Genomic DNA, 72,089 nt, shown 5'->3' with positions numbered 1-72,089 from the left:
TACCCACTTATTTACTTACTCACTCATTTCCTTAAAGTAATCATATTTTATTTTAACCTGAACTTTCAGGTGAACAGCCATCTGCTGGTATAAGGCCAAGACTCCTCTTTGAGGACATACTGTTGATCAGAATTCTGTGTTGTCTTTCTTATACAAACCATTCCCTGTAATGCATTATCTCTGATATCTAATTTTAGTTTTTTTTTAAAAAGTGGAGTGAAAGTTGTATTCACTTATGAAGTAGAATCTTAAAATTTTACATTTCCTCTCCCATCTTTTGCAATTGTTTCACTCACATCTAACTCAGTAAGTTTTCATTAGCATGCTACAACTGAGATTTTTCAAAGCATTCCATTTTAGTTTTTATAGAAATAACTTTTCCTTTTCAACACTCATATTTTATCAGTATATACAATATTTCATTGAATTAGATATTTACATTAACATATAAATGTTACATGTTAAATACATTTACACAATAAATGGAAAACCATATTTAGGAACAAACAGTTTTCTCTTAGAAAATATAGAACTCATTTGATGGGAGGAAAGAGTGTATTACTTACTGCTTACTAGTTTTGAGCTCAGTGCGCTGTATGTTTTAAAGGGAATAGAGGGTGTCATTTAATCTAGAATAAGGGTTAGCATTCTTTGTAAAGGGCCACAGAGTAAATGTTTTTGGCTTTGCAGACCGTATAGTTTCTATCACCAACTACTCAGCTCTGCCATTGTGCATAATAGCAGCCATAGGCAATGTGTAAATGAATGGGTGTGGTAATGTTTCAATAAAACTTTATTTACAAAAAAAGGCATTAGGTGGGATTTTTAACCTGAAGGTGGTTGTTTGCCAGCCCCCATCTAGAATACTGGTACTTTACTAAAGTAAAGTACAACCTTTACTACAAAAGGTTGTAGTAAACCCTTTTTCTCCATTACCCATCTTTTTTTTTAATTTTTATTGTTATTTTAATCACCATATATTACATCATCCATTACCCATCTTGATCCTCACACCTGTGAAGCCAGAAAATGTTTGGCTCATGCTCACTCAGCTATTATTCAAACCTAGATTTTACATTATACCAGGAGTCAAAGTCTTGCCTTTCCTGATACCAGGACATTGACATTGAAGAGTAGCATTATCTCAGAGGTAAAATCTTTGAAAGCAGAGACTGCCTTTTTTCTTAAGAGCTGTACTCCTACCTCAGCAAGGATCTATAGCGTACCTTATGCAATCAAATGCCATTGTGCTTTTCAAATTAATTTTAGATTTATTTTTTCTTTTGAGAAAGAGAGAGAGGGCATGTGCATGTGTGAGTGGGGGAGAGACAGAGGGAGAGAATCTTCAAGCAGATTCCCCACTGAGCTCATAACCTGACATGGGGTTTGATCGCACCACCCATGACATCATGACCTGAGCCAAAACCAAGAGTTGGATGCTTAACCAACTGAGCCATCCAGGCACCCCTCAAATTAATTTTAATGCATCCTCATTTATACAAAATTTTTCATTCAGAATTAAGAATGAATATTCATGCAATTAAATACACTGAGGCAGTGTAGTGTATTGGTTAAAGTATGACTTTTAAACCAGGCAACTAAATTCAAATCATAGTTCTCCGTGCTACCTGTATGACTTGGGGAAAAAGACCACATCTCTGTATGTATACATTTCCTTATGTTTAACATACACATCTCTCGAAGTATTGGTTTCTTCATCTATCTCATAGGAAAAACCAGACCTGCCTGCTAATGTGGTCTAGAAATTAAATGAGATACCAAATGCATGTAAAGAAGAAGACATTTTGTATTTTCAGATTCTGTGCAAGAAGGGGGCAGAAGCAGAGAGCACTACATGGACGGTAACAACGAAGTGGAAATTTGGGCAACCAGAGAGCTCTAGGAAAAGTACAAAATAACTGAGTAAAGAATAGAGAGATTTAAAAGGTGCTGGGGAGGGGAAGAAAGTTAAATCTCACATCTGGCCTATGCTTAACCCTGCTCTCAGGGTTACTGGTTTAAACAGATGAGCCGAAGAGCAGGTTAAGAATAGGAAGGAAATATTCCATTGAGGTAGAATATTATTCCAAAACTTGCAGGTCTGCCTCCCTCCTCTTCCCTGCCCTTCTCCCTACCCTCCCAATTCCTCACATTCACCACTCCAGGCCCATTTAGTTCCTTAGCTAACATACTTATTCTCATTTTAACCATTCTAACCAACACACAATCTCATACATAGCCTTGCGTATATGCAAAGAGACAGAAGTTTTTTTTACCTCAGTAAATCAGCTAAGTGAGAAAAGAAAAAAAAAAAAACTCTCCCCATAAAAGGGGGATTAAGTGGAAACTGGCATTCCAAATGGTCAAGACACCACCCTACCCTCAGTTCCTAGAACTCTGACAGCCAAGTGTATACCTCCAGGCAGAAAACACAAAGGATTACTCTGCAGAAACTGACCCGCCCAAGAACAAAGAACTACAGATGGTGACACTTGGGGGTCCTCCAGCAAAATAGCTAAATTCCCATGTGATTACCCATCACTTGGTACAACTCCCCTTTCCTCATGCACATCTTCCAGTCATCTCTTTAAGCACTTTCCTCTTAAATAAAATGGAAAGACATTGTAGAGAAACCTCCAACATAAGAGATCAAAAGAAACAAAAGAGGGGCGCCTGGGTGGCTCAGTCGGTTGAGCATCTGCCTTCAGCTCAGGTCATGATCCCAGGGATCTGGGATGGAACCCCACGGGCTCCCTGCTGAGCGGGGAGCCTGCTTCTCCCTCTCCCTCTACTGCTCCCCAAGCACATCTCTCCCTCTCTCACTCTCTCTCTCAAGTAAATAAAATCTTAAAACAAAACAAAACAAAAACAAAAGAAAAGGAACTTAAGGAAAAGAAACAATGCAGCGAGAAGAAAATTTCAAACATATTCAAAAACACTATCTCAAAAACACTGATACAAGTGTTCTTATAGTGCCCAGAAAAAGCAAGGACAGCTGTGGAAAGGTGGAATCAAAAGAGATTAAAGAGATACTTATCTTTCATTTCCTTCATCTTTGTGTGGATATGTGTTTATGCATGTGTGTGTCGAGATTATATGTACTGTATTGTTTTATGTAGGATTATTCTTTCCCCTGTATGTAACTGATCGTCTGTATGTTAAACATAAGGAAAATGAGGACTGTGATACTAAGAGACTTGTCCAAGGTCACACAGCTCAACATTCAGTCTTCTGAAGGTCAGGCCCGAGCTTTCCCCTTTCTCACTGACATTCTTTTCAGTCCTGTGTATTTTTTCCAAGATGTCACAGCACTCTTATTAGGTGGGTAGGGTAGTTAATATTTCCACTTTATAGGTGGAAAAACTATGATGTGAAGATCTACATTCAGGAATTCTTTCTTTTTTAAAAAAGATTTTTATTTATTTATTTGACAGAGAGAGACACAGCGAGAGAGGGAACACAAGCAGAGGGAGTGGGAGAGGGAGAAGCAGACTCCCAGCTGAGCAGAAAGCCTGATGCGGGGCTCAATCCCAGGCCCCTGGGATCATGACCCGAGCCGAAGGCAGATGCTTAAGGACTGAGTCACCCAGGTGCCCCCAGGGATGCTTTTAATAAATGTTATTTTAGGATGGATATGAATGAAGCCCCTAATTTCTGAGCAGTTCGGGCTTATAGGATGGAAGGAAGGGTATGAAGGTATAGGGAGGAGAACCCAACATTAATTGAGCTTCTCCTCTCTGGCCAGAAAGCCAGAGACTATAGTAGGGGTTGCACATGATGTTGTCTAATCCTCCAACCAGTACTGGGAGGTTGATATTTTTATCTTCATAGTCCAGATGAAGCTCAGAGAAGCTATGAAACTTTCCAGTTCAGATCACAGATCATTCAGCTATGATTAAATGGGGTTATTTCCTATAACACCTGACAAAGTTGATATTCGACCCCAGGACTGTATAATTTTAAAGCCAACATGACTGTATGTTGTTAACCTTTTCCTCAGTGTCTGCAAATAATCACTGAAGTTTCTGTAGCTTTTTGGGGCTGAAACCAAAGACAAGCTTCTCTGTGAGCATATCACAGAGATTACTCTAAATTAAAGAGCAGACTCGTGTCTTTTTCTCCCTATTTTGGGAGGATAAATTATGTGTTTGAGGACATGTTTCTCCAGTGGCTACTTTAATAAAACCTTTTCCCCCTTGCTCCTGAGTCCATAGACAATATTTTTAATTGTCCTTTTTTCCCCCCTGAGTTATAAAAGTCATGCTATGAAAGTTATAAATGTTAAAAATTTTATTATTTGTTAAAATCTCTGCCGCAGAGTGTGTTTTGTTGGTTTGGATTTACACAAAAGTATTATAAATAAAAGATTTAAATAGAAAATGTGCTTGATATGGAAATTCAATAGTTAAGAGGCCCACAAAACTTGCCAGATGTTTGTGTGAGAAGCTAGCAGCTCAGATGGGTAAGTATTTATTGCTTCCTATAGGGTAATATGAGCTGCGGGGGAGCCATGAAGTAAAAAAAGAGACCCTTATCTGTGCTGGGGAGAGAGCATAGTGGCACTGACTTGATAATTAGGGAAAAAATGAAATGTGAGGATACACCAAGCTGCAGCTCTTCTGTTTCTAAATATCTTTTTATTCTAAGGATAATGACTTTTTCTTTTGCTTATGATGCTATTTTCTTTTCCCAGGGAGTTCAAACTTTGGGTTTAGAGGGTGATCTCAGGGGACATTTACTGGACACGAACTTTGGAGTATGTGAATTCCAGGCCCATTTCTGGACGCACGTATTGGCTGTTATTGCAGATGAGGTGAATGAGTTGCTGCCCACATCCAAGCTCAGCTTGAGCCACACAGCTGCCTCAGGACTAGTCACTCTTTGTGAGATCCAAGTGGCGATTAGTTCTGCTCCTTTCCCATACTTTACAAAGCCATCCTCAGCTTATCATATTAGAAACACTTTCCAATGGTTCATTTTCTTGTTGGGCTCATTTTCTTTCCTTCTCTCTCTCCTCCCTCCCTTTCTCCCTTCCTTCCTGCCTCCCTCCCTCCCTTCCTTCTTCTCTCTTGCTTAAAAACATACATATTTTGGGGGCACCTGGGTGGCACAGTCAGTTAAGTGTTTGACTCTTGGTTTCAGCTTAGGTTATGATCTAAGGGTCCTGGGATCTAGCCCTGCATCGGGCTCTGTGCTCAGTTCAGAGTCTGCTTGAGATTCTCTCTCCCTCTGCCCCTCCCGCGCTCTCTCTGTCTTTTTCAAATAAATAAATCTTAAAAAAAATATATTCTTTCATTATTCTAAGATTTCTTTCTAACTGTGCTGAAACAACAGCTAGTTCTAGATTTTCCTAAATGGTTTTCTGTCTTATTTTTTTGGAGCACACCAGGCATGTTTTAACATATGGGCACTAATTGGTACTGTGCCTAGGAATTGGTTTGGCACTGTGAAAAATGGTAAAGAAGTGAAACAATCATCTGTATTAGAGTGATGAGGTGGATATACTTTAACAATCAGAGGGGAAAACAAGGGATAAGTACAGGGGGCACCCATGGCTGCAATTAACAGGTGCTCAAAAGTGTTTGTTGGTTGTCTAATTGAGGGAAGACAATGTTCCAGAGGCCTGAAATAGACAGGAAAAGTTTCAAGGAGGAGACAGGATTTAAGTCACCAAATATTCACATGCCCAAATGCATCTAGATAGATAAGAGGGAAGTCCTGCCTACTAAGGGGGACCTTGTACAAAATGAAGAGGTGAGGAGTGACTTGATTCATAGGGGCGCAAGTGAGATCTATCTGAATCAATTCGAGAGTGTGTCATCTTGGGGAAAAATGAGGAATGATTCTGTAAGATCCATACATTCCTCTTCTCTCCCCATAAATCACCCTGTCCCTTATTAGTCATTGTTATCTCCTGTCTGTTGGCACCCCTGGGCTCCAGGGAAACTCCCTGCTAGGCTTCATCCACCGTATGTGGCAGGGTCAGAGACCCACTTGTTTAGAAAAGTAACAACATATAAGTAGAGGAAGTGTGTTTGGGTCCTGTAGAGTGTGTGGATGTGCTAATGAAGAGAGGAAGTGTTGAGTCCCTAACAAACCACCCCCCACCCCAGCAACCAAACATTGGATAGCTTGTGTCAGCATTTCCTTGGTGTGGATTTCTTTCTTGCAGTCTTGTATTGTATTTCAAAATTATGCGAAGAGGTTTTTAGCAACATAACAGGAATGCTTAGTTATCCCTTTATTGGGGAGTAAATTAGATGGTTATGAAGTTAAATAAAACCTAGAAAGTTCCTACTGCGTTTTCTTAAAATCCTTTGTCAAAACAAATAGCCTTGAAATGAACATAAAAATTTAAATGGCATTGAGTCTAATGAAACAACATGAGCCTAATGAAGTTGGAGTGCTGTGAGAGTACTGGGAAAGCAGGGCTGCTTTTATCTTATTGGAATGTTTACGTCCTTGCCTGTCTCCTAATCACACAGTGGTAACGTCATCTGGAGAAAATGCTTTAGGAAAGATTGCAAATAAAAAACAGAAATGATACAGCCTCAGGTTAACAATGCAGAGTCCCTCAAGAAGTCAGACCAAATCAGTTGTCTAGGATAGCGGGCACTGGGCTGGAAGATAGCTCCAATCTTACTTTTGGGTATGTGAATATATGGTGCCATTGATAAAGGGTCTATTTGACTGTTTCTGGGACAATAGCTCAAATTCCCCCCCGTTGGAAATCAAAGTCTTTATCATTCTCTTGGAAATCAGCTTTCTATCCATTGCTCCTTATTTCTATCAATGAGTCTTTTTTTTTTTTTTAAAGAATTTATTTATTTATTTGACAGAGAGAGAGACAGCAAGAGAGGGAACACAAGCAGGGGTAGAGGGAGAGGGAGAAGCAGGCTTCCCGCTGAGCAGGGAGCCTGATGCAGGGCTTAATCCCAGGACCCTGGGATCATGACCTGAGCCGAAGGCAGATGCTTAGCCAACTGAGCCACCCAGGCGCCCCTATGAATGAGTCTTTATTTTTCTAGGCATCCAGGCTTGGGGCTTTGAGTCATCCTTGGTTCTTTCCTCTCTCCTTCCATATCCCAAAGTTACTAAATTTTATCAATTCTTCTCTCAATGCCTCCAGAATCCCTCTCATCCATTCCATGGCTACAATCACCGGTTGAACTCATTTTCTTGATCTTCATCCCTTATCTCTCTGACTTTAGGCTCACCAACTTCCATCTCATCCTGCCTCAAGGGGTCAATTAATCGTCCTAAACCCAGTGTCACTGTGTCATTCACCTGAGCACTGCCCACAGCATAATCCTGATAGTTAGGCCCTTTCCCAGCTCCATATCTTGACATTGCCTTAGATGGACATGGGACCAGTACTACCACTTGACCAACCTTGCTCATATTCCACTAGAATGTGGCTTATTCGTGCCCTCACAGTGCCTTTGCTTACTTATTCCCCGATTTAGGATGCTGCTTTTCTTCCTCACTGCCCAAACAATTTCTTGCAAGGTAATAGCTTGTAATTTTTTCAGTCATCTTTATGAGAATCTGTTGAAGGCCATCCTTTATCCCAGAAAAGTTCATAGCCAAAGAGTTCATTGGCCCCTGAAGCTCCATTCATGTACCCCTTAAGAGAACGTCGATCTTAGATTAAGAATCATTGCTTAAGGTCAAGATGAAATCCCCAGTTCTCCATGAACCCTTAGTAAGTCACTCTGGCTAATGACGAGAACTCCTCCACCCCTTCGTTTCTCACCTGAATGCCACTGAAATTGGTGTTTCTTTCCATGATTTGGTACTTAGTGAAGACCACTGTATATTGTTTTTTTTTTTTCTATGCACATGCTTTATTTCCCCGCATAAAATAAAGCTCCTTGAAGGTAAGATCCTGCCACGTATGTCTTATAATTGAATGTAACTCAGTGTATGTTGCTTTGATTGGTCGCTCTGGTTGCTGTGGAACATGTTCTAGAGAGATCTCCGAGGTCCACTGAGTCAGCTAGAACCTGATGACTCTGGATGGCCTCTTGATCTGTGAGTAAGTTACTTTCAGAGACGTGAAGAAAAGTGGTCATGTTTCATGTTTAAGGGCATTTGGAGATGAATTAGTACAAGGTCTTGAGAAATTGTAAAGATGATGAGTGCATCTGGGTGTATTCTGGTCTACTCTCCAGGATCCTTCTTCCTTGACATTATGTACCTCAGGTATCCCTCTCCTAACCCGAGTCTGTACCCAGGAAACTTTACCATGAATTATTTAGACCTTAGTTTAATGTCAGTCCCTTTATTTTTTATTCCAGAATTATTTAAAGTCTTATTTCTAATTATGGCATGAAAAAGTTAGTTTTTTAGTAAAGATAGTCCATGAATCAGATAATATGAAAGGAATTTAGGGGGGCAATGGCTCAAACCTGAAATAACACTATGTAATTGAACATCGATGCCATCCTTTTCACCCCCCTAACACACACACACACACACACACACACACACACACGCACGCATGCATGGCTGGAACTGGTGTCTGTGTAATGGATATATACAGTCTTAATAGCACTAATCATTAGTTGAGGAAACCATTTTCCAAGCCCCCCAAATAATCTGAGCCATAAAGTCTTGACCACAGTCTTATTATGTTGTACAAGAGAGAAGTCATATGGAATGGTAGGGAAGAGGTGACAAAGTTGGATGAGCACATGTTATAGGTTCAAGATTAAGAGTTGGTATAGGACTAGCAGCTGTAAGAGTGAGTTATAAAGAGCAACAGCAAAAGCTATATATCTATTACAGGCAGCTAAGAACAGTGCCCTCAAACTAGTCTAGGTGACAGAGCCTCTGGACAAACTGGTGCTCTTTACTTACATCATACTCTTTATGGAGCACCGTAAAATATTGATATATTTTATCCCAGCAGGCAAACAAGGAACACATTGCTGGCAGAAACCATGCCTATATTATATGTATGCAATAAAATCTTACTATGAAAAGCACACTTCCACCAGTACAAAATGAAACACAGACCTCAATGGGGAGGAGAGGTAAGACAGCCGATTGGCTGACACACAGAGAGAATGTCTTCAGAGAGCAGGCCCGCCTGCAACTCTCCCAGAGTGGTGACCCTGAGTAGAAAGACTGATGATAAAGTCAGCAGCCATGACCAATTGAGGACTAAGGGCCCTTTCTTGATTTTTGTAAAACTCCATTAACCTCTTGGTTCTGATTCAACCAAGGAAAGAAGGGGGGGTGTCTTCTAAATAACTGCAGTTAGATTTTCTACTCAGCAGGAGGATCTGAACAAGATTTAATTTGATATAGAACCATTAAAAAGTGATGTTTCTTATACCCAATTTGCTATGGAACAATTCACATCATTATAGGATTTTGGTTCTTATTTCACAGTTGGGACTAGTCATTCTCAACAATGCCTTCATGAAGTCTTGAGTTTAAGGAATTCCTTCCATTACTGTGTTGGAACCTGGCTTAGGTACACACCCTATTGTTAAGCTTCCGGTGATCATATAAACTGCCCTCTGGATAAGCTCACTAGCACATGGGAATAGGCCCCAGAGGCTAGAAAATGATGAAGAAACACTTATGTCCGTTTTTTTCCATGCATTGAGGAAAGGCCATCAGAGATCAATGTCAGGTGAAGAATACCTGGATTTAACTCCCAGCACTAAGGTCAAGACCCATAAAGATAGAGCAGTGCTTCTCAAACTTTCATGTGGATGTGAATCACACTGAGAACTTGTTAAAATGCAAATTCTGACTAGGTAGGCCTGGGATGGTGCCTGAGAACTGGCATTTCCCAGGTGATGAGGTGCTGTGGGTTCATAGATCACACTTTGGGTAGAATTTGTCTTAATTTCGGTTCCATCTCTTCCTCAAATTTGCTCTTTGGAAGTTATTTAATGTTTAAAAGTTATTTAAACTGTCTAGAGCTTAGCTTCCTTAACTATAAAAGAGGAGAATTGGCTTTAACATTTTTGAGATGGACATTTTTTATGTTTTTTGCCCGGCATGTGTTGCCCCTTCCTAACAACAGTTTGATTTCCTTCTGGGGAATTTACATCCCTTCTTTGTATGCAGTTGGGATAGGTAGGTATGACTCAAGACTTTCCGTCCCATTATGACAGCCAGTGGAGACCCTGCACTCCAGGCTCAGTTCTTTGACCTCCCTGTTACAGTCCAGGAACAGCAAGATTCAGGATAAGACTTAAGGTTGACCTACTGGTTTCTCTCTCCCCTAGGACTTTGAGTCTTGAGTAGAGTGAACCTAGGGCAGAAGAACCATTGAAATTCTTCATTCCAGCTGTGGGGCCAGCACTCAACTGGCAGCAAAACCTTCTGGAGCCTCCTTATCCCTGTCTATTCCAAGCTTTGCTCTCTAGTCTTCCCTTCAATCTTCTGAGCAACCCTGTAGCTTTCCAGCATATTCTCTTTTTACCTAAGTTATCCCAAATCCATGTCTGTAGCTTCCAACCAGAAGCTGATCTAGTTTTCCAAGCTACTTCTGCCTAGAGCCTTGCAGGATTCAAGTCCTTAACTGCTTGTGGATGAGTCTGATCCCTGTTCACTCTAAGTAAAGGGAAATGTACAAGAATATTTTTCCTAGGGAAGGTTAATTCCTTTGAGGTCTTGAGCATGGGGTTGGGTGTAGATTCCTCGTGCTGTTGGGGGACTTAGATTATTTTCCAGCAAATTGATAAATGTGGTAATGTAATCAGGTAATTTTCCTTGAGAGTCGAGCGGAGACAGGGATGTGACCTGTGCCCCAGAAGCCAGCAGCAAGCCTCCTAATGAGGCCTTTTGGACCTATTTATAGTTTGAAATGCCAGGAAGTTTTATACTTTGCTTCCTTTGACTCTACCCATCAGTACATGGAGTTTTCTGAGGGGCTCTAGCATTTCCTGTCCAAATTTGAGAAGAGAAGCTAAAAGCAGGCTGACAAGATTCTGGTGAGTAACAACATCGCTAAGCAGTAACAGAGTTTATAGCTCACTCACCTTGGATTGCAGTTTGAGGAATGAGGTATGAAGATATCTGATGCCTTGTCCTCATTACCAAGATTGTAATAAGGAGTGGAAATGCCATATACATATATCCCTCCTTCCTAACTTGTGCCAGAGCAGCCAACAACTCCTGAGCTAATTTAAGCCACCTGTCTTCCTGGTCTGGGGCTTCAGCTCCTGTAACCATTTGCTGTCATCTGTCAGAGCCTACTAGGAATGAACTTGCAGTACAGCAGGTTTTCTTCACCTTTCTTATCCTCATCCTATGCTGGTTAATACTCTTCTATTCTCCCCCAGTTCTGAGGAGTCGATAGATGAAGATCACAGGCCAGTTTTATTGATAAAACCCTATTGAAGGTATATAGCTTAGACTAGGGGCCAGTAGGCTTTCCAGAGCTTCATTTCTGGTCCCAGTCTGGCTTCAGGCCCCTGCTAACAAGGGGCAGCACCTGCTGTGCTTAAGCTTCCTTGTGGAGAAGATCAGAATGTGTGGATAGCCTGCAGAGATAAGGGGGAACACAATCAATGTGATTCTGAGCTGAATTATGTTCGGATTTTCTGTTCTATAGTTTTCAGTGACAAATAAATAATTCCCTTTTCCCCTTTCAATCATCTTTTCAGTACTAAATTAACCTGTTTATTTCCTAGACAGTCTCTTCCTACTTCCATTAGCCTCCATCTTCCTTGCTGTTCCTCCATATTTAGGGTCCTAAGGGCACAAAACAAGTATCTACCCTGACTGTAATGTTACTTGAATTCTTGACTACAGTGAAACCTGGCTCACCTGAAAACTGAGGTCTTATCAGCCATTTACTACGTGCAATAGGACATTCTGTACTTGCCGAGGAAGGACTTTTGGTTTGGCCCAGCTGGTGCTCCCTTGGCAGGGGAGGGGCGAGGAAGAGGTACCCTCTTTTCAGGTACAGTCCTTCTCAGGCTCTTTAGTTTTCATAAGAGAATGAAAAAGACATAGGAAGAGAATGCTCCTCCTTGGTAGGTTGTTAGAGGATATAGAGGATATAGTATAGGATATAGTACTCCAGGTCCCTGCCAGAGACAATACCTTGAACTCTGTTATTCAGTTCTTATTGAAAGCTCAATTGCAAGAAATAAAACTCTTAGAAGATTGTTGGAAGCCTATCAGTTCCTCCAGCAGGCCAAAATTTATCCCCAAATCAAGCCAGACCATTAAGAACCGCGTACTTGGACTACATTTTTTTGATCTCTTGTAAACTACTTTTACTGAATGGGATGAATGTTTGGGTGAATCAGTGATGCTATAAGAAGAAGCCATATGAAAGCTGCCTGTTGTACTTCTGGAAGGAGCATCAGTGAAGCTGTGGTCAACTATATTACATCATGTCCCTTTGTGAGGACCCAGAAGAGAATTTTCTTTTTCAGATCTAAATAGTAGGTAAATCTACCTTTCTCTTAAACAAATTGAATTTGAAGAATTTTATGTTCATTGTGATTTTTGTAATCAATAATGTTTTCCTTTTGAGTTTGGCTGTCATGACACTTAGAAGTGAACTTGGGACGTTTAACCTTTGCGTAGGACATTGTGACATCTCCGTTTTGGGTATATTTAATTTGCTTATAGTTTTAAGTACTAGTCTACCCTTGTTTTCTTCTTTTTTTTTTTTTTAAAGATTTTATTTATTATTTGACAGAGGGAGACACAGTGAGAGAGGGAACACAAGTAGGGGGAGTGGGAGAGGGAGAAGCAGGCTTCCCGCGGAGCAGGGAGCCCGATGCGGGGCTCGATCCGAGCACCCTGGGATCATGACCTGAGCTGAAGGCAGACGCTTAACGACTGAGCCACCCAGGTGCCCCTACCCTTGTTTCCTTCTTTGCTCTGGTCTTTATCTACTTTCTTCACCAAATGGTCTTATATTTTGTAAGCCACTTCAAACTCTTAGTAAGGATGACTTAGAGTTTTAGTAAATTAGTTAATTAAAAAAGTAAATATGGAGTTATATTTCCTTCACAGAGGAGAATATTCTTACCATTGTCCACATAGAAATTTCTTGCCTTGTTATCTGGGTTCTATTTCTTTTTATTTTTTATTTCTTTGTTTTTTTAAAAGATTTAAAAAAATTAATTAACATATAATGTATTATTAGTTTCACAGGTAGAGTTCAGTGATTCATCAGTCTTATGTAAATCACATGCCCTCCCCTAATGTCCATCACCCAGTTACGCTAATTACTACCCCCTACCTCTTCTCCTGCAACCCTCAGTTTGTTTCCTATGATCAAGAGTCTCTTATGGTTTGTCTCCCTCTCTGATTTCATCTCATTTTATTTTTTCCTCTCTTTCTGTATGATCCTCTGTTTTGTTTCTTAAATTCCACATACAAGTGAGATCATATGATAATTGTCTTTCTCTGATTAACTTATTTCACTTAGTATAATACCCTTTAGTTCCATCCATGTCATTACAAATGGCAAGATTTCATTTTTTTTGATGGCTGAGTAGTATTCCATTGTATATATATATACCACATCTTCTTTATGCATTCATCTGTCAATGGACATCTGGGCTCTTTCCATAGTCTGGCTAATGTGGACATTACTGCTATAAACATTGGGGTGCATGTGCCCCTTCGGATCGCTATATTTGTATCTTTGGGGTAAATACCCAGTAGTGCAATTGCTGGGTCATAGGGTAGTTCTATTTTCAATGTTTTGAGGAACCTCCCTACAGTTTTCCAGAGTGGCTGCACCAGTTTGCATTCCCACCAACAGTGTAAGATGGTTCCGCTTTCTCCGCATCCTCACCAAAATCTGTCCTTTCCTGACTTGTTAATTTTAGCCATTCTGACTGCTATGAGGTGGTATCTCATTGTGGTTTTGATTTGTACTTCTGTGATGCTGAGTGATGTTGAGCACTTTTTTCATATGTCAGTTGGTCATTTGTATGTCTTCTTTTTTTTTTTAAAGATTTTATTTATTTATTTGACAGAGAGAGACACAGTGAGAGAGGGAACACAAGCAGAGGGTGTGGGAGAGGGAGAAGCAGGTTTCCTGTGGAGCAGGGTGCCCTATGCGGGGCTCGATCCCAGGACCTTGGGATCATGAACTGAGCCAAAGGCAGACGATTAACGACTGAGCCACCCAGGCGCCCCCATTTGTATGTCTTCTTTGGAGAAATTTCTATTCATGTCTTCTGCCCATTTTTTGATTGGATTGTTTGTTCTTTGGGTGTTGAGTTTGGTAAGTTCTTTATAGATTTTGGATACTAGCCCATGACTCTCATACCTCTGACTTAGCCTGCTTTGAAGCTTATTTGGTTCACTCAAAGATTAGAACTGCTTCTGATGCTTTTACTACATCCCAGCAGAGTATCAGTTATTCAGTGGGTTGATTCTCTTTGTGAACTGTGAGGAACAGTTGGTATGAAGCTGGGGGTGGGGAGGCATGTAATGAAGGAAGGTCAGTCTAGTCATCAGCCTTGCATCAAAGATAATAGGATTATGGGAAGCTACATGTCTGTGCAGAATATCTTTCAATTTAATATGATTCCAAAACATTTGTGTAATAAATATTTTACCATGCCTTGGAGAGGCATTTATTGTCAAGGTGGTAGAAAGTCATCTCTAAGAAAAGTAGGGTATATTAGCATCATGTGTTAAGTTACAAATATCATTTTGAACTCATGACCTCACAAAGAAATATCTTTTCCAGCTCTGTCATCTCCAAAAGTGGCCCAGCAGCAGAAGCAGCTCTTTTGGCCACTACTGATTCATATACACTCTTGGCTTGCCAACTATTGGCCACTAGCAGGAGCCAAAGCTTCCTGGAGGGAAAGTGATTACATTTCTTGGTATAGGGAAACTCAAGAATATTCTATGGTTGAAGGAAAAAAACTGCTTTCAAAGATGTCAGATGGCACTGAAAGGGCAAAGGAACCAGGTTATAGAACACTGTAACAATTTGAACATCAAGAAATCAGGGGGATGTTTCTATATATATGTTCTTTTTTTGTTTCTTCTATTAAGTTTCTTCTATTAATTATTATATATGTTCTTACAGCATCTTAGAGATGTTTTAAAAAATGTATTTTCAAACAGTCTGGGGAAATATAGTAGAAACTACTAAGAACAGGAATAAATTGGTCAGTATCCACTCTCTCACATAAAAATGACATAGGAAGAGGGTCCGAGATTTAACTGGCACAATGATAACCCAAGTAACGAAGTTGAAAGAGAGGTTAACAGTATGGGGGCAAGATTTTCAATTGTCCAGATGTCCTGTGGAGGGGAGGTAATTGCATGGACTCAGTCTCTCATCTCCTAGGAAATAGACCCCTTCGATGGCCTTACTAATCATAATATTATAGTAATTAGGAATATAAGCTTTTCTAATAATGCTAACCAGCCAGGTCACCATAGTGTAATGATGGGACAAAGGTTCATGCTGACCAAGTGAAACTCAAGGAGGACAATACATTATTTCAACAGGAGATACTAAAACCTGTGTGAAAAGTGTGATCTTAGAGCCTTAGTGACAATATAAAGGAAGTTGAATTCTTAAACTAGCTTAACCAGATGCCATGTCAGACAGGAAACAAAAACCAAAACAAAATATAACTCTTCCCCTCCTCCAGCCAACACAAAAAAACCCCAAAAGATCAATTATGCAGAACTTGCAAACCTAGCTGACTAATCTGAGATTTTTTCTGAGAGGGAGGGAGAGTGGATTTGGTATCATTACTCAATGCAAGGCTAGGAAGATACAGAATTTAAATTAATGTATTAGCACTAAAAGTAGTTTAAGTTTGATAACAAGTTCTCTAACACCTATGCTATTTTGTCAGAGTTTTTCCTACTTCTTAAATGTTTAAAACATTTATGAGAATATGACATTTTAGATTTGTGATTGCAATTCAATATTTAGGAGAGTTTGAGCAAAAAAAGTGTGTATTCAATGTTTGAATGCTTAGGAAAATCTAACTTAAATTATAGACATTTATGTATTATGTATGTATGTAGGCTCCACGCTCAACGTGGGGCTTGAACTCACAACCCTGAGATCAAGACCTGAGATCAAGAGTTGGATCTCTACCAACTGAGCCACCCAGATGCCCCAGGCATTTATTTATTATTTGTGTAACTAAGTTGTAAATGTCGAGGACTATTGATTCCTTAAAATTTAAAGGTATGTTAATTATCTTATAGATTTATAAATGATATATATAGTACATTAAACAATAGTTGAAGTGGAAGTTCATCTCCATGAGCAAAAACCATGAAAAAAAATCTCTTTTTATGATAGTTACTGCTCTCAAAATTTCTCTCAAATTTGTTAGAGCTTGTAAGAGTAGTCTGCAAGTAATTATGTAGAGTTTAGCTGTGGTGACAAAACATGGAATTTGAGGCTCAAGGCAGGCATGATTGACACTGACAGGAGGCAAATTTGTGCTGGCTGCTTTTTTAGGCAACTGGACCTATGGTTACAGAAACTTGCATTTGGGTAGATACCTCAAAATCCAACTCTGGGAGTTGATTAAGAGGATTAACTGAGAACCCTGACATTAGAGAGATTTTGAGATTTGACCAAATCTCCAGCTTGTTGGGCAGAAGTGAGGCTTGAGTTTAGGCTTTCCTGCCTGAGAGTCCAGGGCTCTGTTGATTCTGCCAGCCCTGCTTGAATCTGTGTCGGGGGACATGGGCCCATATGTGACATATGCATAGTAGGTGGCCAATAAACAGTATTAGCAATGATAAAAATAGAAGTGACATAGCAGCAATAATATATCTACTCATGAGAAGCTTATAGTCATGTTGGGCAGATGAATCAAACAGCTTATCAAGAAGAACAAAGTCATTGTGAAAACAAAGTTCTAATGTATATAGGAAAGCAGGTAAAAGAAAGAGAGCATGTCTGCTCTTTCAAATTATGAAAAAAAAGGCAATCTAACCAAAAAGGGGACAAAGAATAGAAGCAGACAGTTCACAGAATAAGATAACCAAATGAACAGTAAGCATATGAAAAGATATTCAGCCCCACTAGTAATCACGGGAATAAAAAGCTGATACAAATTATCTTTCTTTTTATTATTAAAATATCGTTTTTGGGGCACCTGGGTGGCTCAGTCATTAAGCGTCTGCTTTCGGCTCAGGTCATGATCCTAGGGTCCTGGGACTGAGCCCCGCGTCGGGCTCCCTGCTCAGCAGGGAGTCTGCTTCTCCCTCTGCCCTTCCCCCTGTTTGTGCTGTCTCTCTCGCTGTGTCTCTCTCTGTCAAATAAATAAATAAAATCTTAAAAAAAAAATATCGTTTTTAAGGCCTTGGCATTCCAGCCCAGTCCTGGTTCCACCCTAAGAAAATAATCACTCATAGTAGAAGGAAAGGAATGGCATGAAAAGGCTTGAAAGGAACAAACGGACACTTCTTGGCCCTGGTTCCCTTCCTCCTTGCCCATCTTTCCAATAGAACTTGTGGAGGTAGAAAGCATCCTGCTGCACTTATGTGTACTCATCGAACCATTTCCTGACTTCTAGGGGGAAAATATACCTGAGATTTTAACTCTAAGGTAGGTGATGCCAATTTGAAATGTTTTTTCCAAAGTCTAGCTTTCCCTGCTTGGCTGATGTCCCCCGCACTGCCCAGCTCGCTTGCTTGCTCTCTCCAGGTGGAATAGTAGTTTGTCTTAGGCTCTGCTTTGTACTTCCTTGGTGGAATCACAAAGGAGACCTGGCCTCATGTTGGGGCCAGAACTGCAGACCATGAACTCAAAGCCTGTACTTTGTGTATCAAATGCAATCGTTCTGCCAAAGGAATCTGCTGTGGATGTTGGCCTTATTTCCCAGGAAAAGAGATGAATCGTTTGCTTTGAGCATTGGCAGCAGTCTGTCTTGGCTCATGGTTATCAGAGGTTGGCACTGGCCTGGCACCTGTATCTTTTGGGATGCAAGTCGCAACTCCTACACGAAGGTTGCTCAGTGGAGGACCCAAAAAGGCACCAACCACAGGTGCTTGGGACTGTCTAGCTTTTCCATTGATTCTTCATTTATTCAGCAAACATTAGCTTTCTCACTCTGTTCTGCCCATACAATTCATCACCCGGCACATATCAAAACCTACCATTTCTATGATTTTCTCACACGGCCCTCTCCCTGGCCTGTTTTGACTTGTTGTCCTGGCTTTCTTTCATTTTTCCTGGCTCTCTGCTGCCTTGGGCTGGCAACTTTGTTCCTGATGGTGATTGTTCCAGGACCTACTTGCTTTGAGAGCCTGCCTAGACATAATTAGCCTGCCCTGACTCATAGCCCTCCCTGGACTGTGATTTGCCTTTGGTTGTCTGGCTTTGTCTTGGCCCATAGAAATGAAACGGGCTTGGCTAGCCTTTTAGGATTTTCTAGGTGATGGAAAGGACCAGATAACGCCATGTCCCGGCACACTGTGCTGGGGACTGGGTTGTAGGTGGGAAGGGCTAGGGCTATAAAGTTTCACTCATTCATTCATGAGAAAGAACATTTAAAAATGTATGAAATATATGGGCTATCAGATGTTGAGAAGCACTTTAACGAAAACATACATAAGTAGAATAAAGGGTTTTGGGGTAGGAGTAGGGGTAGCAATTTAATAGGGAGTTCAGAGAAGACCTCACTCACCAGTGAGTCAACCCTGTGAACTGCTTGGGAGGGAGCTACTCTAGACAAAGGAAAGAGCAAGAACAAAGGCTCTGAGGTGAGACCCTGTCTGGAAAGTTGGAAAGAGCAAGAAGGGCAGGGAGGGAAATGAGAGGAGAGGAGAGTAAAGCCCCTAAGCTGTAACGCATATCCAGAGTGTGTAGCACTGTGTGGTCCTTTATGAGGGCTTCAGCTCTCGCTGCCTGTCAGCTACTTGTGGGGAAGTTTCATGAATAGAGGTGGACACTCACCCAGTGCACTACATGTGGACTGTCTCATCTGGAGGTGATGGCAAGGCTGACCAGAAACAGCTGACTCTGCCTGAGGGCGTTGGGGAAGAGCTGAGTCTGCATGTGTGAGGGGGTTTCCAGGCAGAGGGACCGGCATGGGCAAGAGCTAGTATGTGTGACATCATGAAGTCTTCAGAGAAAGAACAATTTGCTTTGGCTAGAGATGGCAGTGTAAGAGTGGACAGGCAGCAGGGAGCTGAGAGGAGACTGATGAGGCAGGGGATACCCGTCCAGAAGGGCCTTATGTCATGCAGTAATGTGGTTTGATTTAATTTGACAATCATAGGGAGTCATAGCAGGTTTTCAAATAGGGACATGTGACATTCATTGTGAAAATGAAAACAATTTTCACCCTAATGCCTCAGTTCCCATGTCATCTAACAATGAGAAGGTTCAGGATCTGCAGAAAGTGAAGTGAAGTGGGCTTTATTTACCTCACCAGGCTCCTATGAGGAATAAATGAGATAACATATATGAAAGAGCATTGCAGTCTGCAGAGTGCCCATTAGTGCCATTGACCCAAGAATGGGGTGGGTGGAGTTTGCAGAAGGAGTGGGCAGCATGCTCAAGTAGAAGGATGCATGGCTCCGCAGTGGGACATCAGTTTGAATCTTGGCTCCACCGAACACTGGCCATGTAACCTTGGACCAGGTACTAGACCACTCAGAGCCTCAGGTTTCCCAACAGCAAAATGGGTTAATTTTTAATTACTTCCCGGGATTGAAGTGTAGCCTGGAAACAAGGTGTAGGACATGCGTCACCCTGGGAATGGTCCAGAGGGGAAGCTCAAAAATTCTCAGCTGTTATTTTTTGGGCATGGTTATGGTGGACACAGGATCAGATGGATATTTATGCCGGCCCTTGTGTCTAGTGCTGTCAAGGCAGTGCTATCGACGCTGGTAGGGTGTGCCATTTGAATCTGAGCTGCTTCTTCAGTAGTGAAGATGGGTTTGTGTCAATCCTTTACCTTGCCTGGATCAGTTTGTGCTCATGGCATGCTGTACATCTGTGGTTGGGGGCATGATCTGGACACGTGAAGGAAGTAGAGCTAATGGGCCCCCAGGAGCACCAGGCTCATGGCCAACATGCTTTACACTCTAGGCTCTGTCCAACTAAGCTAACTGGCTGAAGTCTGGCTTACAGCCATTGATTCAGCCAGGCCAAAGGGAAATGGAGGCTGAAACATGAATTCATATAACTAACTCATAATTTTCTGCTACTGAGGAGGAAAAGGCTTATTTTGTCTGAATTTAGCAGAATAATTGTCCTTGTTGATTGTATTCTTCAAACACCTTCTCATCTCCCTGCTCTGTTTTGTTTCAGAGCACACAGCTTCACATTTAAAAGAGAGGAGAGAGAAAAAAAAAATACTGTCCAGCTGCAATTTCTCATTTGGCAGGTGCCCAGCCATTTTCTCAGGATTTGACAGAATGTGATCTCTCATTTAACTCACTTCCTAATACTGCCCCTGAGCAAGACTGAATTGAATGAGACCCTGGTGCAATCATTATCTTGGCTGAAGAATCACACCTACAGTTCTTCCTACAGATTGTTCAGTGCAACCACAGTGGACTCTGAGAAAAACAATCAGAAAACAATGCACTTGCCAAGCTGAAGCCAGGTTCCCTGCTGTTCCAACTGGGCCGCCTTGCCCCCGCCTTTTAACGATTTTAACAATTCTCCAGTCATTAGTCATTCATTCATTCAATAAATAATTAAGCACCTAGCATGGTGCAAATGCAAATAGTATAATCTATGATCTCTTCCCTCAGGGAACTTACAGTTTAGTGGAGAAGATAAGATGTACACAAATGAGTGGCCTCTAATATGGCAGCATAGAAGGGAATGACAGATAGTGAGGGTAGGGTTTGAGAGCAGGGGATGAGAACTTGTGCCAGGAATGATTTCATGGTGCAAGTGGAAAGGTTTGGGGTGGTGAGTTGAAGGAGTGGGGTTCGCAGAGACGGAGATGAAGGGGGTAGGTGAGTACTCGTAGCTTGAACGGAGGGAAGAATAAGAATGGTGTGTTCTGTAACTACTTTTGGAATTGCATTGAAATAAATATCTTTTGGAGTAATGCAACAGCAATCCAACAGCTTGAAATATTTAAAGAGGCTGCATAGAGGGAGGCCAGTTAGGAAGCTAGTGCAATAATCCAGGTGAGAGAGAAGGCTATAAGATGGTAGTGATGAAGGTAGTGAGAAAGACTGGTCTCAGTCTCCATATGTGCTTCCTTCCCAAATGACCCCTGTCCTTCAGTTTTGAGAAAAGATGTTACTGAAGGAAGTAGCTCTCAGTGTGATCAGAGTATCTTCCCTCACCTCAGCCACAGCAGTGTCTTTTGAGGTATGGCTCTGCTCCATTCTTAGTTGTGATACACAGGGTCATAGACCCACAGAACAAGAGAAATGGGGCCTAGGGATCCTAGTCCAAGCCCTTATTTTACAGATGAGAAAACCAAGGCTCAGGGAGAGGTGAACTGATTTGCCTAAGTCCTGAGAAGATAATCAGTAGTGGGACAAAAATAGGGTGTCCTGACTCTGAGTCCATTGGTCTTTCTAGATCACCACTCCTTTCTCCAGATAAAAGCCAAGGTGTGATTTTCCCTTGTGACAGAAACTGGCCTCCTTTCCTCTTGCTCAAGCTAGGCTACGTTTCCCAGTTTCTCTTGCAGGTGTGGCCATGGACTGAGTTCTGGCCAGGGGAATGTGGGAATGTGTAGAAGGATATATGCTTACTCTCAGGGCGAGCCTATTAAAATCCTCCCTGCCCAAGCCTCAACTTCTTCCCTCATTTGCGAACAAGATATTGATACCCAGGACAACTTTGAAAGCAATGTGTTGAAGATGGCAGAGTCTCCATTATCCTGGAACATTTAACGACTTCGTGGAGCAGTCATTCCTCCCACCTCGATTATAAATTATATTGTGGTAAGCCACTGAGATTTGCAGATTTATTTGTTAAGATAGCTAATATTGTCTTAACTAACTATATCTCGTCACTTTAAATCTAGAGAGAGGGACTTCAGTAAGACTACCTGAAGAGCTTCATATATGCTCCCTGTAGTTGGTGGGTACCATGGACTTGGGTTTGATCCTTGTCCTAGAAATCTAGAGAACAAGACTTTTTGGCAGCAGAACAAGGATGGATGAGTTGAGATTGACCTGCGCTCCCAGAATTTGTCAGGGTAAAAGGAATGTGGACCAGATACTGGTCATATAGTAGAGAAAAACTGCCCGGAGTTATTTCAACTCTTGTTCAAGTACACTACACTACATCGATGATGGAAAGAGCATCTGGGTGGTGGAGACAACCAGAAAACCTGAGCTAGAGGGAGAAGAAGCAGCAGGAGAACTGATGGCACAGTCCCTATCACTGGAGTTGCAAGTCAGGGGATCCCAGATGGGGAACCTCCAAAGAACCCTGAAGTCACTCATATAGAATCAGATTTAAACATTAGCTTAGTAAGAGCAAAACATCAATTAGACTGTACTAGTCAAGTAAGAACCTTCTAAATCGATTCCCATTCTCTCTTCTTGATGTTCCTACTGCAGAGAGGGACAGGGAGATAAAGCCAACCATATGCCCTTTCTCTAAGGCAGGAGCCTGCTTACCATAGGTTTCTAGCAGGTGAAGAAATAGAAAGGAGTCTTAACTGTGGTTGAAGATAGACGTGGATTAATATGTTAGAGTGTAAATTCCACTTTATCAATTGGGATTGTATTTTACCACTTAAAATGACCAAATTACATCTTGTTTTCTAAGAGTGATGAAAAAAATCTGAGGGCCCATCAGAGTTTTCATTGTGGAAGGGGCAAAACTTCCTCTGATGAGTTTCTCAGGAGCAGTAGGAAACAAAGAATAAAGGTGAGCCATTCATCAAGTGGTGCTTATTCGAGGTGACATGAGTGGTTCCAAGCACGATGATATGCTCTTCGCTGGGAGCAAGGGCTGGGTGCTAAGGGAGCCTGTGGGAGGGGCGGCAGACCCAGACCTGCTAGAAATGACACCAGAAGCAAAACCGAAGGGAGGAAGCAGGCTATGAGGTGGAGAAGGAGTATTTTAGGTAGACAGAACAGTGAGCAAGCTGGAAAAAAACGCCAAAACACTGAAAACTGAAAAATGACTGGAACACAAGAAATGTGGCAGTACAGAAGCCAGGTCAGGAAGCCAGATGGCAGTAAACATGGTGAGAAATTTGGATAAACCTGAAGGACTCTGGGAACCCTTGGAGTGACTTGATCTGATTTGTATTTTTGAAAAATCACTCTGCCCTACATGATCCAGCTGTAGGATCTTACCCTGACTTTCTAAGACTTAGTGTATGGACCATCCCCCTCGTCTCTGAACTTTAGCTCCGTAGTTCTACTTTTGGTCTGGCAAATACACCAAGCTCTCTGCAACCTCAAGGCTTTTGCACATGCCCTTCCCTCTGCCTGGTGCACTTTTTCTCCATCTCATGGCATTTACTCACTTTGGGGGTCTATTTTATTTTATTTTTATTTATTTATTTTTTTAAAGATTTTATTTATTTGACAGAGAGAGACAGCAAGAGAGGGAACACAAGCATGGGGATTGGGAAAGGGAGAAGCAGGCTTCCCGCCCAGCAGGGAACCTGATGTGGGGCTCGATCCCAGGACCCTGAGATCAAGACCTGAGCCGAAGGTAGTCGCTTAACCAACTGAGCCACCCAGGTGCCCCTGGGGGTCTATTTTAAAAGCCATTTCCTTAGAATGGCTATTTATATCCACTCTATCTATATTAGTTTTCTTTGGTGCCATAACAAATCACCACAAAATTAGAGGTTTAAACAATGCAGATTTGGGGCACCTGGGTGGCTCAGTCCATTAAGCATCTGCCTTCGGCTCAGGTCATGATCCCAGAGTCCTGGGATCGAGCCCCGCATTGGGCTCCCTGCTCAGCTGGGACTCTGCCTCTCCCTGCTGCTTGTGTGCTCTCTCTCTCAAATAAATAAATAAAATCTTTAAAAAAAATAAACAATGCAGGTTTATTATCTTACAGTCCTCAAGGTCAGAAGTCCACAATCAAGGGTTTGGCAGGGCTGAGTTTCTTCTGGAGAATGCATTTGTTTTTCTTCTTCAACTTCTATAGGCCACCTGAATTTCCTTGGCTCATGACCCCTTCCTCCATCTTTAAAACCAGAAACAGTGGATCAGGTCCTTCTCACGCTGGCATTCTTTGGTTATCCTAATTCCCTCTTCCATCTTCAAAAACTGTTGTACTTATGTTAGGATAATCTCCACATTTTAAGGTGGACTGATTAGAAATATTAGTTCCATCTGTAATCTTAATTCCCTTTAGACTTGTAATTAACACATTCATAGCTTCCAGAGATTAAGACACAGATCTGCCTACCACACTATTTAAAGTAGGTGCTCCTGATTTCCTCTTGCTTAGCTCTTGTTTGCTTTCTTGCCACTAATCACAAAGTTGAATTTACTTATTTTTTTGCTGCTTTTCTTTTTCTTTCTCTCATCAGAATGTATTCTCTATTAGGGCAGGAACTGTCTTGTTTGCCTCTGTGTGCCCAACAAATAGTATTTGCTCAATAAACATTGATTGAAAGGATTGACAAATGAATGAAGAGTTGTTGAAAGAATGGATCACGGAATTTAAGTTGGAAGGGGATTAAAGTGAAACTTTTAAGAGGTAATAGACCCAGCCATCAGAGGAGTAGCTAAGGAAAGCAGATGGGAAGATGGGGGCGGTGGACTGAGAGTAAGACACTAGAATGTATGACTCCACATATGACAAACACTAGGGGCAATTTTAATATCTAGGAAAGTTACTCTTAACTATCTCTGGGGGAGGTCATGGGGTCCCTTGAAAATAAAATAAGAAGTATAGGCTCTCAAGGAAAATATGTAACTAACATATGCACGACATCTTGCATCCATTTCAGGAGGCCTGCGGTTGTCTAAATCTTTAGTGAATGTGGGGGTGACTTGGAGATCAGAAAATGGCAGTATAAGGAGGATAGAGAGTTACGGAGATTGATGGCATGAGCCTTAAAGGGTATTCTCTCCCAACACTCCTTTACAACACTTAAACTGATGTTAAAATTAATACCAGCAAGAAGGTTGCAAGCAACAGACATATGGGCCACTTGGACTTGGTTTGGGCCAAGATAGGGCAAAAGGGAATGAGACTTCCTCCTCCTCTTTATTTTAGGATGGTAACTGGAACTCATGCTATTAAGTGATAAAAGAGCTACTCATATTACCAACACTGTTCTCTTGGGACCCTGTGCTCCTTGAGGATGAAGCTCTGGGGGAATGTCATGGACTCATCCAAGGGGGATAGGAAATGTCAGTCTGGGTCCAGGGTGGTTTATTCTGATAACTCTTCTGACAAGCTCCTATCTCACAATTCTCACCACAAAACAGGGAACGCAATCTGAAGCTTTTATGTGATTATGATGATAGAATCTTTTGTGGTTTGCCAACAGGTTTGGAAATGTTGAAAATGAGACACCGAGAGAGATCTTACAGTTGTTGGATTACAATCTCAGTTGGATTTCCATCTTTGCCAGGGCTCTGGCGAGTTAGAACAGTGTTTGGGAAGGAGTGGAATCGAGGCAACTGAGATGAGGATCCGCAGGAGGATCTTGGGCCTTTGGAGAGCCAGGACCTCCACACTGCTCTAGGACACACACCACCACCCTTCTCCCTGGGGAGAAAGTTGGGCATTCCCACTCATTTTCGGTGGCAGAAACCACTGGTTATCCCCTAATATTTTTTCAACCTTTCCTGATTTTTTGCAGAGTGCATGGCTGCTCAGAATAAAGATTTCATTTTCTAGCTCCCTTGTAGCTCAGTGGGATCATATGACTAAAATCTAGTGAATGGGATATGAGTGATCAATGTAACTTCCAGGAGGGGATTTTTCTCTTCTTCTCCTTTATCTTTCTTACTGGTTAGAATTCGGATATGTTGGCTTGGACCAGATCAGTCTTTTGCACCATCAGGAGCCTATGACAATATCCATTATAGCAGCCATGATATGCCCTACTAACCCTGGGCCACCTACCTGGGCCTTTACATGAGGGAAATATGCTCCTGTCTTGCTTACGCCATTGATATTTGAGGTTCTGTTACTCTGATCTGCCTAATTCTCGTCCTCCATTATCGCTCACCTAGTGAGGGAGGGAGAACTCATGATTTTGTCTAGTAACCACCTTCTGAGTTTGGGTTCCTGTTTCTGGGAATCTTGTTTCTGCTGGTTTATAGGTCTTGGCAACCAAATGCAAGATTCTTTCATGAGGGGCAGGAATGGGTCCACTGAATTGGAAGTTGAAACTGCCACCAGACCATTTGGAGACAGGAAAAGGTAGTAATAGTTGGCTAGAGTGATTCACCTTGATTATCAAGAAATCAGGTGGCTGCTACATAGAGCAAATGGGTCTGATATAAGGAAGCCTTATTGTGGCATTTCAAGTGGTCAAGGTTAATGTGGGATTGCTATCTTCCTCTATGGGAAAGACCACAGAGGGCTCAGATCCCTTAGAAGACTATTTCCTCTTGTCATAATAGAATCTCAGCTGGTTCTGCCAGAGGTTCTGGTCAAAGGTCACAGGAACATGAAGTGGATATGAGAGGTGGTGGTGAGCCATAAACACCAGCTGTAGTTTTAAGGCCAGCTGGAGAGATGCCTCTACTTGCATCTTCTTGCTTACTGTTTAATCTATTAAAAAAGTTTCTTTTATTTTCTCTCTTCCTCTCGGGTTATTTGGGATTGCTTATCACTTAATCTGTAAGTACAGACCACAGAGATATGGTCATGATGGAATTTTCCTCGAGTTCTAGACCTAGAGAAGAGTGTGTGTGCATGTGTGTGTGTTTGTATCCTGGGCAGCTACCAAGCAGTGGACCAAAGTAGCAGTTTATTTTCACCTGCATATTATGGTTTCCCGATGTCCTTGTTAGCCCTTCTTATGGTAACAGTTGCTGTATCCTTGACCCTGTTGTGGGCTGGGCCTCCAAATAATATCTCATACCCTGGCTCCAGGAATAAATTAGGCCAACTGAATTCTGTCTCCTGGAGCTTCTAAATTTGAGCCAAGGTGCAGGAGGATGGAAGGCTGTCAGAGTGAGAATCACCTCATGCAAGGTAATGCCCTTGGGTGAAGGTCTGTAAATTCTGTGGTTGGGATTTCCAGCACTTCTTTGGTTTGTGTCTTTCCTAGGTCTGAGAGTTCACTTCTTTCTGCAATTTTGTAAGTGACCTCAGGCTCCTTTCCATTTTTTATTTACATTAGCCAAAGTAGTTTTGCTTGCTACCAAAGAATATTAACACAGGATCTATAAATCCCAAAGTGATTATGGGCTTCACATCTATTCTGTGAAGTTAAACCCACTTTACAGAAAAAAGAAGACATGTGAGTATCTAAGACCGTTCAGAAAATTGGGGGAGACTGGGCTGGAACCAGATCATTTAACTTTTGTTTATTACTCTTTGAACTTGACTGTATTATGCTCAAAATGTTTCCTCTAATAAAAACACAAACAATTTGTCTTTTTCTTCAAAGCAAAGTGAATGTAATCATAGTGGTACAGATTTTGAAACAAGGGAAAATGTGAAGCATTTTTGCCACGTCAGACTTAAAAGCAAACGAACAGAAGTTTTTTAAAAAAGAAAACAAAACCTTCAAGTGTTGATTAAAGACAGAACAAATCGTCCCCAAAGTTTACAATGTAAAACAAAACAAATCCTGAAAATTAAGTTGATAAGCATTACAGCAGTGTAATTTTTTCTTAATTAAACTGACAAAGATCATCAGTTCCACATAAATCAGGGAAAAACAGCAAACCTACAGTGCTCAAAGGAAGGACATTAAGAATTGTGGAAAAGAGAATGAAAGAAAAAAATGTAATGAAATAATTCACACTTTGCTGACTTACTTTCCTTGGGGTAGGTGATTGGTTGGAGATGGGAAGGGGAAGTAAGGAGGGAGAGAGATAACAGGTTCTACAAGTTAATTTCTAGGGTTGTCCTTAGCGGAAGTTACATCAGGTAGGCATAATGGCTGCCTCCTTCTACCTTTTGAATACAAGAAGCATAAAATTAAATATTAAAAGAAGTATTGATTCTTGATTCTTGAGAGGTCCTCCCGTTGGGCTCTCTTTGTGGCCCTGGAGATATATTGCACAAGATATATGTGCCCCTTTAATTTTGTATAAAGTGAATTTTTACAAATTCAAACCAATTTTTTTTCATTTCATTATGTATAAGAAATGGCTTAATTTCCAGCAAATGGATCCAAAATACATAACTTCTGTACTCACAGAGGTCATTGGCAATCAATAACGGCACTATTTCCAATGAGCTACTTATGGTATCCCAATACTTCTCAACACAGGTTCTAGGTTGCCACACTAGCCAAGAAGAGTGGGCCCGGAGGTAAAATCTTTTTGCCATCTCTGGGCTTGTTAGGAGGTAGGCTTTGGAGGTAGGTGGATGAAGATTTATAACATCCTTGCCTGCTGTGTAGCCTTAGGTAAATAATTGCTCTGAGCTTCATTAGTAAAAAGGGCACATATGTTGTCTTAAAGTCTGGAGAAATATATGTGGATCATATTTTGAGCTATTAATTTGTGTCTTTTCCTGCCCAGATTTCTCCTTCTACCATCTTGCCTCTAACCCATTGAAGTACAGTACAATATCAAAGAGGAGCTAGGTGATAGGAAGGGAAGTAGGAGGGACTCTCCAGCTTTTGTTTTTAAAAACTGAAGCCCATCATAGAATACAGACATTCCAGAGAAGGTAGGAGAGAGAAGAAGAATTGTGGAAGAAGCAAAGTGGTTAGAAAAAGCAGGAGTAAGGGAGGCTTTCTTCTGACTAAAAGGAGACTTTCCAAATTTTTCGAGAGGTTCTGCACGTCTCTGGGCAGCAGAAACCCAGGTCCTACTTCCTCGCAAGGCCCTCAAGAATAGTGGCTGTAGCTGTATGAGGCTCTAGTTGGGGTCCGCTACTTTGGCAGAGGGGCCCAGTACTACCCACCATGCCTCTGAAGATGGGGTAAGCCATTGATGGTTCTGTAAGGCTACATCAACTGGGACAGTGGATGTTCCTGAGGGATCCTGTCTGTACAGGTGACCCAAGGCAGAGGGCCCTAGTACCTTGGCACCTAACACCATTGCCTCCGGGGTTGGCAAAGCCCAAAAGATGACTGAAGTGAAGTTTCCTGCCATCCCGGTAGGATAAAAGCTCAAAATAAAACTAAAATTAGTTTATAGAAAATAAAAAGGTGTAATACTTCTTGCACCCTTGAGCCTGAACTGAGTCATACCACTACCTTTGTAAAGCACCTAGCAGTGGACACCTTAAGCCATAGTTATTGTTATTAGGAAAGATGTTTAAAGAAATACTTTTTGAAAGGTGAGGAATACTTTACAGTGTGCATAACCATCCCAGTAAAACTACATTTTTCTCTTCATGTGGATTATTCTCCACTTCTCCCCAACCCCAGACCATTCACTCCCTTCCCTGTGTATTCTGTGCCCCAAGGAGGCTGATCTTTTTGGGCTGCGTGATCCAGGCTCTCTTCCTGGCTGGCTTTGGTTGCGTCTGACCAGAGGGAGGCACTAGCTGGGAGTGTGGGAGAGGGAGAAGTTGGGCTTTCTCACCAGCTCCCCATCGTGCTAGGCACCGAAGGTCTGGGCATGGCTGTGCCCCTGGTGACCACAGCTCCTGCTAGTGGCTATCCTTCAACAGGCTGCAATCATACAACTCTCTTTCCCCCCTCAGGCCTCCCGTTATTTGTTCCTGGGAGCTTGACATCACATTGGTTCTCTAACCCTGCCCCTTCCTCTAAGAGTAGTCCTTTGATTAAGTTCTCTTCATTTTAAACATCTGGGTAGAATTGTTTCCTGCTAGGACCTTGACTGATAACAGAAGCAAGATTATTTTGGGGGTTGTTTTCCTAATAGTAGGAATGGTTATAGTGATCTGGCCACTTTATCCAACTTGGATTCTATTAGGACCCACCTCTCCTATCAGTCAGCATCAAGGCTGACTGGGACCATGGGTAAGTCAGTGGTTGACGCTGTGGGGTGGTGTTCAGTTAAAGATTAGGTGTTGGCATTACTCTGACCTTGGTTCAAGTTTCATTTCTACCCATGACTTATTTGTACTTGGGTAATTTAAGTGATCTCTCTAGGTATTCATTTTTTTTTATCTGTAATGTAAGCTTGACATGAGTATTCACCTGATACTATTATTGGAGTATGTGAATGTGGTCAGAGGTGTTGCTCTTTGCCATGAGCAATTAGTTTCTGTAAGGTCAAGCTATTGTTTTAGCTGCCTTAGCATTCTGCTTTAAGCTAAAAAGGTTGCAGACTTTCCCATCCTGGGAATCCCTATTGTAGGGTGAAACAGGCAGTTCAAAGCCCTTGTCTTATCTACCCAGGATGGAAACGTCCAGAAACAGAGAATGGGTTGGATTCTAGGTGGTTACTTCCTGGGTGTGATTTCTGAGGCAAAACAGAAAACCCTCCAGGTATGATGACTTCATCAACCTTGATATCTGAAAAACCCTTTTATATATTGCATTGTGAGACCTCAGGCATATGTGAAGGACCTACAGCCTAGCTTTTCCTGAGATGGAGGGAGGGACTATGATGGGTGCCTTGGGGAGAGGGTTGAGTACTAGGTGCTTGGAGGGATGGCAGATCACAGAGGTGATGGGGAGCTTCTCTAGAAGTAAAATCTTTGAGGAAAGCTAACGTTAGGCTCACTTAAGATAGTAATGCAGCTTTCGGCTGAAGTCTTTACTGTGCAGGAATAGGAATTTAGGTAGTGATTGTTAACCTTGGCTGCACAATAGGATCATCTTGGGAACTATAGAAAAATACTTATGCCTGGGGCTCACCTCTCAAGATTCTGGTTTAATTAATTTGGAGTAGGGTTTGGGGAACTGGATTTTTCAGAGCTTCCCAAATGATTCCAATTGCAGTCAGAATGAAGAACCACTGGTTGGGACATACAATGTCTTTCCAAATTTGGGAGTGAAGGTCTTAGGTGTAGGCATTTAAGGACTCATTAATGGGGAGAGATGAGCATTAAATACGGGCAATGTATCACGTATTTTACATTTTACATCCTTTGTCCTTTAATCCCCTTAACAATCTCATTGCATTGCTATTCCCACAGTGAAGATGAGGCTATAGCTCAGAGGTCAACATCCCCAAGGTCACCCTCCCGGTAAATGGCAGAGCTGGGGTTAGAACCCATGTCTTTCTGTCTCCATGGCTACATACTTCCTCCTCTGGATCTCTAAAATTCCTTTAGAATTAATTCCTTCTTTCTAGGCAAGTTAGGTGTCTCAGAGTTTGTAATTTCCTTTTTTTAAAAAAAGTTTTTTATTTTTTGGTAAACCAAAAGGCCAGAAAAAAATTAATTATATACTCAAGATTCTCCTGTGACAGGCTTATAATTTTAAAATAATCCAACTTCATTTAAAATAAGCCACCATTTTCTTTTCAGCTGGGATTTGATCAAAGGCCTTCCTTTGGATCATAGGGCACATACACACTATGTAGTGGGAATGCTTGAAAATGAAGCAGTGAAAAACATGTGAGACTCCCTCCTTCATTCTGATGTAGCTAGGGAGTCCCTAAGGGACTCAGGAAGGTTTTGATTTGAGAAACTCTTCCCTCCTCACATGCTTGTGTGTGTGTGTGTGTGTGTGCACGCTCATGTGTATGAACTGGTGTCTACGGTGAAAGGGAGTGGTGAAGGTGGTGGTGGTGCTTCAGATATGAGTAGCCAGGGGGCAGAAACAAGGCGGCCCCCCAAAACCCATACATCCCATCATAGTACCATGAACTCAGTTCACGGAAATATTCCATCAATGGACATCTGGCTAATAGCATGGTTTAGGAAACAGAGAGTTAAAGATTGGAACACATGGGTTAGAATTCTTACTCTGAAACAACTGCATGACCAGAAACCTACCTTCCATTGTCTGAGCCTCAGCTGTCTTACATCAATAGCAGAGATTGATTGATTGATTGATTATTTTAAAAAAGATTCTGTTTATTTATTTGAGAGAGAGAGTGAGAGAGAGAGCATGAGCAGGGGGGAGAGGTATGTGGAGAGAGAGAGGCAGACCTCCCCGCTGAGCGGAGAACCCAATTAGGGACTTAATCCCAGGACCCTGGGATCATGACCTGAGCCGAAGGCAGATGCTTAACCGACTGAGCCACCCAGGTGTCCCTACAACAGTGATTTAAAAGGAAAGAACGAGAGCAAAACCTGGTCTCACAGAATTGCAGACAAATAGAGCTAGCATAGTACCTGGCCTATAATAGGAACTCAATATATGTTAGGCAATCTTAAAAATCGTAATTATTGCAAGCCTCAAAGCCTTGTTTTTGTTGACTAAGAATGTGGCAAGGGGTGGGGGCCAATAATTCTTCGTGACAATGCTCTGTGGACTATGTGGGGAAATGCTTTCAGGGGAGGGGAAATAGGATTCAGGGCAAGCCTTCTTTTGAACTGTGGTTCCACCTTTCACTAGCCACATACACGTCACTGGTGCATCCTTTGCCTTCTATGCCTCCATTTCTTGAGGTCAGATGGGTTAGAGTGAGCTCTGTAGCCAATGTACAGGGCTTTTGTGAGGGTGTGATGAGACGCTGCTTGTACAGAACTTGATAAACTGTAAAGTGCCATAGAAATGTGAATAGTCATGCATAGTAAGTGCAGCGTTCTTAGGAAGCATTCTAGGAAGAGTTGAGGTGGGCAGGAACTGAGGTAGCACAAAGGGCTCTCCTTCCCTGAATTCCTTTAGCCCCCTGCCTGCATTGCTCCCTCGCTGGCCAGTGCCTTCTCCTTCCTTGCTGGCTTTGTTCAGGTCCCCCACCCACCTGCCCAATGGACTTTCAGCTCCTCGAGGGCAGTGACTCCCTTATATTATTAAATCATAGTTCCCCCGATTTGGGCCCTGAACTACCTGTTTGCACTTCAAGTTTCTGTTTCTGTCTCTTTCCCAGGAGGAAGTCAGTCTTGTTTTAGGGGCTTATGAACTCTGGCCAAGGTCGGATGCTCGGCAAGTACCAAGGGAACAGCTCATGCCTTTGCTGGGTCTTGCCTGTAACCTGTCAGGCTCTTCCTGGGGCCCTGGGGCAGGCAAAGCTCTTCGGGGAGGATGGAGAGGAGGAAGCCTTTTGTGATCTGCTGATCAGTAGTTGCTCCAGTATCCTCTCCTGCTTGGTGGGGATTTCTAAGCATGGAGGCTGGCTGAGCCAGTGGTCTCTGTGCTGGTACTCCCACCTCTAGGTTACATCTTGATTTGAACTGGTTTTTGGTTTTGTAGCTGGAGTCATATCCCTTCTCCCCAGCCCCACCCCCATTCCCCACCCCCATCCAGCTTCCTCCTGGGATTTATCAGCCCCCAACATAGTCTCTGGTGCTCAACAGTGAATGAGTGAGCAAATGAGTGAATGAGTGAATGACTGAATGAATGAATGCATGAATGCATGCCTGGCCCTCCTTGGTGGGGGCTTTCAGGGGACTGGGCTCCTGTGAATCACTGCCCTTTAGTGCAGGGCTCTTCACCACAAACATACAGATTCTCAGCAGGAGCTCAGCCCCCTGGCAGGAGCTTCCTCTGTTGTAACTCCTTGTTACCAGCTCCTGTCTGCTCCCGTTAACGGCCTCTGTCACCGCTGCCCCAGTCGGTTTCTGTGACCAGCCTGTGAAGCCCTGCCAGGTCATGGCCCTCAGTCTCACTGAGAGATGTTAAACTGAGCAGCCAATGGGCCTTTGCTAGGGCAGGGAGAGCGCTTTCACTTAAAATGACCATTTGGGACCAAAAGAGGAAGTGAAAGCAAGCCTGGCAATCAAGCTGGGATTTGGAGCAGTCTGGGTGGGAAAACTTTGACCTTGAGCAATTGCTGATCATCTCTGGGCCTCAGTTTCCCCTCTGCAAATTTAGGGGGATGAAATACATGATGTCTAAGGTCTCTCCTGGTATTTATTCTCTTCACTGCTCTGTGGCTGTACCTCTCAGGCAGATGTTGCCTTGCTGGCAGCTACCCACTGGCTGCCGGATCTGGGGCCCAGGAGGCCATGGTGGGGAAAATGCCTGCAGCGTCCTGGAGGGAAGCCATTCCCAGCCTGAGCACAATCTCTGTTCACGGCTGGCGGCCGAGCAGGCTGTATTCGCTGTGCGATTCTCACCTGTCAGCATTAGGCCTTCTCCAAGGGCTAAATTGTCTTGAAAGGGGATCATTTCAGGGGTGGGGGTTGAGCTGAGCTGGAGGGTGGCCGAACTCCTCGGGACCTCGCTTCCTTTGTTCTTCCATGCCTGTCCTACAACGCAGGTGGCCCAGTGGAGACCGAAATCCAGGCCTAACATCTTTTTTTTTTTTTCTTTCCCAGATACTCTGGCAAAAGACCAGGCTACAACCCCAGCAGACTTCTGAATTGAGATAGCATTTGCCAACAGATCTTTTATAAATGATGGCATTGACATTCTATCTCTGTTAGGGTAATTTACTCCCCACAGTAATTTTGACTTAGTTTGTTCTACACAGAGAGTTATTTTCATCATCCTTTCAGTTGTTATTGATGAGGGCTCTTGGAAAAAGATTAGAAGATTAGTTTAAAATTATCCCCAGCAAATTTAAAACAATAACAGGGACGTGAATACAGACTAAAACAAATTAAGGACTGTCATAGAGGTATTAAAAGACTATTGTTTGATGGACGGGGAACATAATGGTGGCACTCACGGCAAGGCTTGGATACACGCTCTTTCACTCCACTTGTCCCAGGGGTGACCCTCCCTCTTTCCCTTCTTCTGTCCCTTAGTGGTGCTCATCTCTGCCTTTATGACTCTGCTCACATGCTTTCCTTTTTTCTGCCATGCTTGGCCCATCCACAACATCCCAGTCCAGAGTCCTTTTCATTCCCACCTTTCCCTAGAAGCTTTCTTTAGAACTGATGTCTCTCCCTTCAGCTGACAGGACTGCATTATCTGTAAAAGTGCCAGTTATTTTAGGAAGAATTTCTATCAGTTTCCCAAGATACTGATAGTTATTCTGAGAAAGAAAGGTGGGGTATGAGCAATATTTTTTGGAAATGTTGGTTAAAGGTAAAAAGGCTTTTTTTCTGGGGTGTGGAGGATTTGTCAGAGCCTTTAATATACTATCAAGCTTTGTGAACCTCTCAATAGGAAGACATAATGTACAGCTTTTTCCAAAGACCCTTTCCAAATTACCTCTAGTAATGGGGGTGTTTAATACAAGGATACGAAGAGGACAATAAGGAAAATATGAATCTAAAAAATGAGGGCCATTACTTTGTTGGGCCTTATGGAGACTGAGACATGTTCAAGAACCAGAAGGCTCTGGAGAGGCTCTAAGTTGCTCACATCCAGAATTCATGGACTCTGATGTCATCTTGTAAATGGGACCCACCTACTTGCTGGAGCATATGTCTGTGCTACTAAATGACCAGTTTTCTATGTATTTCCAAGTCAAATTCATGAGAAATGTCATCTATCTGAGTCTGCTAATCAATGCTCTCCCTGGTTGGGCAGAGTCTTGTGGCAGCCCAGGCTAAAGGCCACTGAAAAGAATGTGAATATGCTGCCCTTTGGTCTCTAATGCAATGGGTGCCTGCTCCTCTGCAAAGTCAGCCTTAGCACCACTTCCCTAGAGCAGGGGCTGGGGTTGGGCAGCTCTAGCTGGAGGGGAACGGGGTCTCATGAGTGACGTATCCAGGATAGCTCACCTCTTGAGAGCCTGTATACACCTCTGCTTTCCCCCATGTTCCTTTCCAAGCATACTACACCTGATGGGATCTAACTATCAAGCCTGGACCTGTAAATCATTCTCACAGGCACTTGGGAAACAACAGAAGTCACGTTAAATAGCTCAGGGAGGGTCTCTGTTGTTATGGAGCCCCTGATCAACAAGTCCACAGTCTCTTGGTGGTTTGCTGAAGGCAAAGGATCTCAACATGGGGAGATAGATAGTGCATTATGGCCTCAGTGTAGAAATGCATCTCTTGTCTCCTACGTAGTGAGTGCATTGATTGCTTAGCATATGGATTAGTGCTTATCTAGGTGGTTCCTGCAAATGTGCCGCAAGGTGTTATGTATGGTTAAACACACCGTTTTCAGCCAAAGCAAGAGATCATTCTTGTTTTGAAGGGAAGGAAGGTGAATTGTATTGTAGAGTCTCTGGTAAAATAGTGCTTCACTTTGGAACATGCTGTTAGGAGTTCAGGTGGGTTAAAAGCATCTTTGCTTCTTCACTTCCATGTGGTCTTGGCTGGCTCTCTAGAAAAGCATACTGCCAGAGACAACCTGGCTGCACACCATTGGCTCCCTTTTTAAGACAAAATCTACCAACCCAACATTCAAACTTTGTAATAGCAAATTTTCTGTTAGTCATGGTTTTAGAAAAGTTGGGGAATGTGGTCATATACATAGGTTTGAATTCATGGAAGAACTTCAAGCTTTATGATGGACACAACCATCTTACGTGTCATAAACTGCCCATTCCAGGCTTCTTAGCACCATGGGATGCTCTATGGGGGTGGTGGGTGGATTGGTATCAAGTGCCAACAAAGGCAGGGTGAGACCAGGGATATGGACCACGGCGGCAAAAGTCAGCACTGGAGGCCAGGAGGTCCCAGGCATTTCGACCATCACCTCTCCAACCTGGCTGCCATCAGCATCCCAACAGTCTGATTGGCAGGCCCAGGGGTGGTTTCAGGACCGCTGGGAGCCGTAATCCTGGTTGATTTTCTGGGTTAAATATGTGCCTGGTAGAAGCCATATAACGCAGCTGACAGTGAATACATTCGAGAATCAGCTAGACCTGGGATTGAATTTTGATTTTGCCACTTACTACATGTTTGATGTTAGGCTTATTTTGCTTAAGTCTCTGTGAGACTCAATATTCTTCTCTGTGAATCAATATGATAACACCTGCTTCCCAGAGGTTTTTGGGTATATTACGAGAGATGATGGATGAAAAGGTTTAGAAAAATACCTGACACCTCAGTAGCTCTCAATAAACTTCTGGCTCTCTTTTAAAATCGGAGTAGAAGGGGTTTTGCCTCTTTTATTTAACAAAACCAGTGGACTTATCCTGGCATACGCATCTCCCCCAACCTGCTGCCTTGTTCCTTGTTCCCTTGTATTAAGCAGGGAAAAAATCTGTGGAAGCTTGAATCCTGCCTGGTGTGTTTCACCTTTCCTTTTGGGTTCTTATAATTCAGTGATTGCTGGCACTACTCTGCTAGCCTCAGGAGTACATCTTCCTCTCCTCCATCCTCTGACTTTAAATTACCTATCTCAAGAATGGATACACTCATAATTCAGCTTTGAAGTTTGACTTATACATGACCTAAGAGGACATTGTATGTGAAGACATCTTTTCCAAGAGAATAAAAATCCTGTCTCTTGATTCTCTTAGTGCAGCTGAAGCAGCTGGCATTTTTAAGCATGGCTAAATATTAGGGGACAGCGAGTAGGAATGGTTTACGTATCTTGGATGTTTGATCCTGCCCTAAGTAGTGTGTACTCAAGGCTTTCAGGCCCGTCCTGTTATCCTTCTTGATAATCTTAATGTACACTTGAGGGGTGTGTGTGTGTGTGTGCGTGTGTGTGTGTGTGTGTGTGTGTGTGTAGGGCCACAGGTATAGGGGCTAGGGAACAGTAAGGGAGGAGAGGATTGGCACAACCTTGCCAATGTGAGCGCCTCATGCCCAGATCCTTGTTTCTCTTCACTTGGAGATGACAACTCATACCTTCCACCAAGACAGATCACAGCTACCCTCCCACTTTCTCTGCCGTTTTCATGAGGGTTTGGGTTTCCAGCTTAAGAGCCAGTTCATCACATCCTCAACTAATTAAAGCCAAGAGTAACTTAGCCTGTAGGTGAGTTCCCACCGCTTTCACACAGGGAAGGGTCTTTCTTTGTAAGGTCTGACCAGATAATGGTCATGGCAACCACATAAGGACAATACCCACACACAGAAACTGATGTGTCTTCCATGATCTCCCATTAGCTTACAAAGGGTGATACAGAGGAAACCAAACATGGAGTCCAGTCAGAGGAGAGGCTGACAGAGGTTATGGCAGAAGATCAAGAGCTTCCCTGTGGGAAAGTTGACATTGAAGGAGAACCTGGACTGGTGGCTTGACAGACAGCTACCCCCAATGGTGCAGGTTGGGATGTTTGTAGCCTGATGCTTGTGGTGGCGTGGAGGGGCTAAAAATGGTCACCCCCAAGTTAGAGGCCAGGTGCTGGGGAGCCAGACCATGCCTGGGCTCCACTTGATGATGGGGAAAGGGCTTCTGTAGGATTAGCAAGTCTGGCTCTTAGGAGCACAGGCGTTGGCAGGCTGACCTTGAACCTTGACCTTGACCTTTTATGTCTTTTCCCAGCTCTTCCTTAGGTCCATAAGAATCCCCTGGATGCCTATTAAAATTTCAGTTTTTTGGAACTCAACCCCAGTAATTCTGATTCAGTAGGTCCAGGCTGGGGCCCAATTACCTGCAATTTTAACAGCCACACTGGCTGATTCTGAAACAGGGGTCTATGGACCCCACTTGACAAGTATAACCTTTGATTACTGCATAAGATCCAGAATTGGATATTATTTACCTTATCTGAAGTGGTATTAAAGCAATCTCTTCTGAAGAAAGTCCTCATGCCATTGAGAACTGTTGGCTAAGGTTGAATTTGTTGCTGACTTCCTGACTAGATCATGGGCATTAGTCAGGAGACAAAACTGTTGTTAAGGAAAAGCTATAGTTTTAATTCACCAGATGCATACATGTATAGGTGTATAGTTCACAGCTCTATGCTGATCTGTGTGCACACACAGAGGTCATTTATCTTTCTTCTAAGTAGCAGCCTTGCCATTCAGGAATTAAAACCCAGTCCTGTAACTTGGTACTGGCTGCCACTGCCCCAGACTGCAGACAACCGGAAATGCTAAGGTTTCTTTGGGACATGACTGTTGCAATGTGATGTTCTCCCCACCCCCAACCCTAAAAGCCCTCCTGATGTTTTTACCTAATGAGGATGTGAATAGCAAATGTTTCCAAGGTATTAAGATAATGTCTTCATAGGGCCTCAAAGTTTAACCATTTCTTTCTATGCATGGAGCAGAAGAAAAGTTTAAAGGAGGCTCAGCTGACTCTCTCCGAGTATATGGTGGGCAGCATCTGGTTTCCTTCCTTGCTGATACTTGCTGCCGGTGGTTCTAGAAGGTCTGGGCTATTCTGGTGGAAGGGTCTGTTGCTGTGGCAGCCAGAGATGGTGATGCTGCTGGCTGGTCATGCTGATCCTACGTTAGTTTCAGGCTTTAATTCAGTATTATTATTATGTTTAAGGTCTCTCTGTCATTAGGTTTAGAGAGAATTTGTTATGTGTTTGGAGAAGACCAACACCACATATTTATTCAGTGGGTCCTGATGTCTGGGATCTCGTTCCTATCTGTCACTAGCCATCTAAGCAACTCTGGACAAGACACTGAATCTCTTCGTCCTTGGTTTTCTCATCTGTGAACTTATCTTACCTTCAAAGCCTTTGAGAAGGTCAAATCAAACCAGATGCGGCACTTCTGTGGGAAACACACACTTGATCCAAATCCAAACAGTACTATCATTTTAGGCCTGGCGTTTAAAACAAAGCTATGGTGGAAAAGTGTATCACATTCTTTATATTTATGCCCAACTTCCAAAAAGTAAGTTAAAAATCAATACTATTTTTATAAAGTTAAAAAAAAAAAAACTAGCAGCGTTTGAAATCTCTCTTTTTCTTGACCATGACTTATTTCTTTAGTTTTCAAAAGTACGTGATGACTAGGATCTCTCATCTGGGAACTCAATGTATGCATGACCCCTTTATCTATACTGCTGACACTCAATCATATCTAAAGCATATTGCAGAATCACAGGTCTTGTGAGAACAGTGGTTCCAATGGTCACAGCAGAATTTAGGAACTTGCTGTGGAGCTGCCAAAGTTGTCATTGGTCCTCTGAGGTGTCCTGTACCAGGGGATACATATGTAGCAGGAACCATAAAGCCATGAATCAGCTAGGTGAGAGGAGGTTCTGCACACACCCCCTGGACAGCTAAGAAAGTGTACAATTCCGGGTATATTAAGCGTAAATCAGTGACCTGGGATGTCAGGACATCCCAACACTAGGAAATGCCTGTCTTAAGAACAGGTGATTTAATGTATTTGCTACTATCTGCACCGTTGAATTGTGTTAATATTAGGATCATCTAGGACAGAATAATTAAAATGCTGCTGCTAGATTAGGATTGATGGGAACAGAGGTCCTAATGCAGAATTTACCAAGGGAGTTGTTATTTTTCTGTTCTAAAAACAAGGCTCACTCACACTGGTAACTTACCCAATCTCAAGAATTGTTAGTATACTGAATATGAAGTGGCCTAAGAAAAGCTTAAAGTCTGAGAAAAATATAAGGTATTACTTTGATATTTCTAAGAGTTGTAGGCATCTTTGAGTTCATTCTTTTTTTTTAAGCTTTATTTATTTTAGAGAGAGAGAGAGAGAGAGAGCGCACAAGGGGGAGGGGCAGAGGGAGAGGGAGAGTCCCACGCAGACTCCACACTAAGTGTGGAGCCCAGTGTGGGTCTTGATCTCATGAGCCTGAGATCGCGACTGGAGCTGAAACCAAAAGTCAGTCATTTAACCAACTGAGCCACCCAGGTGCCCCAAGTTCATTCTTTTTTTTAAAAAAAGTTGTTTTTTGAGATATAGTATGCATCCCATAAGCAGCACACATCTTGTGCATGAGCTCATTAACTTTTAAAAATTATACCCCAAATTTTCAATTCTTTGGAATGTCTTCTGTCCCTCATGTGCTTGACCACAAAGGTGTTGTTGCTGCAGTGGGTTATGTGTTAAGAATGAGTTCAAACAAGAACTAAAGCTCAGAGGAAATATTACTAGAACAGGGGCAGGCTCCATGGATACATCTCTCCAATCAGGAGTGTGTATGTGTATTTCAGTGCATTTACATGTGTGAGCATATGCATATTAGAAGACCGAAATATAGGAGTATTAGTGGAGTGCGTGCGTGTGTGTGTGTGTGTGTGTGTGTGTAATGAGGCACTTCTGGCTACAAGGAGCAGAGCTCCAATGAAGGAGAAAAAGGATACAGCTACACTTGAAATGGAAATCACCCCAGGGTCTGGGGATCAGGTTCCTTCCCCCCACAGGACAGCTCTGCCTCCCTGTCCATGACTGCTTTGTCTCACCCTTGTCCCTGGGTCCTCTATTTCTTACTCATAACTTTTCCTCCCTCGTAACTATGTAGCTTGCACTTGACCTCAGCATGCCTCGGCCCCACCTCTACATGAAGACATCTCTTTAGTTTTGATTTCTACTGATGATGGAGCAGACTTCCCCATGTTTGTTAGTTCAAATTTCAGAGACAGAAAATGTTTTGCATAGGCTGCTGGCCAGCCTCTGATTTGGTTGTCTTTGGTTCAGGAGTTCACCTCTGGCCCCAGAAGCTCTGGCCAGGGGGTGGGTGGGAAAGGCACGTGTGCGATGAAACATGGCACCTGTGTCTTTCCCTTCAGCAGACACTATAGAATGCCTAGGAATTGGCAGCTTTATTATGGTGGAATGGGAGACTGTGGAGAAGTACCTTAGGGGTTCCCGTGGACATTGGGACTCTGCCGGAAGAAGGAAAGGAGAGAGAAAAGGGAAGGCACTCCTGCGAAGGGCATTAAATTTCTCCCACTCATTCTGTAGAAACAGGACTTGTTCAATGATGAAAAATCATGAACCAGGATAAGCAGCTAAACAGGGGCACTTACTGGGGTATGGCTCACAGATTTATTGGAAGGTGCTAGCTACAGCAGAGGGGAGCCCATGTTGTGAGAGGTGAGTTAGTCTTGGCAGACATTGCTTCTGAAAGGAAGCCCCGACTCACGTAACAGTGTGCTCCTGCCTGTTTCAGGTATGAGGGAGGGGAGTGGCTTTTCCAGGCTGATGCATCCCAGGAATTCCCATGTGTCTTTGCAACATAATCTTCTTCCGTGTTGGAAATATGTATAATGTTGCATTTTCTACTCATTGTTTTAGCATACTTTTGTGGAATGAAAGCTTGTCCAGTATTTGTCCAGCTGTACCTGGGGAAAAAGGAAAAGAGAATAAGCTGGAGAGAGGGTATTCCTCCTGGCATCATTCCAGGAGACTGACTGCCTGGAAGAATTCACGAAGGGAATATAACACTTAACAATATAACGAGGTTTTGAGCTGGGTTCAATACTAGCTCTAAACTCTAGTGCTCTCCTCTCCCGTTCCTCTCCCCAGACCCCCTCACCAATAGCCCAGTGCTTCCTTGTTATATTTCTAAGGAAGTAATCCAGATTTGACATTGAGGACATGCATACGACCAGAGAAAGTTAACTAGACGCTGTAGTGAGTGAGAAATACCTTGACTGTCTGCTTTGCCTCGGGCAGAGAAGTACCTCAGAAGCCTGTGGTTCCTGAAATGCCATTTGTGTGTCAGGAAGAGGGAGCCCCTCCTGTCCTGTTATGGAGCTCTGGGCAACAGGGGCTGAACTGAGCAGTCCTAGCTCCAGCTCACAAACCCTCTGGCTCCTTGTTTCCAGCCGTGGGACCCAGGTACCTTCTTTTCCCATCGCAGCTTTCCTCAAACCTGCCCCCATTCTTGCTCAGAAGAAATAGCAGGATTAACACTTTGGTTTCCAAATGTGTCTATGCTAGAAGCAACTCTGGATACCATGTAGCCGTCTCCCTGGAGGCATGTGTCAGGAGGATTACCCACCTTAATGTCCTCCAGTTGCCCAGAGTCCTGGGAGATTCTACTCCCAGCAGCCTTGAGGATGTCAGGAGACCGGGAGGAAAGAAATGGTCAGCCTTTACCACCTGCATATGCGAGTGCTTTTAAATATAAAAAGCCATGTGGGGGTGCTGTGGTTACAAGAGATGAATGTTCCTTTACTGAGCCTGCCTGCTCCAAGTCCACAGTGAGACTGGGTGCAAACAGGCAGTCAGACAACCATGTACGTGATGGCTCCTGTGAGCCAGTATTTGTGGAGAGCAGAGTCAGTCTGTCATTTGGAAGCCACTGGCCAAGCCTGTGTTTTTCTATGCAAACCCCAGGAAGCTAAGGGGGAAAGCCTTCTTATGCTAGCTCTTCAGCTGCACCTTTGCTAAGGGAGAGTAAGGTTGGGCTACTTGGCAAGCATTTTCCTTTCCTGGGTTTTAGACTTCATTAAATAGGAGCTGTGGAGGCTGGCTTAGTGAGGAGGCCCTGTGATTTTAAATTGTGGCCTGAGAAGAATCTGGAAACAGGACAAAGAGATTCTGAAATCTAGACTCTGAAGGGAGCAAGGGCTCTTCCAATCTGAGAATTGCAGTGAGCAATATCCTATGGCTAGCACTATTCTTCAACTTTCCACAAATTCTGTGCAATCTGTGCCAACGTTTTATCTGCATCTCTTCTTTTTCCTGCTTCATACTGTAAGCATTCAAACCCTCTTTCATAGACCATCCATGCCCACACAACTTTTAGCCAATCGCTGCACTTGTTTGGTGACCAAATTCAGCATAAAAGTGTCAACACGTGTAATGGTCTATTTGTTCACAATCGCTTTTAAAGGAGTTGAGCAGGTGGCTCAACTGGGCCACTCCACAGAGTCGTCTAATTAATGTTTCTAAGATCCTGTTCTCCATAAGCCCCTCCTTGCTCCAGAACCGACCATGGCCCACTCATGACTATGCATAGACTCCACACTCCTGCACCATATTCTTAGTGTCTCCTATGACCTACCCATCCCATGTGCCTCTGCAATCCCTTTCCCCACCTTTCCTCCACCAAATGGCACTGTCCATTTCAGTCACCCTCCCCATCGCTATTCTCTGCACAGAGTCATTCATCGGCCTGCATCAGCCTACCTAGTAAAGTCTCATCTGTCTGCAAAGTCGGCCTCAAATCTTAACTTCGTGGTGAACTTCCCTCCGCATCTTCTTTTTTCCAATACAGTTTCTCCCTACCCTGAGTTTTTATAGAACCAGGTGCTTGAGGAGAAAGTTACTATTGTTTCCAAGTTCTAAAAGTTTTGAATATTAAGGAAAATATGTGAGTGATGAAGAGTTTTGTTTTTTTAAAATCATAAACCACAGAATAGGAGAGAATGCATGATGACAATTGAGTAGTTTTTGGAGACAAGAGTCTTTTCTGGGCTATTGGTGAGGGGGTCTGGGGAGAGGAACAGGAGAGGAGAGCACTAGAGTTTAGAGCTAGTATTGAACCCAGCTCAAAACCTGAGTTTGGAGGCTGGACATAGAGGTTCTAGGATGGGTTTGGGGTGTGAGGCCAGAGGGGCCACTCACGTCACTTCCTGAGGGGACTTTGGGAGGCAGAAGCTCAGCAGGGTGCCCTGCCCCCAACCAGTTGGCTCCTGAAGCAAAGAAATGGCAGCACAGTAATCTTAGGCAGAAAAGGGACCTTGTCGAATATCCTCCCTCCCTTTCCACTCAAGTCTCGTTTGACCCCTGCAAAGCATGAAGAAGACCTGAAGTTTCTTAGGTAATGAGTCGTTTAGAGACCGATGGGTTTCACAGGGATTCACCTTGAGATGGGTCACGGAGCCCAAAGCAGATGCCATCAGGCGGACATTTCAAGTTTGGGAAGGAGCGGCCAGGTCTGAGAGGGTCAGCAGAGCCAGGGAAAACCAGCGTGTTGGCCGGGACGGGAGGAGGACTCTTTCCTGGAGCCATCCTGGGCATTCTTGTCCTGAGGGGATACATGGCAAGTTGGTCCTGAGGAAAGGAAACATGGACCACTCAGTTATCAGTGGTGATAGTTGTGACAAAGGATGTGAATCAAGCGTAGCGAGGGAGGGTTGCAGGTATGATGGGCTGCATTGGCAGCATTTAAGTTGGAAGCAGAAGGAGGGTAAGTAAAGAGACAGTAATGCAGGAGGAAGGGTTCTAGGCAGAGGGAGCAGTGCTGGGAGGCTCTGGGAATAGAGAGAGCAGGTTGGGTTTGGGGCAATGAAGGGAGGTCAGAGCATTCAGCTATGGCCCATGAGGAAGACCGTGGCAAGAGACAAGGTTAGGAAGGTGACTGGAGGTAGATCGTGCAGGCCTCGTGACCCTAACACTGAGTTTGGACTTTTATTCTCAGTGCAATATGAAGCCATCAAAGGGATTTGAACAAAAGAGTGACACCATCTGATTTTTGAAAAGATTATTGTGAAAAATCATTTTGAAAGATGATTGTGGCTATTCTGTGGAGCCCAGATCAGAGGTGGAGGTGGGGGGGGGGTAGGTTCTGGAATGGCAGCCTGGGGACAATGGATCTTCCCACCCATAGAGGAAAGCCCGACATATTCAATCTCTTTCCCTTCTGGTTCCTTAGCTCCAAGCATCCTTTCTGACCTGGGGTTTGACATGGGACTGAGGTGTCCCAACTGCCTTTTAGGAGTTCAGTTGAATACAATACAGACTTATTGAACATCTGCGTGTGCTCATCTTGAGCAAGGCACGATAGGGGATTCAAGAGACAAAACCCGCATCTCTGCCCCCAAGGAACTTTAAAATTACCCGAAGAGAAATGACATTTGTTTATTAATCAAATAAAAAATCATTTTCTACCATCTAGGCGCTGGACTGAGGGGAAGACTAAGATACGGTCTTTGTGCTGGAGGTGGTCGTATTCAGGGGAGATACGCATTTAAAGAAAAGGTTGTATAGTGTTACATGATAGTGGTGTATGCTGAGTGTTAAGGAAGGAAGGCGCATATCAGGAAATCTTCTAAGAGGAAGTGAAATCTGTGTTGCATCTTAACCAAGGGTTGGAATGGGCTGGAGGCTAAGAATTTTATTCCTATTCAAAAGGAGGCTGCTGGACGCTCTACTCAATATGAGTCAACAGTGTGAGATAGCTGCTAATTTAGGTTGCGTTAATGAAACCGTAGCTCTGAAAATAAAGGAGGAGGTGGTTGAGTGGTGCTTTGCTTTCCTGACTACAGAGTTGTTATGTATAGATGGGGGTAACCCTCTTGAAGAGGGATGTCTGTGTAGAATTGGATGGATACATTAGTCTGAGACTTCTGAGAAGCAGATCCCAATACGGGATTAAACGTGTAATGATTTTATGAAGGGAAATGCCTTGGGAGAATAAAAGGGAGAGAGCCAGGGAAGGCTGAGTAAGCCATCAGAGTGCAATGTAAGTCTTACCCAATTCCAGGACAGAGGGAAGAGAGGTTGAGTGGAAGCATTCTAGATTGTCATATGGGCTAAAGAAAGATTGGCAAGGCCTTTGGGGAGTCCTCTAGCCAACGTTAGCTGTCTGAGCATCTTGTGTTTTGCAGGATTTAATATCCATAATATACTCATTCATTGGCTGGGAGCAGCCTGGGGGAGGGGTGTGTGAGGCCTTAGGGCAAACATGGTGGTGGATTTCTGAGGCAGCACCTGGGGCCTTTGACTGATAAAACTCCCTGTAGCTGGGGAGCTTGGGGTCTGGGACGCTCACATGACTGCCTGTAGAGAATGCCTGGGGCGGTGAGAAAACTCAACCAAATGTGGGGAAGATGGCTGCAGTGTATTTAGCCTGAAGACGTCTCAGAGGTGACATTTATCATTCATCATTTTTTTAAAATATTTATTTGACATTTATTTATTCAAATGACTGTATGCTGGCTAAGCCCACAGGTAAAAAAACAGACCTTGCCCTCAAGGAGCTCACAGTCTAGTGGGGGCTGCAGCCTGATGCACCATGACGACTGGATGAACACAGAGCATCGGGAGCACACCTAAGTGATGATGTTGGTGGTGACAGGGTCATTGGATTCCTGGAAGGCCATGAGCTAGGTTTTTTTTTTTTTTTTTAAGATTTTATTTACTTATCTGACAGAGAGAGCACAAGCAGGGGTAGTGGCAGAGGGAGAGGGAGAAGCAGGCTCCCTGCTGAGTGGGGAACCCAATGTGGGGCTTGATCCCATGACCCGGAGATCATGACCCCAGCAGACGCTTAACAGACTGAGCCACCCAGGTGTCCCCAGAGGAGAGATTTCCATCAGCGCTCTTGATTGTCCTCTCCAAAGAAGGAAGCAGGCCAGAAATATATATGCACAATGCAATGTAATTGCATCAAAGGCCTCCCAAAGACTCGATCCTTCCTGGAGAAGCCCTCCCTGGAGGCTTGGTTAAGTGTCTGAGAGGAAATGGACTGCTAATTAGCAAAGAAGTTAGATTACATATATTCCTGACAATATCCATTTTTAATAGAGTAGGATACTAGTTGTTTAAATCTGACAGGAGAACCCAGGATCAAAAAGATGTTGCATGTGTTTTCCCCCCCTCCTTGCAGGTATATCTTGTTATTTCTTGCTCCTCTATTTCTTTGCTCTAACCCACCTTTCCCAAGACGCCTTCCCCAGACCAGGCGAAACTCAGCTTCCTGCTCTCTCTCTGTACTCCCGGTATTTCCACACTTCAGTCTTCCCTGGTTTGATTTGTAACATTGTTGCATTTGAACTATGGGAGCATCAACTAAATTGTTTTTACACTGGGTCCCATGTAGTGGGGGGAGGGGGAATTGAAGCACAGGCTGGTGACCTCATTGTAGCCGGGTCGGTTTCCCAGGAAGCCCACCCAGAGATAGAGTGTAAAGTGGAGGATGTTCATTAAGGAGCACCCTTGGATCAGTCCCTGTGTGAGGGTATGGGAAAGCCGGAGTGCTCAGAGGAAGAGATGGAGCTGCGTGCAACCCAACAGTGTCTGTCTGCTGCTCAGGAGTCTGGAGCTAGAATGGCCCTTCATCGTTGCTCTGATTTGGGCCAAGGTGGCTGGGCTATCATTGAATGTGGGCTGTCCAGGGAAAGGAGTTTGGTCTTGATTGAGAGGACTCTCTACAACTGAGGCATGCGTAAAGGGCTGAGAGCTAAATGCTGTCTGTTGCCCTCACACCCAGCAGTGGTGGCAACAAGTCCTTCCTTAATGAGGACTCTGAGCCCGCTGCAGTCTCCCTCCCTGCTTCCCCACCCAGCATCACTGAAAGAAAGAAGCAGCTCTTCTGTGATTGTAGTCGGGGTTCTGCACAAGAGTCCCTTTGCAAGATGGGTTCTGTTGCTAAAAAAAGTGTGGACATCGTTGCTCTTGTCCATCCCTCTCATTTTTTAGGTGAGGGGATTGAAGCCCAGCTTCCTGAGTCCTAACATATATCCTTCTTGTAATACTAAGTCTAGCATCTCTGTATCTTTGTTTCCTTTTTGTATATCTAACACTCCCAAGGAAGACTCATCAAATGTGGCAGACGCTGCTGGTCTCCTAGCAATATTCGGACTCTTTTTCTTACTAACAGAACTTTGGTTTGTGTTCCGTGGCATGTGCTCATTAAAGAGCCTCGTTTCCCTACCTCGGTTGCAACTAGTACTATCCATGTCACAAAGTTCTAGCTCCTGAGAAGTAAGCTGAAGGTTTCTGGGAAAGCTCTACTTCTTAATATAAGCACCACTCTTTCTTGCTTCTTCTTTTATTTCCATCCTGTTGCTTGGAATGCAGAAATCGTGAATGGAGATCATCCAGCCATTGGGAAAGAATGAGAACAACGTTCTTATCCTAAGAATGACAGAGCAGAAAGTTAGAACTGCCTGGGTGCAGATAATCTATATGGAGCTCTCCTCTATCTTCTCTGAGTTTATGTTATTTGAGGGAAATAAAAATTCCTGCCTAGTTAAGGCACTGCTCTTTGGAATTTGGGTTGTCAAGCCCAATCCCAGAGGGCCAATGCTGAGTTGAAGGGAGAAAGCAAGATCTTGGACAGCATGTGTTCTGATTAGTATCTTCAATTGCCCTGGTCTCTCAGACTCCCAAATTCCCGACATGCATCCATGGCTTCCTGCATGAAGACCTGGTAAAGGGAAAGGACACTGAACTGGGAATTTGGAGAACTGGGTTTCATGTCTATTTCTGCCTTTCGCTAGTTGTGTAATTTCAGACAAGTTGGATAGCCTCTCTGGGGCTCAGCTTCCCTGAATGCAAAGACAGAGAGTTTGAGCGGATCTCAAGGTTTCTTCCATTGCTTTAAGTCACTGTATCTCTCCCCTCATGACTGAATCTACACTGGGAGTGCATCTGTGTAGAGGCACACTTTAGGACAATAGTTACAGGTTGGGAGGTTGTGGGTGGGAGAAGTGTGAGAAACAGCTTTGCTTTTGAGGGCTATTTCTTGCTAAGTATAATCCAGTTTGCTAAGGATTTTCTTCATACAAAATTCTTGGTATTTTTTGTGGGTTAATTACTGGCTTAATTAATATAATTAGGCACAATTACAGAATTAGTACAGATCTATGTAATCAGGTACTAACAATATGTAATTAAGTAACTACATCTTATAATTAGACTTGAGCATGCAGTGCTATTTTAGAGTCCTTATTCTACTTTGTACAAAAGTTGTGCCAAATCGACACACAGATCATTTAAGACGTTCACTTTACCGCACAGTTGAATGGGTACTTTTTATCCCCGTGAATTGTTGACAATACATTCCGCCCCCTTTTTATAGTAATAACTTTGCATTTTTTTCAAATCAAAAAATTTTTTAAGTAACTAGTGGCTCAAGAATCAGGGGGTTTGAGAAATGAAAGGAAAGAAATGCCAGGTTGATTTCAGATCACACAAAATAGAAGTTGTCTTAGAAAGAGTGATTTGGGGGTGCATGGGGAGTCAGTCAGGTAAGCATCTGCCTTTGGCTCAGATTATGATCCTGGAGTCCTGGGATCGAACCCTGTATTGGGCTCCTTGCTCCGCGGGGAGTCTGCTTCTCCCTCTCTCTTTGCCCCTCCCCCTGCTCGTATTCTCTCTCTCATTCACTCACTCTCTCTCTCTCAAATGAGTAAATAAATAAAATATTAAAAAAAAAAGAAAGAGTGATTTGAATTCTGGGAAGGGAAATTCAGAATAGCATTGCATGAATAACGTTAATGTCATTCCATCAGTCTTTGGAATTCGAGTTTGACTAATTTTCCAGGTATCTTATATGCATTTCATTTACATCCAAATATTTGATACGGTGCATTTTTATCCTTTGACAAAGTAAAAATGGGAGTTCCAAGATGATGGGAATGCTCCCGATTTATGAGACCCCTAGTTTTTTTCAAATGGATTTGCAAGAATGGTTCTCTAGAGAGTGCCCAGAGAACTTCAAAGGGAATCTTTTGCCCCTTTTCCATCCTAAAGCACTATGACAGGGGTGCAACTGCCATCCTGCTGGAGTAGAACACCATTTGAGATTTACTGAAGCCATATGGCTCCTAATGCTCCCCTTCCTAAACTTGAGGGCAGTCCCTAAATGTGGATGAAATGTCCTAGGCTGGGAGTTAGCATACTTAATTTTGGTGCCAGTTCTACCATTGAACAGCATTGTGACTCTTCTGTTTCCTCACCTGAGATATGTACTTAAAAGCGTTTTTTTTTTTTAATATATATATTTTATAAGGTCAAATGGGCAAAGAGTATGGAAAAGGGCAAAGAAAAATATAAAGCATATCTTTGTGTTAGGTTTTATTCTCTATTATTATTTGGGGGTTTGGAAGATTTGTTTTGTTTTGTTCTGTTTTCATTTTCTTTATCCAGGTCACTACTCCTCTTACTCATGCAGGTATACCTTTTTAAAGCGGGCCTTTGATGAAACCCTGAGCCCCAGAGAAGTCAAATGGTTTGCCTAAGGTTCAAAATTAGCTAGCAACAGGGCTATTGTTAAAATGCAGTTTTCTTGACTTCCAATTGAGTGCCCTTTCTTTCTTTTTCTTTTAAGATTTATTTATTTATTCTATGTGAGAGAGAGAGGGAGAGAGAGAAAAAACGCAAGCCCGGGGAGGGGCAGAGAGCAATAATCTCAAGCAGACTCTATGCAGAGCATGCAGCCCAACTGGGGGCTCAATCTCACGACCCTGAGATCATAACCTGAGCTGAAACTAAGAGTTGGACGTTTCACCAACTGAGCCATCCGGGTGTCCCAAGTGCCCTTTCTAATCACACTAGCACTGTCCTTGAGGACTGAATGGAGTTGGGGACACCATCTACCCTTACTGATGTATCTCTCAGAGGAGAGCAGACCCTTTCTCACATTGACATTTTTCTCTCGGGGAGGTCTGGATGTTGATGCTTCTCCGTAGCTCCTTTTCCTTGATGAAAGATAGGAGGAGGCAAGCACTGCAGTTGGTGAACTAAGACAGATTTCTTGGATGAATTATGAAAATTTGGGATGAAGATTAAAAGCATAGCATGAATTGTTTCTGCTATATGCAGTGTGTGGGGTGGTAATCTGGACTTGAGATGAAATAAAGCGGGGAGGTTGTTAGGGCTATGGGAGAGACATTGGTGTCAAGTAACTTTTTATCCTATGAAACAGAGGTGGTTTGGTGGCTTTGGTTAGAGCAGGCTGGGTGGTAGAGCCAGAACTATGGTCTATGTGTACTCTAGATACTATGTGTTTGCAAGACAAGTTGGAATATGCTTTTAATGTCTTCCGCTTTTAGTGGTTACCATTTGCCAACTCTTAACTGAAATGGTTGGGTTTGTCAGTCAGCTTCAGGAATTTTTTCTTTAATTGGTAGAAAAAGTGTTTTCCCCTTAGGATTTGATAAGGATAATAAAAGGATTCATTTTGGATGACTGAATCCACTCTGTAGAATGGATATATAATTTCCAAAGGAGTTAACTTAAGTATAGGTTATAGGCCAAACTACAAGCCTGATATAGTGTGAGTTCTTTATTACCTTGTCTCTTCCTGTTAAGAATGAAAAAAGTTTCTAGGTAGGCTTCTCTTCTTTCAATACTTTGGTTTTTTGTTTCTTGTCTATGTTCATTGCAGTTTGTATCACCTACTAAACTGACTTAGAATTTTAAGGAATTGATGGGGCGCCTGGGTAGCTCAGTCAGTTAAGCATCTGCCTTCAGCTCAGGTCATGGTTTCTGGGTCCTGGGATCGAGCCCCACATCCAGCTCCCTCCTCAGCGGGGAGTCTGCTTCTCCCTCTGTCCCTCTCCTAGCTTGTGCTCTCTCTCAAATAAATGGGTATTAAGGAGGGCACGTATTGCTTGGAACATTGGGTGTTATACACAAACAATGAATCGTGGAACACTACATCAAAAAGGAATGATGTACTGTATGGTGACTAACATAACATAATAAAATAAAATAAAATAAAAAACCAAAATAAATAAACCTCAAAAAAGCATAAAAATGAATAATATACTTTAATATCAATTAAGGAGACCTTTCAGTGTCTTCACATGCAATTATTTAAGTTCAGACTACATTTCTAAATGGACTGCATCTCTGAAGCCCCACCTACCTTAATTCTCATTCCTACTGTTCCATGTCACGCTGAAACTTCTAATTTATTCTTCTAACAATGCCTATCACTTTCCTGGTATAGGAAAGCCTGTTGGGTCTTGCATCTCTGCACAGGGCTAAATTGCTCCGACTTGTGCTGTGGCAACAAGAGTTTCCTTACCCTGAATTTTGTTGACCAGGTGACAACAGTGGCCAGAAAGTTTAGCCATTGCCTGTAGAAGAGCATCAGATTAATTCTGTTATCATCTGGTTTTGATGAACTGGGTCAACAGCACTGTGTTTTTCATTTAATTACTTTAAGCCCACTATATTATTAAATTAGAAATTGTGAAGGGTCTGAGATTTTATTCTACGTGCAAGCTAACAAGTTATCCTGCCATGGTGTGTGTGCGTGTGTGTGCACGCACGTGTCTGTGTGTATATTTACACTAAGAGAAAACAGAAGACCTCTGGGTCAGAGATGAACACAGTTCATGATACACAGCCAAGGCTGCGGCAGCTCTTCAAGTCCCAGTCTCCTCATGGCGATATGCTGAGGGCCCAGTGGTCACTGCACTTGTGGTAGGGGGCATCACAGAAGAGGAACCTACAAGGAGCTTCTGATCTTAGAGAGGGCCTTGGCAACCTGCCCATCTCTCACTTCCAAAAAAGAGAGACCTTACTTTTCCTCTGAAAGGTAAGCCAATCTTCTCTGGGCTGAAGAGGAGACATCTTAATCTTTATTGCCCCAGATTGTGTGTGTCTGGGGAGGCATCTCTAAGCTTTACTAGAATGGCCAGGAAACAAATCCTTCCTCTCACCTGAGGGGATACACAAGCTCTAGTTTCTAAGGTTGTTGTTTGCTATTCGATCTCTTGAAGAGATAGTTTGAGATATACCTAAACTCCAGACTCATGGAGAATTATCTTTCAAAAAATATAAATAGGCAACATCTTTCCCATAAACAAATAAACAATCAAAAACCAAAACCATACAAACATCTGAGGCCCCTCCTGAACCCCAGTATAAAATCTAACTCCTTAGCTTGGCATTCAAGGCTCTTCACTATCTGCCCCCCTTTCTACAGTTCTCCATCTCTAATCCTCTGCTTGGACATAACTGGTCTTCTCATTGCTGGCTTTTTCTTTCTACATAGTCTCTCTTTATGGCCTTTGTTCATGTCTTCTCCTGCTCTTGGAGCGGCCCCCTTGTTTCCTTTCTATCTTTATGAATTCCTTCCCGTACTTCCAGAGCTAGTTCATCAAGGGTACATCATCATTCAGGCACCAATCCTTTCCAGTTGTAGGGTTAAGTACATCTTATCTGAGCTAATACTGAAACCTGACATCCATTCTCTGCAGAATGAAGAGAGTGACATGATTCACTTGCAAGGAGATTATCACCCCCTGAGGCCCAGAGCTCACCTATTTTAAGGTCAGATTGCAGTTGGGATTAGAGTGAGTCACCAGGATCTGTGGCTTGGTTAGCGTAATGCCTCAGTTCCTTAAAGGCTCCTTAGATTTAGACAGGTTGTTGAGGGCCTTCCACAATGAACAGTTCACTTTATTCCCTGGGTTTTCTATATAAACAGTTTTCAAGATATGATTTGGTTAAAAATAATTTGTTATAAAAATTCTGTTTGCAAATTAGACTGTAAAAGTGTATATATAAAAAAAATAAACAGGTTGTTGAGAAAGCCAAGGGTGTGGATGTTATTCTAATCCCCTAAATTCAGGATTAACGCATGCCCCCAGTCTCTTCAACTATGTCCCACTTCCAGTTCCAGTCACCCTTCTCCAGAAGGGCTTCCCAAAGCTTAACACTGCATGAGAAACACCTGATGAACCTGATTCAGTAAGTCTAGGCAAGGACCTGAGAATTTGTATTTCTAACAAGCTCCCAAATTATAATGATACTGCTGGCCCATGGATCACACTTTAAGTAGCAAGGGTCTGGGTATGTGTGTGCATGCATGTGAACCTCTGCAAGTGCTGTTTACCTAGAAAAAGAATCCAGAAAAGGAACTGGTATTTTCTGAGTATATTACATCATTGGTGAGATTTTTTTTTTTCTTTACCATCGTACAGCGGAGAAAACTGAGATTAGAGAGGAATAAATCTTTCTGATAATAAGCAGAAGACCTGGAATTCACACTCCTATCCCCTCATTCCGTATTTTGAGTCTGTCCACCACACTAAGGTCAAGGAGTTTTAGGTGTGTTGACAAAGAAGTGGAAATAACCCCTTAGGCAGGTCCCATACCCTGACTGACCATGCCGTGCTTTCCGCCGAGGTACACGCTGGAGCGGGTAGCCAGGGCTATGTGGTCAGCTGGCTCGGGTTGATGAAATCCCCCTTGGAAGACAAGATGCTTGTAGACAGAAGCATGTTGGCAAGTTCATAAGGTTCTTGGCCTGCTCTGTCATTTTCTTCGAATTATTCAGACTGTTTAATCCTCTGTTTCAGAAACTAATAGCTTTTAAAGACTTTTTCTAATATTTATTCATTGCTCTCCTGATTGGGGTGTTTAGCTTTCAGCCAAATGGCATATATAGGTAGATGGCGAATACCAGGAAATAGCCTTCTGGGGCCGGGTAGAGGGTGTCCATAATGGTCTATAGAAGAGAGAAAAGAATTGTCCTCTTAGTCAAGGTGTTAATCTGTGGCTGGGACCACTAGTCTGGGAGCCCAGTTGTGGGTCTGCCCTTGGTTCTTTGGCCTGGTGAAGAGCCTTCACCTTGGTTGGTTTCCCCTGCTGTTATAATATGACCTCAGTCAATTCAATACATGTTTGCTCAAACACTTTTTTGTTTGTAGCATTCTGTTAGGGTTTGTTGAAGATATGAGGATAATCAGGGCAGGGCCCCTCATTTCAAGAAGATGGTAATCTGTAAATAGCTATGTTCCTGACCACTCAATCAGTGACGTTCAAGAATTGTCTGCTGCACGTCTTTTCACTTCTCTGGGCTCTGAGCACCTTACCGCACACGAAGAACTAGCAAAGGCACTAAGGGGAATTCAAGTCACTCAAGAGTACTCTTCCGATGCTCATGAGCCTCAGGGTCTATGGAGAAACCTGTGGATTTGGGATGACAAAATTAACAATCCCCTGTTAAACGAAGGCATGTCCACTTCTAGCGAAGTAGAAGCCAAAGGAGGAAGAGAACACTGTGGTGAGGGAGGGCAGAGAAACCTCCTTGAGAGAGGGCGAGACTTCCATCTAGCAAGGAGAGAGGATGTGCCCTGAACAGCACAGTTCAACAGTAACACGGTCCAAGCTACAAATGGCATTTTAATTTTTCTAGTAGCCACATGAAAAAAGTTAAAAGAAACCGGTGAAATTAATTTTAATGTTTTCTTTAACCTCATACATCCAAAATAGTATTATTTCAATAGGTAATCAATACAAAAGTTGTTAATGAGATATTTTACATTTTGTTCTGTGCTAAATCTTTGGTGTATTTAGAGGTGTATTTTACACACCATCTTGGTCTGGATAGCCACAGGTCAAGAGCTCAGTGGCCACATGTAATGGACAGCACAGGAGGGTGGGTGGATGAGCAATTCCATGGAGTTGTGTTACCCTTAAGTAACTGATCTGGAGGACGGGACAGTGGGTGGGTGGGTGGGTGGGTAGAAGGAGATCTCTGCACAGCCCTTGTAGGAGGGAAAAGCCCTGGGCCTGAGCAAACAGACATATTGTGGGGAAAAAGAAGAATAAAAATACATGTAAGTTCCAGGGCCTTAAAAAACCTGGCACAGGGAGGTGCCCACTTTTTCTGACACAACAAACAATTCTAAATGGCTCTGGAAAAGACGCCCTGACTAGAAACTGCATTTCCAGAGAAATGAGAGTCCTTAAAGCTGTCTGAATAGAAAATAAGGTTATCATTATGCCTTATCATTAGAAGAGCGAAGAATATTAAAAGGACTCAATTCTGCTTGAATAAAAAAGATAAATTTCAAGTAAACTGGCGTACAGTTTATCCATGACTGGATTTGCTGTAATAAAGTCAGCCAGGGGATAAGCTGGGTGATTTACAGGGAGACTGCTTCTGTAAAATTTACAAACTGCTGTGATAAAATGTCACCTTTTGTGATGCATTCCACCAGGGCTGCATATATAAAGGGCATTGCAATGGAAAGAGTTGCAAAAACAAAGCTGTAGTCTGGCTCCCCAGCTGCCTTTGTCTGCTTTTCCAGCAGAATTGGGGATTTATGGAAAAATGACCTAGTCACTCGCCTTTTACGGTTATGGATTGCAAACTGCCAGTGAAACGGCATCATTTCCTTTAGTTTTTGTTTTGCCCCCTCAGGGACTGCTTTCAATAATTCAGGCCAGGAAAGCTTGGGGTGGGCTGGGGGAGGGTAGGATGAGGGAGTAAAAGCCCTTGGTTCCAGGGCTTCCCAGTGCAGTGGCAAGCATGCCCACGAGCCATTTAACACAAATACAGCAGGTATGAATTTTTAATATAATCCACGCCATAATCCTTTACTTTTCCAGATCAAATTTTATCTGCAGTGGGTCACCATCTGCCTGTTTGGTGGGAAATTAAATCTCAGCCATTACTGGGGTATACTTTATACATGGATGAATCCTGGTACCCCATACCGGGGAGGGGCCAAAATCCTTGGGCCGTGGTGTTGCCATCTTCACATTGCCCTTTTGCCTACACAGTGGCCCCTCTAGAGAGGGAGCCTGTCCCTCTGCCTCCCAGTCCTCATGCTCTGGGGGAAGTCCTTGAGGTGCTGCCATCCAAGGTGCTGCCTGTCAGGGAGGCCACTGGCATCTCTCCTCAGCCCCTGTCTCAGAGGAAATGTGTCTCCTCAAGCCCGTGGCTTCTCCCTCTCCCCTCTGAGCACTCATCTCCATGCCTCCCCTTCAGTAACCCCAGCTCAGTGTTCCTCAGTGGGTCGGAAATAAAAATTCTGTGTGTGTACGCGTGCGTGTGTGTGCAAAGACCAACTTGGATCTCGGGGGAAAAAGGCAATGCTGTCTCCTTTATCCTGAGGTAGATATGGGGAAAACCATATTTATAACCAGTTACTTTCTTTCTCAGTAAGTCACCCAGTAGACAAGGATGAATGCTAGAATGGGACTGGAAGCACAGTGCCTGGGGATATCAAGGGTGGGAGAGATTACTTCCAACATGGAGAAACCAAGAAAGGCTCCAAGGAAGAGGTGAGATTTGATCAGAGTTGTGAAGGATGGGAGAAGTTTGCTCGGGAGGCAAAGTCAATTCAGAGGCTAAAGCTTGAGCCGGCCTGCACGGAAGGTTGGGGGTTGGGGATGGGGAAAGTGGGAGATGAGGGGTGAGAACATTTGGTTTGTGTGGGTGAGGTGAGAGGCTGGGGAGGAGGAAGTGAGACTAGGGCTAGGGTTTGGATGTGTGGAAAAGGCATTGGTGGTTGTTGTATGGGGTGCTAAGTGGTGTGAAAAATAACATGGCTATATCAAGTACTTAAGCTCATTCTTGGCAGTTCTCAAGTAGGGGAAATAATTTAGCTTATAAAACTGGGTATGTGGGTGGCACTGAAAACAAGAATGCTTTCCTGAGACACTGCCACAAAAAATGCTTGTCTACCAGATATCGGTAAAAATTGAGGCTGTCATAGCCAAACAGGACGTGGATAACTTTATCCAAAGTGTGCTCCTTTATATTAATTTAATCAATACACAATTCTCCATGGCACCAAGTGCCTAGGGCAGCATGCATCACTGAGATCCCTCCCAGTACCCCCATCCCTGCCCACTCCCCCTTCACCACTTCCTCTGTTGTGCAGGTGCTAAGGTACCCCCTCCCCCCATCGGACCTGGATAATCCCCGGAGCAGGAGGACCAGTCTCTCAGTGGACAGACTCCAGTTGAGGCTCCTGGGGTTGCATGTGTCAGGGAGGCAGGCTTGCTGCAAGGAAAACCCCAAGATATGGTAGTGGAAAAACCACGATTCTAGTCAGGACCAAGTTGGGAACAAATAACAGAACAAGTAAGCGGTCCACTTAGAGACAAGAAGAATTGAGAGCAAGTCTGTCAGGGAATGGGGTAAGGTAAGTGGTTCAGACCCCAGGTTTAATCGGCGGGGGCATACTAAAATCCTTGTCATGTGCTACTTGATATATACAGTGCTGAATGGGCATGGGGATTTATAGAGACTGTAGACCTGACTTGCTAATAAGGGAATAGAATTGGCTGGTTTGAACTTCAACTTCCCTTGAGATAATGAACCCTCTTAGCTGGAGGAGGGAAACATCAGTTTCCTCGTTCTACTATTCCTTGGTCAGAAGGTGCCTGGGGATAGTGTCCTCTGTGTGGTCACAAGTGGCCACATCTAGATAGACTTCCAAATCCCAACTGTTGGGCCCAGTGCTTCTATGCCTTGGATTCCCAATTTGTCAGGCTTTGGGAACTGTCCGTTAAGGATCAGTCACTTGCAAAAGATGTATCTCCCAAATTAAGAGTTTAATTAGATTTCGTTCTGGGAATTGAATAAGAATTGGCAATAATTTAGCTTATAAAACTGTAGTTTAATGAAAGTATAAGACAATAGGCCTGGAAGAGGCTTTTGACTCTCATAAGATGAGTTAGTAAGGGTTGTTCTGACAGATTTACTGTTGTTTTAACTTAATAACCTATTTCTGTTTTAGCATTGTTACTGTTTCTGTGGTTATAGGACACTTTGTATTGTTTTATTGTATTATCCCTCCCCCCTCAGTTTTATGGTGGCATTTTTCTCTTTGCTGAGCTTGTAAATAGACACATTTCCTCTGATCCTCCCAATTCTTCCAAGCACACGTAGGAACAGAGAAGTTTCTCAGGACATGGGGTGGGGTTTGCCCCTGCCCATCCTTTTCTTTCTTTTTGCTCGTAAGGTCAGGCTCCTCTTGAATGCAGTATCCTCCCCACAAATTGTTTTCATGACTTCCCTAGAGCCCTCCAAATAAAAATTATATTTATCGGGTTTTATGCAATTGTCTGGTGTGATCTTTGTGACCACTCTGTGTGGGGGACTGCACAGAAGATGGGGATGTATTACTGTCTTTGTTTTACACATTGGGAAGAGGAGTTCTAAAAGGGATAAATAAGTTGCGGAGGATTGTCTAGCCAGTCAGTGGCGGAGCTAGGACCAGAACCAGATTTCCTGGTCAGAGCTCAAGGTACTTCCAGGAGAGAAGGCTGGGTTGAGGCGGAAGGCTTCTCCCAGCAGCAAGGACTGATCATCGACATGGTAGCCTGATAGCTGTGGTTCCATTACTCTATCACTGGTTCCACTCCATCAGTGGTTCCAACCAACTCCACAGATGATAAGATCCTTAGCCTCCTCTTTTTCTGTCTTTGTATTCCTCAAGACAGAGATTGCAGCTGGGAAGCAAAAACATATTGAAATCTGTCTCCTTTGCTGTCACTGGGAGTCTAGTCAATATTTGATGGGCAACAAGATGGTCAAAAATCATCTAGGCTTGAAGGAAACTCTCAAATCAAGTAGAGAAAAGAATAGAAGGGAAGAAGGGAGGTAATAAGGTACCTTGTCAGGTACATTGTCTTAGTTAATTCCTTTAACAATTGGGCAAGGTAAGTGAGCCCTAACTTATGAAAGGGAAATCTGGGGTTCAGAGCGAGTCAGAGACATCTTTGGGATCCAACAGCTAAACAATGAGGCTAGGGTTTCAATCTTTCTTGCAAGCCCATGGCCTTGGGCCCCTGTCTAGCTTTATTTCTGTCCTTTTTCCCCCTCAGGTACTCAGGAGCCTGCATCTCTAGTGAGAGTCCCCATTCTTTCCCAGGAGCAGGGTTTAAAAATTTAGCAACATCTGATTGGAGTAAAAATATCTTAAAGAGATAAAGGGCCAAGAAACCCAAACCTGTTGGTAATATTTACATTTTAGGGAAGATTAAGTAAATTATTCTCTTAGATTGATCTCTTTTTGGGAGAGAATCCAGAATAGGAAAGACTATTTCCAGAGCCTCGGGCAGTCAATCGGGAAGGGGCTCCAGTCCTCATGTGTCAGCATCCATCAGCTTCTGGTTCCTCAGATGTAATGCAGAGTTCTTTTCTAATTCTAACATTCTATGTTCCTATGACTGAAACCACCCAAGTTCAGCTCCATCTGGGCCTGGTGCCTGTGTTCCCTTCAGGAAGGGCATGTAGCTTGCCTGTGCTGCCCATCTATAGATGTTCTATTTCTTGAAGTTGGCCTCTCCTCCCTCCTGTGGATGGTCTCAGTCACAGCCCTTGGAGAATCTCCTGCTCCAAAGTCCTTAACCCAGTTGAAAATCCAGGTTGTAGAGAACAAAGGCTTCAGCCTATCACAGTTCACATTTTCTACTATGTCTCTTTTTTTCCTTTCCACTGCCTCCCTCTGTCTTAAGATTTGTGGGATTTGAGTTTCAGGATGGTAGAGAGGTAGTGCTTTTTGTAGAGACTGGAAATTCTCCCTCTGAAAAGATCCAGTTTACTCCAGTTTTCTGAGACTTCATGAAGTGTCGCCTCTCTTTTCCTTCTTTCTTCTTTTCCTTTTCTTTCCTTCATTTTCTCCTTTTCTTTTCCTTTTCTCCTCCTCTTCATCCCCCTTCTTCTTTCCATCCGCTCATATGTTTTTTTATTGAGAACTTTTCTTTTGTGGCTCCTATCAGAGGGAATGGTAAGCAGGATGTATCATGGAGGTCATCCTAGGAGTCAATCTAGCATTTTTAGGGTCTGTGCCCAATGTGGTTCAGAAGTGGCCAAACCGCTAACTTCGGGGCTGAGCTTCTTGATTTCTTTTATTCCAGGAGAGTATTTTTACTCTTATTATGAATTTTCTTTTTTCCTGCTCTTTCAGCATCGGCATTCCTGACTCCAGGAGACTGTCTGATTTATCACCAGTATTTTAGTTTTAGCCCATTCTGCTATTTCTTTGAGCCCCAAGTCAGCATCCCAAGTCTGAGCATCATAATTTTGAGAAGAAAAGCGATAGGGCAGGGGCCCAGGCTCTAATTCTTTTATTTATTTATTTATTTATTTATTTATTTATTTATTTATTTATTTTATTGCTGAACACCAATATGCCACTTTATTATTTGGAATTTTTTTTTCCCATTTGTCACATACCTGTCAATGTTTACACAATGAGGAAAATCAACCAGCAGTGGAAGCAACTGACCAAATCAGCTGATAATTCTGTACCCTCCTAACACACATCAATTCTTCCTTGGTAGGGATATCTTTACTTTCAGTCTCACAGCTATTCTTAAAATCGGTGTCAAGATTGTCACATCTTTAAATACAGATAGAATTGCCAGAAGTACATAATTTTATATATATATGTGTATATATATATGTACACACACATACAGAAAAATACAAGACTAATTGTTTTTCCACAGTATTTAATTTACACACTACTATAACTCTATGCAACTTCTGAAGACAGGTTAAGGGGTACAAGAAACTGTTTAGAGCTAGTAAATAGTTTGGTCCAATATTGTCTTAATGTAATGGTTATTTGCTCCCTCCCTTTTATGTGACGACATACTATGACATACAACACATGCACAATCATTCACTTACGAACAAATGAGTAAGACGCCACTCAGACTAACATCTGTATACCCAGAGGGTCAACCAACCACACACAACTACTAAGGCTATAATACAGCTATGAGCTGGCTACAACTCACAGTAATTATTCTGTAGGCATGGAATTGAATTTACACTAAAAACCAACACCCAAGGCCAAGGACAAGACAGATTTTGGGCAATGATTGTGGATCCCAGACAATAAGGAGCTGCCAACATTTTTGAGGAAGGGATGGATATAGTCAATTTATTACTTTATGAAGTATTTACTGAGATTTTGAGATACTTCAGGTCAGCAACTGTGTTAATTCATCTTTGAATCCCTAATGCAGGGCTCAGCACTGAGCATATAGACCCGTGAATACTTTGAGTAGCATTAGTGAATAAATGAATGAAAAAATATGTGCCTAGCACTGATTGTAGAGAGGAGAAATCAGAGGCTGGGAGCATTTTCAAAAAGCCTTTGTAATAGTGAGATAAAATGACAGGGTGATTGATCACATATGGAGGGAAGGAAATAATAAAAACTGATTTTAAATTTATTATTAAAACTTTGGAGAATGGAGACTCTAAGTCTTTAGAAATAGAGGAGGTAGATAAGGGAGTTGGCTTGAGGTGGGGAGAGGTGTCAGCATTCACGCAGGCATGAGATTGAAGTGGTATGGGGCTTGCGGATGAACACACAGATGCGCAGCTGGAGAAACAGTGGAGGTCAGGACAGAGGTTAGAGCTAAGGCTGGGGATGTTGGAGTTCTCTTCTAGCTGGTGGTATTTGCTGTGGGAGAAAATTAGATATCCGATGGAAGCAGAGAGGATAAAAGAATATTTGAAAAATGTGACTCACAGATTTCCCTTTCATAAGTTAGGGCTCACTTACCTTGCCCAATTGTTAAAGGAATTAACTAAGACAATGTACGTTGAGGAACTATTGAGTCTTATATGGGGCTGATGTGTTAGTCTAAATATGCTCCAGTGACATAAAAAGCTACATTAGTTATGGTATGATTTCCAGTGCTATACACCAATTCCTAATGACCACTATTTCAAAGTACTTCTGTCTGAAAGCAAAGGATGAATCTTTATATATGGTATAGAGATCCACTCACTCTTCTACCCACTCATCCATCCACTGATCCATCCATATCCATCTACCTCTCCGTCCATCCATCCATCCATCCATCCATCCTATCATCTGTCTGCTTACCCACTCACCCACCCATAACCTTTCCAATATTTACTGAGTGGCTTTTCTAGGATGGGCTAAAGAACAGAGACTTTTTAGCACTGCTGATAAATCTTAACACCCAATTGATATTAAAGAAAATTTTATTTGGAGCAAAATTGGCAAGCATCATTAAGCCCTGAAACTGATGTTTGGAACTTTCCCCCTTACTTCTGTAGACCCTGGGAAAATAATGGTGAGGAGACTTCAGAGTTCAGATGTCAGCTCTGAAAATGTTTTACAAGCCATAGCAGTGAGCTTTAGGCATGCCCACCTTTTTTCTGTCCCCCAGTAATTCCTTCCTTCCTTTTTTGTCCCCTGGCTCTTACAACATGATCATTTCCTTGACCATGGAAAATACAGTGATTGATATCCTTAATATGGATGGATGATCTTTGAGCAGAGAGAGTCTAGTTTGAGGCATATAGGGAATGAGCTATTTTGTGGGTAGTTTTCATTCCAGATCCTGAAAAGGATAATAGGGAAAATGGTCAGGAGTGGAGTTATTCAAAGGAACAGAAGGATAAAATTCTGCCTGGCCTGTTACTTAGGTCTGGGATGGGAGGAGGTCTTCCTTTATCCCTTTCTCCTTCTTTCTTCTTCTCTCCTCTATTGTCCCACCTTTTCTGTTCTCCTCTCTATGGAGTAAGTCACTGGCCCAGGGTACCTCAGCCTTCACAGTTCAGGGTGGACTCTGTCCTCTCTTTGGTGGGGATGAGGGTTGGGCCAGCTCAGTCTCCAACTCACTCGTGCCCTTGGTCCCTGTCTTGCTACACCAGAAATGGAAGGTCACGATGCTTTGTGCCTACAGCAGGGTGGAAAACTCACCTCTTCTCGCCTTATAAGTCATTTTAGGGAGCCGAGGGCAATTTTGTAAGGACCACATTTGCATTGAGTCTGCCCACATGAGTCCCAGGAGCACCAACGCCTTACCGTGTCTACCTCATTTTCCTTCTGCTGCAGATTATTTAAAGTGTGACACCCCATAACCTGTGGTGCCTTTATGGTAATTTTTCCTTCTGTAACCACTTCTCCTTCTTGGGCCCTCCTGCTCCCAGCCTGGTGTTGCTCCTGCCCAAGTGTGATCTTCCCAGACGATGTCTTGGTCGCCAGTCCAACCCCCCAAAACAAAACAAAACTTAGAAAAAAGTCAATAGCCTCAGAATTCCATTCTCTGATGATTCTTTTATAGCTGGCCATCTGTTGATTAGCTGTAGGGTCGGGGAGTCCTTTCTTTATAGAAGGAGCTTGGAGTGAGATGCTTTACCTCCAAGAGTTCCCAGGAACTGTGATTGGCTCATGGAGAGGTATTTTGGGTAGAGACTCTTCCCAAAGAGCCCCTCCAGGCCCTCTGTGATGTCTACCCGGCAAGGCTGGTCATTGCACAAGCCATTATGGTTAACAGCATGGACTTTGGAATTGAATAGGCTTGATTTGAATTTAGCTTTGCCAGTTTCCATCTGTGTGATTTTAGTTACCTTCTTTTACTCCTCTAAGCCTCCATTTCTGCATTACCAAAATACTGATGGTACCTATCTCTTAGGGCTGATGGAAGAGTTAAATGGAATAGTAACAATAGCTATTTACCTATGGATGCTTAATGTGTGCCAGGAATCAGTCTAAATGATCTCTATGGGAATATTATCATTTAATCCTTACAACAACTGCATTATCCCCATTTGGTAGCTGAGGAAGCTAAGGCTCAGAGGGGCTAAGTAACTTCCCCAACGTCACAGAGTTGAGCATGAAAGTATAATTCTATAGCCATGCTCTCAAACAGTTCTTCATAGTGCCTCCTGGATTATGAGAATTCAGCCCTTGACATGAGGTTAGCACTCAGTAGCTGTTAACCATTATCATACAGACATCTCCCTAAGGCCTACATTTATTCAGTGCTTTTACTCCTTTATTCACTCACTCAGTTTCTAGAATATAAGTTCTACATGGGCAGGGATGGAATTTTTGCCTATTCTATATACTGTTGCATTGCCTGTGCCTAGAACAGTGCTTGGTATAGAAGAGGCAGTCAGTAAATTTGCAAACAAATGCATCTGCTCACTCATCCGTCTGTCAACGAAGGCATATTGAGCAACTACTATGTGCCAGATTCTGTGCCAGGTGCTGGGATAGGGTAGAGTCTCTGACCTTGAGGAGCTCATAATCTGGCAAGGGGAACAGGTTTGTGAACTAGTAACTCAATTTCAATATGATGCATCTAAGCGTGTTACCTGGGGTGAATGGAGAGGACAGCTCTCTTTTCTTCTGGGATGATGCTTAATTTTCATTTCGTGTTGCCACCTCATATCTCTCTAGAATAAGTCTACACCCTGCAGAAAGGCGGAGGAGGAATGGATAAGGCTGGAAGTATTTTGCTGTGCAAACTGCACTGCACTACTCTAGGGGGTGCCATTAATGTAGAGTCTGATGGGAATGGTGTCATCATAGTGGTGCAATGTGGCAGCTCTCAAACAGCCGTCTTCAAGGTCACCTCCGAACTGTTTTACTAGGGGCCTGAAAGACTAGAGATGATTTACATAAAGTCTTTGAGGGCACCTCCCAATGCATTTTCTGGGTCCCGGTGACCTGCGTGGAGAGCTAGAGCACAGTCCAGTAAACAGTGTGAATATATTGCTAAAAGGAGTGAATTTCACCGGGATCCTGTTGCTGTTTAAGCCTAGTGGGACGTGGGCCACACTGACATCACTGACATCGCCAGGGACATGACTATGACCTCCTGATTTCTCCTTATGCAACCTTAGATCCCTTTTATTTGCCGCATATTCTCCACTCGGCACCATATCGTGGCCTAATAGTATGGGCTGCAAGTCCAGCCCTTGGCAACCTCAGGGAATTGAAATGAGCAGTTTTTTGTTTTTGTTTTTTTAAATAAGTTTTCACATGCTTTCTCAGGTCTCTTCTATTGAGGTGTGGAAGGAAGCTTCTGAAACTCATTACCCTGGGATCCCGGGAGCCCTAGGATTTTAGCAGAAGACTTTGGGTAACGGTAATGCCTGACCCCAAAGGGAAGACAATGCTCCAATTATGGGCTTTAAGTCTTGCTGACTAGGCTGTGCCCCTTATATTAGAGCTTGTAGACTTGCCCTGTTTCTGGGCATGGGGCTCCATAAAAGGTTTGTACTTGATCCCTCCTTCCAGGATCCAAGGCTACCATACAGGGTTTTCAGGCAAACCCAAACTTTGGCCCTCTTCATAGCAAATGACTTCCTGTCTTTTGTCTTGGGGACTTCAAAGAAAAGGTCAGAATTTTAGGGCATGGTGGATAAATTAGAAAACTGAGCCCTAGATTTGGCTCTGCCACTCAGTGGCCATGTAAGGTTGGGGGCAGGTGAGTTTCCCTTTCTGGGTCACAGTTTGTCCATCTGTAAATGGTATCATCATATCCCTTAGGAAGAGGTCCTCCTCCTAGAGGTCTTATCAGGTTAAAACAAGATAATGCATGAGAAAAGTGTTTGAAGCAATTTGTGCCATAGGAAGGTGAGTGCTGCTTGTTGCACGTTGCTGTTTTAGCATAGTTTGGTTTGATCACGTGGGCCTCTGGACACACACGGGTACCTCTTAGTTTCCAGACTCCAAGGACTGAGCCCAACCCCATAGCAAAGAACATCTTGAGTCTTCTTTGGAATAAAGAGTAAAACCTTTCATTAAGTCTGGATTCCTAACGGGCTCTATTATAGTAATACTGGCTACTGTAAGAAATGAAACCCCAAAGTATCAGTAGCTTGAAATATTAAAAGTTTATTCTCACTCATTAAGAGTCGAATGCATGTGTTTATTGTCAGTGGGTGGGTTTCCTCCTTTGCACGGTTTAGAGAAGGCAGGTTTGTTCCGTCATTGTGGCTTCACCATCCCCCTCCACAGTGGTTCTCCCTCTTGGCTGATCACTTGAATCACCTGTGGAGCTTTAAAACCCATCCTTGGTTCCCACCCTAGAGATTCTGATTTAATTGGTTTCTGGTGTGGCCTTCACGTTGGGTTTTTTTTTAAGCCTCAGGTGATTCTCATGTGCAGCTAAGGTTGAGAACCACCAGCACGTCCTAGCGTCCTCTACTTCTGACCATAAAACTGGGAAAGAAACAAAAGAAGCTGTGTTTACTTCTTAAAAAGGTCAGCCCATGTCTGGTGGGCATTGCTTCTGCTTATATTCCATTGGCGAGAGAAGCTGTATTGTCGCCCTGGATGCAAGGTAGGCTGTGAGATAGAGTCTCACGTGGGGTGCTATTTCCCAGCAATGGCTGTATCCTAGGGAGGGTGTGGGGGGAGCATTTTGGTCGTTTATCTGTGTCATGGGGCTGATGGTTTGAGTTCCCCAGACCTGACCAATGGCATCAAAGCTTGGTGTTCTTGTCAATTCAGAGAGCCTTTCCTGGGGGTCAGGAGAGGAGTGGGTATTTACCGGTTTTGTATTTGGCAGCCGTGGTCACCCACATTCTTGTCTACGTGCTGGTCTAAGGCTGTTTTGTTGTAATAAAGAATGCCGACTTTGCAGGCAAGCAAACTTGGTTAAAATCCTCACTTACTGCTTACTAAACTTGTGATTTTAGGCGTGTTAGTTGACATCTGCAACCTTCACTTTTCCCAAACGTAAAATATAATTATGCCTGTGTTGAAATGGTTTGTAATAATACAAAAAATGCCTACCTTGCCTTAAATAAGATAACGTCTGTTATGGTGCTGGAAGTGACAGGCATAGGGCCGAGGTGGGATGTAGAATCTTCTCACTGAAGTGGGGAGAGAGGAGCTTTCTGCAGTGGCTGGAACCAGGGAGTGGGGTGAGAGGCTGGGTTGCACTGCTAGGCTGAGAAAGTGCCTCAGGCCCCCTACCCCCTTCTTGTACCTGAGAATAGTCTTGGAGTAATGGGTCTGGCTTCCCCCAGACGGGACCTTCTGGAAAGCTGAGGATCACGCTCCTTTTCTCAGTGCAGGGGCATCAGGTGATGAGCTGCCCCACTTTCCTCTGCATCTCCCCAGTCCCAACCCCTCTCCCCCCCTTCCCAGTAAGGAGGAGACCTTACTGCTGGAGCCCTAAGCAGTTTGGGTGACAGACTCCCAATTAGGCACAGGAACGTTCCAGCAGGGCCAGGCTTCTCCAGAGCCTGGTGGAGGCCTCCTGCTGGGGTTGCTGCAGCTGCTGCCTGGGGTGGATTGAGAAGGGAAGATGGCAGAGATAGCAGGAAGCCTTCCTGTGAGTGCCTGTGAATAGCTGGGTGCAGATGACATGTCAGTCAGTTCCTAGCCTGGAGTGTAACAAGACTGGCTTTATGTGACTCAAATTAATTCTGCCTGTCTGCTTGGTAGGGGTGGGAGACAGCGGCGATGGGAAGAGGGAGCCTCGGGCAGGACTGTGAAACTGATGAAAATGGTCTTTTGGGGGCTTTCCTGATGCCTCTCTCCATGTCTTTCGCCTTCTCTCCATGACCCCAGTAGCTTTGGATTCCCCCACAACTCCTTGCCTTGAGGGCTCACCTGGATGAGGCGGGGCTGGGATTACTCCAGGTTCTTTAGGGTGATTCTCTCCTAAAATCCTAAGACTGTAAATGTGCAGCAGCTTCTGCTGGGGGCCACCACCGACTGGCTAATGCTGTGGGGTCTGCCACACCCCAGGACCGTGGCAGCAGGACTATGATATCATCAGTGCCTCTGGGAAGAAAATCCCAACTCACTTCACGGCATAGCTTTTGGGGTCCTTAATCTCTCATCGATTTGTTTGTCCTGGTAGGCAAGAGCCTGCAGGTGAAGCTTCCATGGCCCCTCTCAGAAATTGTGGAAAATGACATGGCACACCTAGTATGTGCAATGTGCTGTTGTGCTTGGTACCTTTTCTGGTGATGATTCAGGCTTCACAGCAGACATTCAGGGTACTTATTTTTATCCTCTTTTTTCCAGATGAGAAAGTAGGCCCAGAGAAGGTAAGGGATGTGCTCAGGGCTATGCAGCTTGGTAAGAGGTCCTGGACTGTTGGGTTTCAACGTGCCCTTCTCCCTGCTCTGATCTCCAGCTGGCGTTCTAAAACCCCTTTATAGACGAGCAATGAAATGTTACCTGTAAGGATGGGATGAGATGGAAGAATCGGAATTTCTGGGGAGCATATATTTTTAAAAAGCATATTCAATATTAAAATTCGGCTGGTTTTAGTCATGATACTTAAATCATGATAATGTTAGTCATGCATAAAATGTCTTTGTCAAAAAGAGTACACATTAAAATTTTCCAGAAATCTAAAACTTCACAGTGAGGGGTGAGGTCTGAGTGTAAAATGTCTGACCTTTCTCAGAATATTTTAACTTTAACACGTGGCGATGACAAAAGAATGATGAGATTTCAACAGTGGGACAGGCAGATGAAGGAGCCAGGGGGTTCCTGGGAAGCCTTGCCAAGGGGTTTGAAAGCATAAGGCAGAGATGAGGGTCTTCAGTGCCCCTCCCGACCTTCCAGGTGGGAACTGTCTCCACGAATGCGCCTCAGAGAAGTGCTGTCAGGTGGTGTGTTTGTGGTGGGGAACCCAGGGGATGGGGGGTAGAAGGTGATTAAGGACAAAAGACCTTGTTTGGAATGGAGAGAGAACCCCCTGGATCCTTTCGTTCTAACTGCCCAGGAGGACCTGACTGTAGGCATTTCATTCTGATGTAGAACCAGAATGTGGAAGAAGCAGGGCTTGTGCGGGAAAGAGAACATCACGTCATCTGCATTTAGACTTAATTCAGGGGGGAGACCTTTCTCGGCCCCTGGAGGAATAGTCTGGCAGGCTCTGTGGCTTTTATGCTCATCCTTAGAAAATACAGTCCAGTGGACTCTCTGTTATGCAACTCAATTCAGGAATTAGAATAACCAATCTAAAATACATATTAAAATTCCTAACTTGACCAGCATGAACTCTTCCCCTACCCCTAGCGCCGTGATTGGACCTGTCTCACCCTGGAAGTCTTCAAGTGGGATGGGGACTTTGCCTTAAGTTTCTTCTCTGTCCCTCAACCTCTGGTTGCTGTTTTGATCCCCTGGGGATTGGTCTCAGAAGAGGGGCGGTAATAGCTGGTTTTCACTGGCTGAGTTCTTTCTGGGCCCGAAAAGTGGCTAAAGAAGTCTGTCTTTGTTGAGGACTTTGTAGGTTCTTTGAGTTTTCCTTGCTGAGCCCCTTTCCTTCTCCTGTTAGGCCAGGTGTTCCCTTGGGATTCCTTCCTCAGCTCCCAGACACTGGGTACACCCCCAGCCTCTTTCAGCTGAGGTCTCCCCATCCTTACAAGCACACCTCTCAGGGCCCCCAATGAGCTCCTGTCCCTTTACTTTGTTGGGTAGGACACAAGTGGTTCACGGGGAGAGCTGCATTCCTTGGAAGTACAGGCTTATCCCAAGGCCTCAGCTCCTACCAAACAGTTGTTCTTTTCTTGGCTTCAACATTTCCTGGGCAGGAATGAGACCTTAGTCTGCGGTCCTCATAATCTCCCTACAAGTGAGTCAGGAGCCTGTCTTTAGCATCCCCCACTTGGAGAAATCACACTTTTGAGCATCCTCAGTGGTTGCCTGAGAGCTCTTCTGTAGTGAGTTATTAGGGGCAGTGCATCCCTATCCCTGAACAGAGAGTGGGTTGGGGAATTGTAGCCCACAACCCCTGTCTCTAAAGAAAGCTCCCAACCAGCTTCTCTTTAAAATTCTTCTCTAACCCAATTTTGTATCCTTGATTTTGTTGAGGGGTCCATGCATCATGGACCAGGTTCTTCCACATTCTCTTTGTAAATTCTTAAACTATGCATATCTGCTTGGGAAGTCTGCCATCCACTTCCTTTGATATCCTGATATCTATGATCTCTATGGTACCCTCATCAAAACTGCAGCAGAAAGCGCTGTTTTAATAGCCTACGCGTGATCCATCCGAATCCAGCTGTTGTTCAAGTAGGTTGCTTTTGCTGAGTGGAGACACAGGAGACTTTATAGCAGTTGATCAGAAGGTACCTATCACCCCACCCACAAAGCAGCAGGGTTTGGGGGTGGTGCGGCCAAGAAGGGCAAGATGGGGTGGATAAGTAGACGGAGGAAAGGGTACCTGCTGTCCTCTGTGGTGATAGAATCCTTTGGTTGAGGCTTTGATGATCCCTGGGGATGGAATATAATCCTTGGATTGACATCAGCCCAAACCTACAACCCATAGGCAATTGACAAGGGCAGAGTGCTCACCTAAGAGCAGGAGGGGTGTCACTTGTACTCACACTTTGGAACCTCCAAAGCACATCCTCCTTCATGACCCTGACTCAATTTATTTTTTCCTCAGCCCCTTGTACATTATATCACTGTATTCTGTTGAAGTTGAGTATAAAGATGGGCTGAGTAGGGTATCTGGCTGGCTCAGTCAGTGGAGCATGCGACTCTTGATTTGGGATTGTGATTGAGCCTCACACTGGGTGTAGAGATTACTTAAAAAAAAAAAAATCTTAAAGATGGGCTGAGCTTATGCAGCTCTTGGTGGGGCATGGCCCAAAGACAAGTGCAGGTTGCTGGACCCCTGCGGAAAGCAAATCCCAGGGATGTTCTCATTGCCAAAATCTCCCCCTGCGTTGCAGATAGTGCCTAGCAGAGTGCTCCACTCTCTGAATATAGAAGTCTGAGGAGGTTTATAAACTCCTTCAGAACCTCTGTGCTTTGGTGTATTGGTACTTGGCAGTGGAAAGTAGCACCACACAGGGGTTAGTAACCCTGGAATGAGGTAACATAGGTTTGAATCTGTACATTTAAATTGCAAGTTATGAAACTTTGAGCAAGCTAGGTTGTCCCCCCCCCCGTCCTCCCGTGCCTTAGTTGTAACATCTATAATGTGGGAGTAATACCAACATGATAGAGATAATTCATGTAAACCATGTAGCACATAACTATCTATAACCATTACTCTTGTGAAATTACTTTGTGGAAACCTCCAGAAAAATAGTACTTGGTACTCAGAAACACTCAACTCTTGTTCTGAACTTACTCTCTTACTGGCCTGTGTTTTTCTTCCTCTTTTCCTCTCTACATCT

This window comes from Callorhinus ursinus, unplaced genomic scaffold (genome assembly GCF_003265705.2).
Source record: "Callorhinus ursinus isolate GAN/ISIS: 27379988/994484 unplaced genomic scaffold, GSC_fseal_2.0 scaffold10, whole genome shotgun sequence".
NCBI classification, from domain to species: Eukaryota; Metazoa; Chordata; class Mammalia; order Carnivora; family Otariidae; genus Callorhinus; species Callorhinus ursinus.
This window is presented reverse-complemented; position numbering follows the sequence as displayed.